The sequence below is a fragment of the Molossus molossus genome, unplaced genomic scaffold (genome assembly GCF_014108415.1).
Source record: "Molossus molossus isolate mMolMol1 unplaced genomic scaffold, mMolMol1.p scaffold_m16_p_3, whole genome shotgun sequence".
NCBI lineage: Eukaryota > Metazoa > Chordata > Mammalia > Chiroptera > Molossidae > Molossus > Molossus molossus.
The window spans coordinates 75329905-75401993 of NW_023425366.1; the positions used below are offsets into that span (position 1 = coordinate 75329905).

At 34.5% G+C, this 72089-nt stretch overlaps 1 pseudogene; it reads right to left on the reverse strand.

Moving 5' to 3' along the window:
* Positions 1-1607: 1607 nt before the first annotated feature.
* Positions 1608-54303, reverse strand: LOC118642050 (annotated as a pseudogene).
* Positions 54304-72089: the final 17786 nt, after the last annotated feature.

Genomic DNA, 72089 nt, shown 5'->3' on the forward strand with positions numbered 1-72089 from the left:
ACTGAGATACATAACAATATGTAGAATGGGATATTATCATGGTGAAGTGCTTTGTTATCAGTTTTCAAAGTTAAAATTTTAAAATATTTTTTTTGAATGGCTCAATTACTTTAAATAATTATCATTTGTATCTTATGGGAATGCAATCTCATAAAATTTCCAAAAATACAGTCAGAAAAAGCATGCTTTGGTATTGATATTTCCACTGAACAGATGCTATTCAACAAAAGGAATATATTTATAATCTTTTATTCCCCTTAAAAAGAAGACATTTAACATAGTTTATTTGTGTTTGTTCATAAAACTTGCATACAGTTTTAAACTTGTTAATTAGAGAAGATTGAAAAGACTAGTTCATTACCCAAGTCAACCTACCATTTCTTCTTAAGGGTTATATGTGAAAACTTAAGGACTGCCTTCAAATAGAAAGGAAATGGTATGACCAATAACTGAAAGGGAGACATACACTCTAACTTTGCTTAATTAATATATAGCATAAGCCCACTTTATCTTCATCTAAATAGAGAAACAGAATACTGTTCAGAGAAACTCATCTTCTTATCATTTTTATGAAACATAGCTAAAGTATCCTAACATGTTTCTCCTCTAGTTTGACACAAACTTCCCTAGTGAGATACCATGTAGTTAGCTGGATACAACTGATTATTTATTAATTACATTTAACACATTCATTTCTTCCCTTATTTATTACTATTCCTTTAAGTATGCCAGATGATTAAACTTAACATTGTATTTAAGGTAAAATATTTTATGTAGGATTAAATATGTTTTCTTTAAGTCACATATTATGAACACAAATGATTTAACATGTTATTTCCTTAATTTAATTATGTAATATTGCTTACATGATGAAACAATTCTAGTCAATCTCATATATATATATTTATCATGGTTCAAACTTTCAAAATCTCAAGTTTATGAAAAAATAATGATTAGGTTATTTTTAAAAAATGACAATATTAAGTTATAGTATTTCATATTCTTTAACACTTAATACATACTAGAGCTCTAATGAATATGTGTTAATGATTATAAAGCATAATTAGCACAGTTGGATAAATTTGATATTCTCCTCTTATTAAAGATGTATTTTAACAATATTAAAATTGAGTTAATTGGCTAAAGCATAATAGGTGGCTCATAGAATATTTACTAATATTTAAATTTAGGGAGATGACTCCTTCCATAGCCATTGAACTAGTAAAAAACAGAAAATTAAAAAAATAAACAACAACTTCCTAAGTGAGTTTTAAAAGTTTTTAGGTTATTAATCCTCTCATGAAAACACTGCACAGACCATCTGGTGTGGCTCAGTGGTTGATCATCCTCCTATGAACTAAGAGGTCCCAGTTCGATTCCTGGTCAAGGCAAATGCCCAGGTTGTGGGCTCAAACCCCAGTGTGTGTGTGTGTGGGGGGGGGGTGCAGTAGTCAGCCTATTGATTTTTCTCTCTTACATTGATGTTTGTCTCTCTCTCTCTCTCTCTCAAAAAATCAATAGAAACATTTATTTTTTAAATCTGCACAAATCACCACAGATAATGTCAGTAAATAATCTTGACTCCTTCTGTTGTCCAATCTTCTAGCTCACTTTTGGCCGGCACCAACATTGGCCTTAGAAATCCCCATTACTTCCTTCATTCTGCTCTTGTATTTCTTTCCTTGTTTTGATGAGGTCTTTTTCTTCTCATACAGGCCATGTCTTGCAAGTATATGTTTGGGTTTATGTTTCTTTGCATAATCCAAGGAATCATAAATTGTGCCAAACCCAGTTGTTCTGCCACCAAAATGGACTTCTAATCCAAATACAAAGATGACATCTGGTGTGGTCTTGTCATTTTGGCTTGTATTTCCCAAATTTCTGTCTTAGGTACTGTTGCCTTCCCAGGGTAAAGGATGTTGATGACATTTGTTTCTGCTGAAGTGGTCTGTTGGTCATGAATTTCCTGGTCCAGATAGTTATGGTGTTGTTAATGATGTTGGCTGATCTTCAATCAGCCAGGGAGGAAAATATATTTTTTTTTAATTTCATTTTTTCTTAACTGATTAGGGACAGGTGATTGGAGGAGTATCAACAAGCATGAAATATTTCAACAAGTGTGTTTATATCACTTGACATAAATATCTTAAATCCTTCTTGTACAGTATAAATATCTCCCTTTAAATTTACACTCGCACTCTCTCTGCCATAACTTTCAGCCAGCCATTTGATTAGGGTTGAGAATTTCAGTATTCCAGGGGGACTAGTGGTTTTCTTTCAGCACTGATGTTTATTATGTTCTTTCTGGATGACAATTCCATAAGTTTGATGTATCATGTTAATTTGTTTTGTAGGAGTTGATCAATTAACTTGAGAAAACTCTATGTACTGTTGATTCAATCATATAACAAGCATAATTTAATATAAATGGTTCATAAGACATTGATTTCGCCCAACTGCTCTGAAGAATTAGTATCACTAAAGAAAGCAGCCAAGCTAAACTAACAATACTAAGAATTTGTGCAATTTATATCTTGCTATAATGAACAGTAAATGATATAGTAACCAACAAGATTAATGATAAAACAAACATGCTAGTTAGATTCATGCTATATAAGACCAATTCTCAATGTTACTTTGAAATCAATAATTTGAAGTTTAACTGAACCAATAGGAGGGTAAAATCAGTAACAAGGGAAATGGAAGGTTTTTCTGGAACATGTTTATTGCTATAGGCTTTTACATATATATTCAAGATTTCATGTGCTATAATTTATCTATTTAAACTTTATGATAAATTTACTTGCAGGAGTTTTAACCTCAAATCGTATGTTGTGCTAAGTAATATATTCATTTTCCCCAAACTGATGAAACCCCCAGGTAATTAGGAATGCCTTCTTTCTGCTGCTTTGAATAAAGAGTTTGAATAAAGAGGATATTTATCAATAGTAGTAATTCACAACCAATATGATTTTTTTCCAGTAATCTAGTTTGTTATTCTTTCTAGTACTTCTCTCCAATCCATTCTCTCTCTCTCTCTCTCTCTCTCTCTCTCTCTCTCTCTCAAATTTGTTTAAACCTTTCTACTTTAATTATGTACTTTATGGCAACAATACATTCAACAGTAAATTTCAACATTCAAATTCTATGTTTTCCTAGAAGGAAGTAATCTAGAATAGTTCAAAGCCTCACAATAAGTGACAATGTTCCCTTTGACTATGTATCTTACAGGAAGTTTAATGGTTGAACATTATTACTCTGCAGTTCCTTTACTCAGTGTCAGTTTGTGAGTTGAACTGTGACCAATTATTACTTCTTCTCTACAAGAGAGTTATAAATATTAACTACATGGTGGACTCAACTATAAAAACAATGGATGTGCATCTTGGCTTTGTTTGCATTCAAATAAACCTACAAACAAATTTTGTAAACAAATTCTTATAAAATGAAATATACATTATTAATGTCCATTCTATTATTATATAAGATCATTATTTTCTGACACAAAAACATCAGGAGAGTATTTGTGGTCAGACATGCAGATGATAAATAAGTATTTTATAGTATGTGATCATGAGAACATACTAATAAAAACAGTCCCTGAGATCTTACTGTACCTTGAGTACTCCTGCAAGCACTTTAGATATAATAACATTTATTCCTTATATCAACTCTCTGAGTAAAATGGCTTTTACTCCCATTTTATAGATGTGGAAATAGATGCAAGAGACTTTAAGTAACTTGCTGAAGATCCCAAGGCTACTAAGTGAAAGGTTTGCAGTTGGCACCAAAACTTACTGTCTTTGCTATACTGTAATTTCTTTCTAGCTCATTTAAAAGAGGATTTTTCCATTCTACTTCATTTTTATAAAGACAATCAAAGGTTTTGTTTTGTTTATTCTACACTGCAGAATAAATCTATACCTTGCCACTTATCTAATTAAGTTAATGTGCTTATAAAGAGCAGAATTTCACATGTATTATAAACAGAAGCCAAACATCTCAGCCTTGAGAAGGGCAGAGAGAAGAGTAGAATTACATAAGCTTTTCCAACTAATGTCTATGAACATGCAGCACTATGCCTTATATAACATTTCTTTCCTTTTGCCACAACTGTGTTTCCCTCCATGGTGTGAGAGCATGTGTGTGATTAATAGCTTCTGTTCACTCATAGCTTTTGCCTCTTCATAATTCTAACTTGTGTTTTCTCAAAAGTTTGAGTTTCTACGAATATTTACATCTTTCACCTTGAACTCCCATTCTTAACTACTTAATTTATATTTCTGAGAAAGGATATCTGATTGGTTTAGCCAATTTTGACAGACCAGATTACATGATATATGATGTATTGAGGCTGGCTGATACATTGACTGGCTATTCTTGGGTCTGTGGTCCATATGAATTGTTACAATGATGTGGTTATAGGTCCTTTGTGATTAGGGTTAATGAGTGAATCAGGTGTGGACCATTTAGAAGAGGCTATAGGCTGACTGATTCCATATTAAAGTCCCTAAGACAAGATCCATTGGTCATGGACATCACTATTCATAGACATTTACGGTTTTCATTTGACTCATGTCTAAAACAAAGACAACTCAAAAAAATCGTGCAATAGTTATTTTTAGTTTTATTCTTCTTCTTCTGATATACAGTGACTAAACGTATTAGTTGGAAAGGTACTTTACAGCAGAACAAGATAATTCAAAGAAAATATTTCACTGAAACATTTTATTTGATTCATACAGTATTATAATTAAAAACATTTTTATTCCTATCCATTCATAATACTTTGCCTCACTGAGAAAGGTTTGTATATTTTTGCATTCACATTAGTGTTTTTAAAATATTGATATTAAAAAATAAAAAAAGAATTATCAATATAGTATATCAATAAAATTATCTATTTAAAACCATAATTTGCTATATAAGAGACCCCCAAAACAAGTTCATGTATTTTTCAAAGACAAAAAGTAATGCTTCATAAGGACCTCTCTTTGTGGGCTTTGAACATGGAGGGATTACAATAATCTTCTCTCATCCCTCCTTTCTTACCAGTTGTAACTTCTTTGGAGTCCTGGAATAATTTAAAGGAAAACAGAGATGCTTTGTAAACGTTTTGTTGACCTCTTGATGTCTATTGATGAATTAGCAGACAATGGAGCATCTCAGCCCAATTTCAGGTAACTGATGTCGAAAACCCATATTTAGATTATATTATCTTCACATTACCTATTTTTCATAGTCCTCTTAGAGTTATTCTCCTTCCGTATCCTATAACTACTATTGTCAGTAAAAATGAAAGCTGACTCTGCACTCAGCTTTGTTTATTAATCAGAAATAGTTAATTGTTTTCCCTAAGTGTTTGTATTCAGGAATGTCATTGAAGGTGGACAAATGCTATGTATTCAGCATTTGAAAATCTCTACCTTAACTAAGGCGATTCTATTTGCTTGGTGTGCAAGCACCTCTAGGCTCATAGATGTTCTTCATAAGGTCTAGCATTTGTACATAAGATTGACAAAGTAAATATAGAGAATGTAAATAAATCCAGCTCTAACTAAATAGCCCAATAAGAAAATAAGAAAAGGTTTGAAAGAAATACTACATGGGTGAGAGCATATAAGACATTTGTGAAAAAGCTAACTGATCTTTTGGTTTATCTCTCATATTTAGAACTGACTTATTATTTCTCACTACTGATTCTCAGGTAAAACTCCCTAATTGAGAATATACAAATAGAGCTGAGATTTATTTAAATTCAATAAGAAAAATATGTTTATATCAAAAGCTAACAGATTTAAATTCCTAAGAGAGTATTTTTCAGAGTAAATTTTTGTTCTTATTTGAAAATGTGTATGCTCTAGACTATTAAAGCCTACTCTGATACATATTACAAACTCAATAAATATTGATTGAATACCTTTTTAAAATTTAGTATATTTATTACTACTTTTATGTTTTTAAACATAATATTGACATTAGCATTATTATTTTTTAAATTCTCACACAAGGATATGATTTTTTAAAGAATGATTTTAGAGAGAGAGGAAGGGAGAGAGAGAGACATTGATATGAGAGAAATATCAATAGGTTGCCTCCCTTACACATCCTAACCAGGGATCAAACACGCAACCTGGATATGTGCCCTGACAGGAAATCAAACCTGCAGCCTTTTGGTTTATGAGACAACGATCCAATCAAATGAGCCACCATTATCATGTTATTTTTTAAAAATAGCTTACTCACCCAGCTGGTGTGGCTCAGTGGTTGAGCATCGACCCATACACCAAGAGGTTGCTGGTTCAATTCCCAGTAGGGGCACGTGCCCAGGTTGTAGACTAATCTTCAGTGGGGGGCAGGCAGGAGGTGGCCCGTCGATATTCTCTCTCATAGATGTTTCTATCTCTCTCTCCCTCTCCCTTCCTCTCTCTCTAAAGAATAAATAAATAAATAAATAAATAAATAAATAAATAAATAAATAAATAAAATAAGAATAGCTTACTCACCCAGGCTGGTTTGACTGAGCCCAGGGTCATGAAGGAGGCAACCAATCGATATGTCTCACATCAATGTTTCTCTCCCCTCACCCCTTGAAAATCAATGGAAAAATTTCTACAGGTGAGGATTAAAACATAATAATAATAACTTTGTGAAATTTAGGACCACTAGTGTTTGTTAAATGCAATATTACTCAATGAATCACATGCATAGGTGGTAGAGAGTATGTGTGGAAAAAAAATCTATTTTCTTTCTATGGTAAATATTATTTTTTCATAAAGATGTTCATGTTTTTTTACTCACACATCACTATTGTCCCAACAATGTATCAACTATGACGAAATTGTAAAAAAAAATATGGCGGATTCCTCAGAATATTAGTTTTTTTGCTCTTTTGTAGGATATTTTTTCAATTTTGCAATTGATAACATTCAAAGATCAGATATATATAAACATATATGGGGACTAAAATAATTTAAAAGAAAATAACTATAATGAATCGGTGATTTAAAATCTTAGATTATCAAACTATATATTGTTTAAAAGGTACTATTTCAAGAAATTATTAGGAATTTGGAGATGGATTTAGTAAATTAAAATAATCTTCATAGAATTAAACACTGTTTAATATTGCAAAGATAGAAAATCCATGACTGTTCATACCTTCACACAATCTGTCAGTTTAATGTCTTAAATTTTCTTTCTGGATTTCCATCTCCTACTATAAAACTACACAAAGTTTATATTTTGTGTTTTAATTTACAGAGTTATAATCATGGAGACATAATCTGAGATATTGAGATATTGATATTAAATATCTCAATAGAGAGATATTTAAACTTTCCATAATTCCCAGATTCCAGTCACCCATTTCATGATATTGAAATCTTAATAATTTTCATCCTTCCTTAGAGGTAATTATTCTTATCAAAAGTCAAAAACATATTTATAATAATATTATATTCATATATTTATAAACATATTAATAGTATTAATATATATTTGGTATTCTGGATAATTGTACATATTTGTTTTGTCTAGTTTACCATAATTAACATGTTAGAAACTCAGTATGTAAATCATGGTCAACTGAGGAAGGAAAAACAAATATGTACAATCAATCATAATACTGTATTAAGAATTGGCTTCTGGCATATTGAGAGTATTTCAATGAAACACTAGAAAAGGAATCAATTAATTCTGCTGGGGATGTGATGAAGCACAGAAAACTTTTCATACAGGATTGGATATAATAAACATGACGAAAAAGCATTTTTTTTTTGGTACTACATGAAGATGGTATCCTCAATATCTTGTACATTGGGCCAAGATATATGAGAAATAAACAGAAAGTAGTGTTTGATGAAGTAAAGCATCTTTGGTCCAAGCTAAACCCTGTGGCATTAAACATTAGACTTTAGTGTATGAGACTATTTACTTTGATTTTGGTATTTTGTGGCAACCCTATCATGTAGTGCAACTGATATTTTTGTTCCACATCTCGTTTACATTGTTTCTTTAATTCCTGTAACAGATTATCTGGGGGATGGCTAATCTCTCCCACTTTATCCCAGCCCCCCATCATGCCACCTGGGATGGGAATACATTGGACAGAAAGGTTTAACTGGCATAGTGGGGCTTAAAAGAAAACAAACAAACAAAAGGCTAGAGATTGGTATTCACCATTTTCTCTTTCCTTAATCTTGGGACTGAGTTTGCACACAATGAGTATACTCTCTGCTCTCCCAGAATCTACCAAACTCTGTTTTACTGGGGTTTTCCTCCATAGAAGAGGCTGGTAATGACCTATTCCCTTCCCTAACTCACCAGACAGATTGGTCTATTTTGGGGGTTCATAAAAATGTCAATTTGGAAATGCCCTTGGCACATATTCAAATATCAATTATATTGGTAATAGAATAATAATATGTATCCACTATATTTTTTAAATAATTAAATTAGTACTTGATTGGGGGAGGGCTGTTGTTATTTGGATCAACAAAGTTCCACTTATAGCATCCCATATATATATATACTTTAATTTTATAAAACCAATATGTAATAATGGACAGGTCACTGGAAATGAATAGAAGCAAACAAATAGAACAGGAAAATAATTATTTTCTTGTATCAGGCATCGATAAAATAATTGTGGACCGAATCCAGCCAACCGCTGTTTCCATAAATACGGTTTTATTAGAACATAGTCTCACTCACTGGTTTATGTGCTATCAATAGCTGTGTTCATGCTACAATGGAAAGCTTGAGCAGTGGGAACATACTGCATGTCCTGCAAAGCCTAAAATATTTACTATCTGGCCTTTCACAGAAAAAGTTGTCTGACCTTTGTCTTATTGATCAGATATGTTTATAAAATGAAAAAAATGAGTTGTAATGAAACTATGCTTTTGATACTATACATTTTATACCTTTCTCTAGGATGAATGTTGGAGTTTCTACGAAGTTGAGATAGTACTTATTTTATCATCTTTAGGTTAGAAAACAACCTTGTGAGTAGATTTAGTATTTCTTTAAGGGGTAAGTCATCTCTTCTTTTACTCATAGTGAGAAGAGGCTGATCATTAGAAAGAAAATGAAGATGTATAGAGTAAGCTTTACAGTAGTAGATAAATACCCATTCTTCTATGGGCTTCACTCTCTTGGGTTTTGTCTTTGGGAAAGTAGATGTATGGCTTCTGAATAGAAGGTGCTAAGATACATTCTGCATATGGAAGCAGAGCAAGAGGTAGGGTGCAAATGTGGGAGTTCAGATTACCAAGGTCTGTCTCATACTCACTATTTTTTTTTCTTCTATTCCCAGCACTTGTAAGTGTCTATTTGTATGGTCTAAAGTTATTAATGTGTATAATTGGGCATTTTGTGGAGTTATGTTTGTAGTTTTTATTTTATTTTTTTTATTTTTTATTTATTAATTTGTTTTTGTTACAGATGTTTCTCATTTTCCTCCCATTAACACCCTCTTCCCCCTGCCCCATCCCCAGCTTTGTTGTCTATGTTCAATGGTCATGTATACATGCATGTAAGTTCTGTGGTTTATCTCTTCTCCCTCAAGCCCCCTCCCCTCCTCTGGGGCTTGTCAGTCTGTACCCCACCTCCATGTCTCTGGGTTAATTTTGTTCAGCAGTTTGTTTAGTTCATTATATTCCAAAAATAAGTGAGATCATGTGATATTTGTCTTTCTCTGCTTGGCTTGTTTTGCGTAGCATAATACTCTCCAGGTCCTTCCAGGCCATCTCTTATACACCAATGTTGAAATCACAGAAAGAGAAACTAAAAAGACAATCCCATTTATCATCGCGGCAAAATGATTAAGATACCTAGGAATAAACTTAACCAAAGAAGTAAAGGACCTCTTCACAGAAAACTACAGGTCACTGAAAAAAAAAAAAAAAATAGAGGAAGATATAAAAAAGTGGAAGCATATACCTTGTTCATGGATTGGAAGAATTAACATCATTAAAATGTCCATACTACCCAAAGCAATCTATAGATTTAATGCAATCACCACCAAAATACCAATGTTTGTAGGTTTTAAAACTAAACCCTACAATTTCAGTGGCTTAGCACAATAAAAAAATTATTTCTAACTCTTAAGGAGTTCAATATACATGTCGTGGTTGGCAGGCAGGTTTCCTTTATGTATTTATTCAGAGACCAGGTTTTTTCCATTTTATGATTGCTCTATCACTTCACTCCATCTGGATGCCGAAGACTGTACGAGAAGCAGGGATGGTTGGGAAATGTCTCTCACTAGGCAGTTGCTTCACCTATATTATGGAGGAGGGTTTCATTATTTTGTTGCCCATTTTATTGTCTCTACCAAAAAATAAAAAATACAGCATCTATAATTTAGTTACCCATCATCCATGGTTGATGCGAGAAACTTCTGAATTCATCTTGGTGAATTGAGAGAAGTATGTAAAGTGAACGTGAATCTTGGGAATGAGAAATGAGACTATGACCGCAAGTCAGGTATCTCCCTTTGTGGGTCATTTTCCCATTTTCAACCTTCATCTACTTAGTTTCATTTTATTAAGGCAGCAGTTTTACTGAAGGGGCACAAATAAAATAATGTGGAATAAGTACGCCCTTCCACTGGTGGGAAAAGGAGTGGCACAGCCCTGGCACATGGTGGAGAGCATTACTATTTAGAAAAAGTGAAAACTTATGAAAAAGGAAAAAGACAAGAAGGTCCCAAATAAGCTTTGTTTTATATTTATATGTGATAGAGTGCCCCAATTATGAACAGATTTTTCAACAAAAAAGCACTACACATTTTATTAATGACCTAGGGTTTCTATTCCTAGTAGAGTTTTATTATGATTGTTTCCATTTTTCAACAAACTAAGACATTGAGAAGTTAAGTGGTTTGCCAAAGTCCCATAGTCAGTAAAGGAAGACACTTTGTTTTAATCCAGATTTTCTGACTCTTCACTCTGGGTGTTGTCTATTATATTACATTGTGTCCACAGAGTCAGGACAGGAATTTTATAGACTCATCAGTGTAAGTCAAAGTGTTGAATTTACCACATCATATTTTCTTCTTTGGTGTGTGTGTGTCTGTGTGTGTGTGTGTGTGTCTGTGTGTGTGTGTTGGAAAAAGAGGCAATTTGCTTTGGCTAGTCCAAAAATAAGTAGAAGACCTTCACCTACAACTCCTTGGAAGAAAGTGAGCCAAATCTGATAGATTGATGTCTTTACTCTGTGTGACTGGGTCAGACAGAGTTAATTAAACACACTCAGGGCCCCCAAACTAGAAAGTACTTTTGGATGAAGTTCAGAGAAAAGTCCCTGAAGCTAGCATGGAGCTGGCCCCAACTTCCTCATGTTGGCCAATACAAATATTATTATTGGTCCTATTAATCAGTTACAGTTTTTGACTTTGTGACCTTCTGAAGGCAATATATTTCCACAATGCTGTGTGAAGTGTTTTCTTTTATTTGCTCAAATGTATTTGATATTAATTTCTTCTAAGGCTTTTATACTACTTTGTAAAAACAGTAAAAAATACTATATGGATAAATTTTTACTACATCTTTCTTAAATACTCATGAGTCACTCAATTTCCACTTCATTTCCTATTTCTGGAAAACAGGAGAAATCAGTCTCTGATATATTTCTCTACTTATTTACTAATAAATGGTGATATGAGTACTGACCTTTCTAGGACATTTCTTTGTCTTTATAACATATTACTTTACTGAAATCACCAAATTAAATGCAGTAATTGGTTTTGTTTAACTTCAGGTTTTGTTTTTTATATTAATAGAAGTATCTATAATATTTATAATCTATTTTATAAAGCTTCTCAAACATTTTAATAGATTTTTACATATCAGATTTTAATTGTGAAAAAATCACTAAATTATTTTTACAAACACAGCAGATCTTTGCATGGCTTTTATTTCAGCACTCAGAGACCATTAAGGGACTATAAAATCCATCCCACTAATTTCATATCACTTTTTAGAAAGCATTTTAAAAGAGGGCCACAATAGTATTTGGCTGTTTTAGCTTGTAAGTGATTAGCCATTTTCTTAGTTTACAAAGAAATTGTTTTCCGGTGCAAAAAGTTGGTGGTCGACACCACCAATAACAGCATTTGCAGTTGCAGTTATGAGGAAAATGACAGGGCTGTAAAAGCAGTGACCAGATATTAAACACTATTGAAGTGTCAGATGTCCCCTGCATTTCTAATATACCTCTGTTAGTTCTCTTAAAAGGTGATTTTTATTTTCCTATTTTACATATGAGGGAAAGAGGGATGAAGATGAATCTCTTACAGGTGAAGCCACTTGGTCGTAGAATTAATAGGGGTTAATCATTTTCAATTCTGTGACTGTGCTTTGGACAATACTGCTCCCGGATACCTTCCTGCTTTCTGACATGAAGCAAACATTTATCCACACATGGCTAGGTTGATATAGTGTTGCTGTAGCAAGCAAATTATTCATTTGTCTGTGTGGGTGTGTGATTTAATTAGCCTGAACCATTTGACCAACATTAAGATATGCCATATCTCTCAGTAGAACTAATATATAATGAGACAGTTCTGTTGTTCCCAAAGGGTGGATATGCTTAACATTTCATAAGATAACCATTTCAGCATTTGCTCATATGTTTATCTTTTTAATTGTCACATAATTTGACTTATTTTTTGGTTGTTAGATTAGGAACAAATACATCTGAGTATGGCATGTGAATATTATATTTTGGATTTGATGTATTTTAATAACCCTGCAAGCTGAGAACTATTTGGTTTGATTTAAATAAATGAGTTTGTTATAAGCACTTCTGTAAAAGGCATTTTTATCATTTCCCACCCACTTATGTTATTGCAATATTACCTTTAATTAAATTCATACATTGATAGCCATAGCCAATCTATATAAAGTATATAGTGGATCATGAACTATTGTCTAGGTTTTAGTTTGTAAAAAATGCTGATAGTTCAATCAATAATTATTTTATATAAAGGAAAATTATAGCAGATAAATATCAGTGGAGTAATTAAAAACTCAGGAGTTTAATGTCATCCAAGTAGAACATAATGACTAATACAATTAGGTCAAAGGAGATTGCAAAAAATCAGGACTTTATAACTTTGGAAGCAGCTAAAATTTCCACATATAAGAAGAAAATGTTGATGTTCAAATTACAATATATTTTAAATTACAAATAGGAACACCTAGTTATTAGAATGAAGGCATACTAATAAAAAAATTACGCAATGCCTTGAGGGAAATATTGCCTGATGTAACTTTTTTTACTCAACCTAAAATAAGACTTGAGTAATAAAGAAATAAACATTGCCATTTCCCCCCAAGGATGGGTGTTTAAAAAAAGACAAAGTGGATTAACAAACATAGTCCCATAATAAACATGGTAAAAGGTAGATCAGGACTAGAAAAACTAAAAATCCTAGCAACAAAAGTAAGAGGTATCCCTCCCACTTCACCCCCCACTCATATTATTGTCTCTGGTGATATTAATTTCCATCTAGTTCAATAAAAACTTATTTGAGCCTGGCCAATGTTGCTCAGTGGTTGAGCATCGACCCATAAACCAAGAGGTCTTGGTTCAATTCCCAGTCAGGGCACATGCCCAGGTTGTGGGCCAAACCCCCAGGGGGGGGGGGCATGCAGGAGGCATCCAAATTGATGTTTCTCTCTCATGGATGTCTCTGTTTCTCTCTCCCTCTCCCTTCCTCTCTTTCTAAAATAAACTTTTTTTAGTTATTTCAAAATTGTATTAGTTATAACTGAATCCTTTTATACTTATATTGTAAAGCAAAATTATCTGAATGTGATATCATATAGAATCATTCACTTTAGTTTCTCTCTACATTCAACAAAATAAATCAATAGTATAAAATATTTTAGTATATGATTTTTTTGTTGTTCCAATGAACTGTTTCACTACCTTGAGGGCTCATAAGGTACCTTTATATAAAAAATGGAAATTAGAAAATTGTCATTTAAGAAAAATCTTTAAAAGGCAAAGTACACCAAGGTGGCATTTTCATACTTCGAAACACTACCAAAATGTGTGTGTGTGTGTGTGGGGGGCAATTTTCACTGCAAGTATAGAAATACTTTAAGTTCTTAAATCTTTTCAGTATAATAAGCTTAAATCATGAAAACATAGAAGAACTCTGGAACTCTATATTTACTTTTTCTTTTATGTAAGTAAATACTGTCAGTGGGCACAGCAGAAGTAACTCAGTTATAAAAATGAGATGTTTTTTAAAAAACTGTTCATTGACTTAAAATTACCTAACATATAAAATAAAAAAGAAACTCCACTTGAAATCTATATAATTTTAATAATCAATGTAACCTCAATAAATAAAATAAGAAAACCCACTATACTTTTATTTTGTTTCTTTGCGTAGATTTTATTTCGTGCCATTTCTTTATTTACAGCTTTTTTGAAGTATAATAAAATAAAATTGTATACATTTAAAGTATACAATGTGATGATCTGATATATGTATACTTGGTAGAAGTATCCCCCCATCAACTTAATTAATACATCCATTCCCTCATATAGTTATATGGTGAGAATCTTAAGTTCTACTATCATAGCAAATTTCAAGGATACAATACAATCTCAACTATTGTCAGCAAGATATACGTTATCCCAAGAATTTACTCATCTTATTGCTGAATGTTTGAAACCATGACAAACAAATTTCCATTTACTCCATTACCTAGCCCCTGAAAATCACCCTTCTTCTCTTTGAGGGTGACAATTTCTTTTTGTTTTAGATTCCACATATAAGTGTCATCAAACAGTATTTGTCTTCCCTTTTTCTTTGTCCGGCTTATTTCACTTAGCATGTTTTCCAGGTTTATTGATGTTGTTGGAAATGGCCAAATTTCCTCTTTTATGTTTGTATAATATTATGTGTGTGTGTGTGTGTGTGTGAGAGAGAGATACTTATTCTATTCATTCATTTATTGACAGACACTTAGGTTGTTTCTCTATCTTGGCTATTGTGAATAATGTTTTAATGAATATGAGAGTGCAGATATCTTTTCAAGATACTGATTTAATTTCCTTTGGATATACAGAAGTAGGATTACTGGATCATATGTAGTTCTGTTTTTATTTTTTGAGAAACTTTCATACTGTTGTCCATAATGGCTGTACCAATTTACATTCCCACCAACCTTATGCTTGTAGATACCCAGTTTTCCCAACACCATTTATTGAAGAGCCATGATGCTAAGCAATGTAATACAATGATAATTATCTTTTGGGAGATTCCAGCATCTTTGGATTAAATAGAGATGGAGGAAATAATATTTTCTGAGATTGGTTAGAGTTGATGTGTTATATTTATACTTCTACACCTCATTGTGCTCTAAACTCTTTACACAACATTCACAGTTTCTTCTGATTCTCACTCTTGATGTTAGTACTTGCTTAAATCAATGTTATATACATTTTGGTCACTTAACTTTCAATTTTCAAAGTATAAGCCAAATACTAACAACACCATCACTGTGATAATCCTCTATGAATTAGAGTTTCATTATGAAGCAGTATCTAATGAATAGAATTTCAGTAGAATAAAATGATAAGTAAATGGGACTCAGTTCTTGTAATTTTTACAAAAGTAATGTTTCAATGTGTGTTGTATAGAACTGTAAACTTTGAGTGAAACACACAGTGCTGATCTGGTGCTTCAACTTAAAAATAATAATAATACTTTCCTTCCTTTTTTGAATTGTGTAAAATGTTGCTCAATTCTCACCTACTGTTAGCAACAGCAATTTATATTTATGCATTGCTTTTTCTGACTATAAAAATGGTAATTAGAACATTTTTTGTAATGCAAATTTGGATATATCACCACAAAAAGCTTTAGCTATAGCAAAAGTAAGGAATGTTTCCCTAACTTACCTCTTTCTTCCTTGACCCCCAGCAAGTAAGTATTAAATCTCTTTCTTTGCAGAAAAAATTTATAATTTATATACCTTATCTTTTCTAATTGCCTATGACTTTTTTCTTATGAAAATACAAAAATGTTATTCTGTCAAATGGCTCCTTCTGAAAGAGATGCAAAATTCTTCAGTCTTGTTTTTCTGTCCATTACATATACTTTATGACCTCCAAAGTGTCTATTTCTCTTTCTCTGCTAATGTTGAATGCAGCCCAAGCTGTAGTCATACTTCAACAAAGATTACTTTAAAGTACTTAATTACAATGTCATCTATTTACCTCTACATTTCTCATTTAAATGGAAGTACCTTATGACCCAGAAATTCAACTTCTTGGAATATATCTTAAGAAACCTGCGCTGGCCAGTTTGGCTCAGTGGTTTGTCCCCAGCCCTGGTTGGGTCAGGCAGGAGGCAGCCACTCTATGTGCCCCTTTCACATCGATGTTTCTCTCTCCCTCTTCCTCTCTCTGCCTCCCACTCTGAACAAAAAATGGAAAAATGTCCTAGGGTGAGGATAAAAAAAAAGAAACCTGAAATACCAATTCAAAACAATATATGCACCCTTATGTTCATTGCACTGTCATTTACAATAGTCAAAATTGGGAAGCAGCCCAAATGTCCATAAGTAGATGAGTGAATAAAAAAGCAGTGATACATTTACACAATGGGATACTACTCAGCCATAAACAAAGAAGGAACTCTTAGCTTTTGCAGCATCATGGATGGACCTGGAGAACACTGTGCTAAGTGAAATAAGTCAGTCAGAGAAAGACAAGTACCATATGATTTCATTTATATGTGGAATCTAATCAACAAAATAAATTAACAAACAAAATAGAAACAGACTCATGTACACAGAATGGAATGACAGCTATCAGAGGGAGGGGGGTTAGGGGCTGGGTGAAAAAGGTGAAGGGATTAAGAAAAAAAAAACCTCTCATAGACACAGACAACAACATGGTGATTACCAGAGGAAAAAGGGAGTGGGGGGAGGGAGAAGAACACATTAGGACCCCAGGTGCCTGGATCAGTGTTCTTTCTCTAATATTATAAACTTATATTGACATTATAAACATATTAGCTTAATTAGTTTATTATTATATTTAAGGCATAGCTTTATAAATATAGAAGTGCAACTTTTCTATATTTTTAGTTTAAAAGCTATGGGTAATTAAATAAATTGTGTAATTTACTGAATCTTTCATATTTTTATTTATTTATTTTTGTTTTGCTGTAATCTCAAAGATTTTTTTAATTAAATAAAACTTTTCAAAGAAAATTTAATTTTTTTCTTAAGTAACTGTTGAGCTTCAGACAGACAACATTAATATAGTTTATAAGATATGCTAAATATTACTACTAAAATCTGCAAATGCAGCATTAAGCAGAAAAAGATAGGTCAGGAAATTCAAAGTGATGACTGTGTACTATTGTTCATGCAAAATATATTCTAAGTGACCTGGTCACCACAGAAACTAGATATATATGTATACATAATACATATTTACTATGTTTCATGCATTGAAAGTACCAAATTATATTAACTTTGTTTATATGCATTCTTTTTTCTATTTTTAAGCATTGATCAAGTTGTGTTCAAAGAGGGTTTAGAACACAAAGCATATTTAGATAACCACATGGGAAGAAACACAGCCTGTTTTTTTTTGTTTGTTTGTTTGTTTTTTATGAGGGTCATTGATATTTTTTCAAAATCTTCCTTGTTTTTATTTAAATTAACACTTATTGTATATTCCATTAAATTGGCAGTGTATTTGTCATGACTTTTTTAGGCTTAAAAATATATAAGCCATTTTATAATTTAAAAATTTTCTGCTTTTAAAATATATGGACCAATTATAACTCATTCTTAATAAAAGTTCTTTAGAAATTAGAATAAGTACTTTTATTCTCATTTTGTTTTTTAATTTGCCTTTTAAGAGAGTAAAAATTTACTCGCCCTAGCCAATTTGGCTCAGCGGTTAGAGCGTCGGCCTGCGGTCCGGAGAGACCCAGGTTCGGTTCCCGCTAAGGGCACGTACTTCGGTTGCAGTTTGTCCCCGGCCCTGGTTGGTCGTGCGGGTGGCAGCCACTCGATGTGTCCCTTCACGTCGATGTTTCTCTCTCTCTCTCCCTTCCTCTCTTTCCCTCCCACTCTATCTGTACAAAAAATGGAAAAATATCCTCGGGTGAGGATTAAAAAAAAAAATTTACTCAATTCAATATGTTTCTTATAAAAATTGTTATGGATTAAAATATTAATTTTTAATGGTCTTACATTCAAATTAGATAATACACATCAAGGTGATGTGTGATGGTATGTACGTAAGAAGATAAGAGAGTTTTATGACTAGTTTCTTCATAGACAAAGCTGTGCTATAGGCAATATTTTATGGACTCTATTCTCTACCCACTCCTATCTTTCTCCTAACCCTAGTTCTAAGAGTAGTGCTCTCAGATCTTTCTCATAACAGTACACACATACTGTTCTCTTTCATCCATTCACTGAGCATTTCATAGCCTATTGGTACCCAAAATTATGTTTGGTGACTGGAGTAGAGTATTTATTCTAAGCACTTAGGTGTTCTAAATACACCTGACATGTAATGACAGTACAGCCTGAAAATACTAAAATGGTAGTGTGGGCAAGGGTAGTAGAAGCACACAGAAAGAGGCAACTAGTTCTGCTTGGCAAATCCTGGAACTCCTCATAATAGAAATGGCTTTTAAAAAAGTCCTCACCCAATGATAAGTTTACTGATTTGAGAGAGAGAGAGAGAGAGAGAGAGAGCGATATGAGAAAAACATTGATTGGTTGCCTCCCATATGAGCCCCTGCTGAGGATCAAACCCACAACCTAGATATGTGCCTTGACCAAGAATTGAACCCACAACATTTCTGGTATGCAGGGCAACACTCCAACCAACTGAGCCACCCAGTGAGGGCTGAAATGGCTTTTAATAAAATGTTTGTTAGACAAATGTAGGAGATATTCAAGCTGAGAAAATAACTGGTGCAAAGGCACAAACTGTGGAAGATTAGATGAGTCAACAATCAATAATGCTGAAATCATTTGGTATGAATGTGTTAATCATGAAGATTTGAGAATGAATTAGTAATTGAAGGAGAGAGGTAAGTTAAGAACAAGAAATAAAATAGGGTTTCTAGATACAAAGGAAAGAATCAAATTGTCTACTTAAACTAAATACTTAGCTATAGAAATGCATCTATCAAAAAAGAAAGTTTTTCAAACTCTTTTTGGGTATACTAACAAATCACTCTTTTAAGATATTTTAATGCTGCTATTTTATCTGGTAATTTAATAACTGTATAATATGCACAGTGAGAGGCAGTGATATTTTCCCAAAAATATACTTCATTGGCTGGGAACAGGCAATGTTTCTGGCTGAATACTACTGCCCCTTGCCTTCGGTCTTGTCCTAGCTATTGTTTGTGAAACTTTTGTCAGCCTACAGTCCCTAGTTTTACCATTTTACATTTGTGAGAAGGAGGCTATAACACTAGTCATAAAATGTTCCCTTTTCAAAAATCTCCAGACCCAGATCTTCAAATTTCAAACCCCTCTGTTCTAGCAAAAGTAATTTTCAAGCACAAGAGATAATTGGATGAACAGATATTAATAGTTGTATTTGAAACATTGCTGTGTATACTAAGGAGGAACTTGCATTTCATCAATTCATCTTTAGTCCATCTGTTTCAGAAGTAAAAAGAATGCTGCATCACCATATATGGCAAGCAGTGTTTTTCTTCTGTGCAGAATTTCCGGAAAAGTCTCTGTAGAAAACGGATCCTAGTTGTGAGGTCTTCAAATTCAAGCACAGTTATGGAAATTTTCCAACTCAGAAAGGAAGAAGGTAAAGTCTCAGTAACTTAAGTATATTTATTTAATGGTTAAAAGTTCAACTCTCCCAAATTTTCATCCAGGATTATATGTGTATTTTAGTGCAAACAGAATGTTCATCAAAACATGACACTTCCTTTAGTCAGTTATGAGTTCTGCTTTAACTAAAAAAAAAAAAAAAAAATGACGATTTTGGTACACAGCCTACATACAAAACTAAAATTTCAAACATTTGCAAGGTAATTAGTTATACCTATATTTTTACAGCTGTAAAATACTGAAAATGTATAGGAACATTTGATATATTACAGCATTTATCTCTCACACACACACTTTCTCCTCTCTCTCACACATTCTCTTTCTCCATATATATATATATATACATATTCTATTAAATTTAGTTATATGAGAATGACAAGGGATAAAACTTATACTAATCCAATGCTGCCAATGCTTGTGTGGAAAGTAAAACTTGTATATGAAAAATGAAGGCACCAAGGTTCATGTTCTTATGTTAACATAGACATTCATTTAGAAATAACTGCCTCACGATCAGGTCATTAGTGAGCAGAGCAGGGGCTTTGGTCAGAAGCAGTGTGGGACCTTCAGCACCGGCCTGACAGGAAAACCCCTCCTATCTCTCATTTCTTATTTTCATTCACATTCCACTTTGTACTGCTTAGAAAGTATTTTTGCCCTGCTGGTGTGGATCAGTGGTCACTGGTTCCATTCCCTGTCAGGGCACATGCCCAGGTTGTAGGTCCAATCCCCAGAGGAGGGCATGCAGGAGGCGGCTAATCCATTATTCTCTCTCATCATCATTTCCATCTCTCCGTACCTCTCCCTTCCTCACTCTCTAAAATCAATAAAGAAAAAAAAATGTATTTTTACCAAATGTTACTTTTTTTAAACATTTGTTACATAAGTGTCAGTGATTCAGAGGAAAATGGGGCTTTCAGACAGTACAATGGAATTAACTTGTGTATGCTTAATTATTTGTACTTAGCAAAGACTATAACAAAGACCTAAATGTCTGTATGTATATGTCTAGGTCTGTGTTTATATTTATGTACATGTGTGCATTTATATGGACATCCAAAAGTATATGTTTACCTATGGCCATATTTATCTATCTAGCCTTAAAGCACAAGTCAAATTTTAATCTACTAACTTTTAAAACAGTGAAGAAATACTTGGCCATGTTGAAATTATTGAAAAATCATATAGTTCCAAAAAAATATATATATATAATACACTTTTTTGAGCAATACAGAGAAATGTTTGAGGATACTCCCTTTGGACCTTCTGGGCTCATGTGGAATCAGACTCCCTGGCAAGATAATATGACCCTGCAGAAGAAAAGATGGAGCTGGCAATGAAGTACACCTGCATCGGACCTCCTCAGTCTCCTTACTAGGCGGGACACTCAGCAAGGCACCTGCCTTCTGTTCATTCCAAAGTCCAGATGAGTGTAAAGAACGTGCTTTCTCACAGAGTTGTACAGCACTGCACATTGTGAGGAACTGTAAGTGATCGAGCATGGAACTACACACTGCAAGGGCCAAGTACAGAGACAAACTGCTTCAATGCTTCTGTTTATAAGATTATCTAAAAATATTTAGAAAAAATTTAAAAGCTTTGTAAGTTATATGACTTCATAGAATGGTTTAATCTCTCGAATATATAATATCCACATATAAAAAGTTTGGTACAAATGTAAGCAGCATATAAACCTTCAATGAATTAATAAATGACTATAAATGAAGGTCCACATGCTTTATTTATCTAAGAAAATTAAGGATTTTGAATTTGAGTCATGGGAAATGTATGAGGTACCTGTTAATTCACTTAACAAAAATTGTTTAGAACAGCTGTTTAATCAGATACATACATGTACTTTCCTTTAAAAAGAATCCCTTTTCATATTAATTTGTTTCCTCTAGTGAAATGTGGACAGTTTCCATATGTGTCTTCTGAGTTATTTGCTCACATTAGCATGTATCATTATGGTTGTTTACATGGAACATACCAGGGGATGGATCGGTTGACCTTAAATTATCATTTAATAAATTAGCAAATCAAAGAAGAAATCTCAGATAATTGCTAATGTCGGAAAGGTAGACTGCTCTCCTAAATGAGTTCTCGCTTGCCTTAGCCTTAAATGTTGTTTTCCCACAGAAGTCTGTCTTTCAGACTTCACATTTTTAAACTGAGATTTTTGCACTTTTATGACTTCACGGGTTTCTCTATGTAATGACTTCCAATATATATCTCGAGCACAGATCTCGTCCTGCTCCTTTAACCTATATATTCAACTGCCTTGCCAGGCATGACTAAGTGGTATATCAAAACCACAGTGTCTAAAACTGAATGCATCAATTCTACTCCAAAAATCAATACCATTTAATGACATCACCATTAATGTAGTCACACAACCATAAAACCTAAAATTTTTCTTCAAACCCTTTATTCCTTTCAGTCTGTACTTACATTAGTAACACAGTTCTCTTTCTCCTACCTTCTTAACAACTTTTCTATCTACCCTCCCTGCTTTATATCTAGTGATGCCGCCTTATTTCAGAAAATTATCTCTTATCTGGACTATCAGTGTAACCTGTTAGCTGGTTTAGGTAATTTATCTTCCAAAATTTGACAGAGGAATCCTTCTAAAACTAATAGCAACAACAACAACAACGCGACTGTGAATCCCATTATCTCCTAACTTCAAACTATTTGATCCATCGCTTCCTGTTGCTTAGTAGATAAAGTGAAATATCTTTAATTTAGTAGGAAGAATTCTCCAGACTCTGGTCCCTGCCTAACTCTGTAGTCACTGTCTTCACATTCTGCTCCTATACATCTGAGATACGAATCACATGGAACTACTTGTTCATCCCCAAACCCTTATATTTTGCACGTAGCCTAGAACATCGAATCCCTACAGACATGCCAAGAGGGGAAAGCTGCCCAGCAGATTTCCAGTCCAAATTAAATTGGCCACCAATTTATTTTTGCATAACTGAACCCTGTATACTTTTTTAAAATGCTTTATTTTTCATAATAAAAACATTACATTTATATATTCTCTAAACTCTATTTGGCCATTACATTACGGTAAACTCACTGAAAGCTGGAATAATACCTCATCTCTCAATGAGTTTCCTTAATTCCTGTGCCTAGAATAATAATTGACACAAAGCAACTGTCTACCAGTGTTCATACAATAAATTAATTCCAAACCAATACATATTTATCAAACAAATTGGACCAATCTTCTTGATGCTCAGCCAGGAGAAAAATAAATTGAGTTTGAAATTCAGGGAATAAAAGGAATAATAAACATTTAGATGATGGTGATATTGGTGATGATTAAGAAATGCCCCAAAGTGTTCTGAAAAAAACACACAAAACAATTCTGTGGCTGCTGGAATGGAGGTGGGAGGTTGGGAGAATGAAAGGCACTGTGATGTGGAAATCATAACAACAGGCAAGTAAGACACTTTCAGTAATGCATTGTGTAACTCATAAATGATATTTGTAAATATGTGACCCAGTTGCTGGTAATAGCAAATTGGATTACAGCAGAAAATGTCTTTTATTTTAAGTAATCTTTTGACCAAAGAAATGAAATTAGTATATTCTAAATTGATAGTAAGCATTTATGTTTATACCTCATTTATCTCACATTATTGAGGAAGCATATTATTCTTTACATTAAAAAATATTCAGATAACTAAAAGTACACTTTAAAAATAAATACTCTACATCCATCAGGGCACCATGAGGAGCTCTGCACAACTTCTCCCTAGAAAAACAAGCAAAGCTGGTGGAAACCAGTGACATGAAGCAGTAAAGTCTCTGAAAATTGTCCTAAGGGCGTATATTAAAGGGAAAAAAATTATTTTAGAATGTTACTGAAAATTATGCAAGTACAATCAGAATCTGTGCATTTAAGCCACATCCCACTCCATCCCGGCTACAAGTATCAGCTTGATGAAGTCTAGCTACACCTGGGTGGGTATGGCCAATAGGACAGAAATACTTCTTTACTGATCTCCCAATCAAGGGTTACCATTCAGCCTGGCTGGTGTGGCTCAGTGGTTGAGCATCGACCCATGCACTAAGGGGTTTCCAGTTAGATTCCTGTTCAGGGCACATGCCCAGGTTGTGGGCCCGATCCCCAGGGAAGGGACATGCAGGAGGCAGCCAATCAATGTTCTCTCTCATCCGTGTTTCTATCTCTCTCCCTCTCCTTAACGTCAATAAAGGAAAAAGAGTTACCATACCTGTGAGGAGCAGGCCACATTTCTCATCCCCTCCAACACCAGCCTGAAGAGGTTCAGTGCCTGGTACAATAGTCTGCTAGGTTGAGAAGAAATCTCAAAAATTGGCTTTAATTTAACTCCTGAGTTTAACTGAATCTGACTGTTGAGCATTTTATGCACCAGATCATTATAAAAAGCTGCAGAGTAATAAGTCAACAATTAGAGGAGCCTAAAACATGAGGTGTAATATTAAATGAAACACATGTATTGACAGATAAATCAGGGAAAGAGAGAATCAAAGAGAGCCCTGCTAAACCCTGCCATGTCTGGGTGACTGTGCACATGCTCAAGGTCACACCCCCCAAGAAATGATACAAAAACCTGTACAGTATGGTGAAAACTGATTTCACTAAAATAGCCAAGTCACAAAACAAATAAACAAACAACAACAAAACAAACCATCAAGAGAAAAAATAAATCAGTATCTAGAGTTGCTAAAATAAATTGCTGAAAATGTCCAATTTATAAGGAATTATGACCAGGTACAAAAACAGAAACTGTGACCTATACACAGGAAAACAAACAAACACAAAATAAGGCAACCAAAACTGCGAGAAACCAGATGTGAGATTTAACAGGTGGACCTCAAAGTAATCATAACAGATATGCTTATAGAACTAAGGAAGCCATGAAATATAGAAAAATATGAAGACAATGTCCCATCAAATAGAACACATCAAGAATTAGAAATGATTTTTTAAAAATCAAATGGAAATTCTGGAGTTGAAAAGTATAATAATTAAAATTAAAATTTCTTTACAGGAATACAGTAGAAGCTTTAATCTATGGCAGAAGAAAACATTAGCAATCAGATCTATGAAGATTATATAGTCTTAAGACTAGAGAGAAAATAGGATGAAGAAAAATGAACAGAGCCTCAGAGAAATGTGAGAGTCCTTTAAGCACACCAACATAGCATAATGGGTGTACCAGTAAGAAAGAGGAAAGAGGAAAAAACTGAACAAATAATCAAAGAAACAATGATTTAAAACTTTTCAACTCTGCTGATAAATACTAACCTGCACATCCAAGTATCTCAACCAATCCCACATAGGATAAATGCAAAAAGGTCTACACACAAATGTATCATAGTAAAAATACTGAAAGACAAAGACATCAAAAACAGCAAGAGAAAAATCCTTTATCACTTACTGGGAAAATCTAGTAATATTAACACCTGACTGCTCATCAGAAATAACGGAAGCCATAAGGCATAGTCTAAGTGTTGGGGAATAAAACTGTCAACCACAACTCTTATAGCCACCAAAAGTAACTTTCAAAGATAAATAATAGATATTCCCAGATAAACAAAAACGAAGTCAATTCTTTTAATTGGAAAAAGACTGGAAAAAACTAGATGAAAATTCAAATCCAGCCCTGGCCAGTTTGGCTCAGCAGTAAGAGCATAAACCCATGGACCAGAGAGTTCTGGGTTCAGTTCCTACTAAGGGCATGTACCTCAGTTGCAGTTTGTCCCCAACCCTGGTTGGGGTCATATGGGTGGCAACCACTCGATGTGTCTCTCTTGCATCAAGGTTTCTCTCTCTCTCTCTTCCTTTCTCCCTCCTGCTTTATCTGAAGATAACTGCAAAAATGTCCTCTGGTGAGGATTTAAAAAAGAAAGAAAGAAAGAAAGAATATTCAAATTCACAAGGAAAACAAAAGAGCACTGATAAAGGCAATTATGTAATTTAAAATACCATGTAAATTTATATTTTTGTTCTTCTTTTAACTGATTTAAGAAAACCATTGTAGCCCTGGCCGGTTTGGCTCAGTGGTTAGTGTCGGCCTGTGGTCCAGAGAGACCTGGGTTTGGTTCCTGCAAAGGGCACGTACCTTGGTTGCAGTTTGTTTCCAGTCATAGTTGGTTGTGCAGGAGACAGCCACTCGATGTGTCCCTTTTACATCGATGTTTCTCTCTCTCTCTCTCTCTTCCTCTCTCTCCCTCCCACTCTATCTGAACAAAAAATGGCAATGTCCTCGGGTGAGGATAATAATAATAATAATAGAAAAGAAGACTATTGTATAAAATATGTATATAATTGTCCTGTTTGGTCTATTGCATATAGAAATGTACTATGTTTGCCAAAGGAGCACAAGGTCATGGGTAGGAGCAAGATGGTGACTCGAGCCCAGGGGAACAAATGAAGAACCATAAATGGTTAAGAGGCAAATATTGTAAAATCTGTAAATATATACTCTCTCTCCTTACTTTTCTCAGGTCCTATCATCAACATAAATTTATACAAAGTAATCACAATGTATCATTGATTTTGTAGCACACATACAATATGCATAACCATAATTGGAGAAAAAGGAAAAGAGAAAATGAAGCTATAGAAGAGTTTCTATCTCTCATTGGAATTATGTTAGTATAAATTTGAAGTACATTCTGATAAATAAAATGTATGTGGTAAGCCCTGGAGCAATCACAAAGAAAACTTTAAATATATTTTTAAAAATTAAGTATGTAATCCAAAACATAAACTATCCAAAATAAAAGCTTATAAATGCACTTACTTCTTTCTTAACCAAAATTTTGTGAATATAGATTAAATACTTTTTGGTAACTTTAGGCTGTCATAAACATAATTGACAATGTTGATATGTTCAAATAGCTATAAAACAATGTGAAGTTAGCCCTGGCCGGTTTGGCTCAGCGGTTGGAGCGTCGACCTGCGGTACAGAGAGACCCGGGTTCGGTTCCCGCTAAGGGCATGTACCTCGGTTGCAGTTTGCCCCCGGCCCTAGTTGGTTGTGCGGGTGGCAGCCCCTCGATGCGTCCCTTCACATCGATGTTTCTCTCTCTGTCTCTTCCCCTCTCTCCCTCCCGCTCTATCTGAACGAAAAATGGAAAAATGTCCTCGGGTAAGGATAAAAAAAAAAAAAACAATGTGAAGTTAAACTATACAGCATTGTTACTGTTAAACTAATTGCCTTCTTGATTTTCCTTTTGTTATTTGTCAAGTGATAGTCTCTTCTCTGTGTTCATATCACAACACACATTACAATTATATATGTGTGTGTGTGTATTTGTGTGTGTGTGTATTTGTGTGTGTGTGTGTGTGTATCTATCTTATGTATCCTCAGGAATCAGCTTAGAGGGCTGTAAACACTAAACACTAAACACTAAACAAATGCTTGAATAAAGACTAACTAGGGACTTGGAGATTAACCACTTGAATCGGTTAAGAGTAAAGACTCTATTTTGAATATTTATTAACTCCTTGCAGGCTGAACTTTATCTTGAAAATTACTTAAACCCGTTTTGATTCAGTTTTCTTATTTATCAAAAGGACATATATAATGTGCTTATCTCAAAAGGTTGCTATGAGGATGAAATAAGTTACTATCTAGACAGCCCTCAGAACCGGAGCTGACTTACAATAGCACTGTTTGTGATTGCCCGTATTATTCATGTATGGATGTGCTAACATTTGTTTTGGTTTCTCTGGTAGATCTTTTGATACTTTATGCTCTTTGTAAATTTGAGATAGCTGAGTTTATCAGATAAGTCGCTTCTGAATAAAACTTCACATTTACTTAGGATTTTTTTTTTTTTTTTTTTTGCTATTTGCCATTTTATTCATCTTCAAGGCTACTCTAATTATAAATAGAAAAGAAAAACTGCAGACGTAAGACATTTGTCTTTGCAGAGATTTGAGAATATGACAGAGAGGATCGGGAGGTCTTATTTTGTAATACTAATTTGATAGTGAAGAATCAGTCAAGACAGAGGATTATGAACCAAGATTAGATTTTCTATATTGTTTTTATCCCCTGTAAATGAACATTGATATTCAACATGTTTTTGCAATCCTGTCACAATGCCTTTTTCATGCTCATTTACCTGTTCTCTGTTAAATGTTCTGACAGTTCATGTCAGAAAGAGAGTGTGGAATTCATAGCAAATAAAACAGGATCTGGATTGTTGAATCTCATTGACTGACAGCTGGTACTAACTTATAGGAAACTTATACTTTTAGAATGTTTTTCTGTTATTTAAAATTCTCCTTAAAGAGCATGCAATAATCCTAAAAAGTCCTGCTGAGTGTCAAGAACTCGAGAACAGCGCTGAGGAAAATGGCTCCGAACTCCCATACATTTAATGTTTAATTTACAATGTCGAAGGGTGATAAGTAGCTAAAGCATGCTATCAGCTGGAGCTTTTATTTATATATTTATTATCGCAAATCTTTCTGTACAGTATATGCCTTTTGCTTTAGAATTATAAAAGGTACAATCATCTCATCTTTGTGCGTTCATGCCACCCACAAATTTGGAATCCCGTGGCATGCATCAGATTGTTCAAACAGATATCCTGCCAGAGCCCAGGCAGTGCTCCTGATGGAAATGTGGAATGTAAATGTGAGGGGAGTGCAGAAGCCAAATATTGAATTACTTCTATCAACTAAATGCTTCTACTGAGACCCTGAAAAATATATAAGAATATTTCCAGAAAGTGAAGGACAATAAAAAATAAAATACTTGAGCATGTTACATACACACCCAGAGAAAAATGTTCTAAACTGCATGATCTTTGATTTTTGTCATATAGGTAATTCTTATAGTAATATCAAAACACAACTTAAAACTTAATCCTTACAGTAAGAAGTGATAGATTTTGTTTGGAAACCTTGAAACTCTCTAATTAATGAAACACTCTAATTTATTCTTAGAAAATGAAAGTTGTTTGTATTCTCAAGATTCTAACTCTAGTTTTCCTCTTCCAGTTGGAGGTGATTATAATAAAATAGCCAAATCCAGGATTTCTCAATCTTGACATTATTAAATTTTAGGCAAAATCCTGTGCTATCAGGGGGCTGTCTTGTACATTCTAGGATGTTTAATAGCATCCTTGGCCTCTATGTATTATAGACAAATAGGACCCTCCTTCAAATTGTGACAATCCAAAATATATACAGACATTGTCAAATGACCTAGTCTGAAAAAAAAAGTATCTTAGCTTTTGATATTGTGGAACTCATTACCATAAACTCAGTGGCTTAAAACAACACAACTTTATTATATCATACTTTTCATGGTCAGGATTATGAGTTTGCAGGGTCCTCTGTTCAGGATATCATTAGGCTGAAATGAGGCTGTTGGCTGGGGCTTCTGTTCTCATGTTGGACTCAGGATTTTCTTCTTAGACCACTGATTTTAGCAGAATCGTTTTCTTGTAGTTCTATTACTGAAATTCCCATTTTCCTGCTAGATGTTGCCAAAAAACACTTTTGGCTTCTAGAGGCCACCTTCAGGTCCTTGGCACATAACTCATCTAGTCAGCTTATAACATGGGTGTTTGTTTTTGTCTAAGCCCTTTGGAGTATATCTCTCTGACTTCAAATCCCCTTCCAGTCCTATATAAGTTACAGGAGAGTCCTTACTATAAAGAACATGCTATGTAGCTACATGAAACACATCATGTGGTTTGCAACATGCTTTTAAATAGTTTAGCAATTAGTTGATAAATAGATGATAGATAGATAGATAATTGATAGATGATAGATAGAATGAATTGTGTTCCTACAAAATTCAACTGTTGAATTCCTAAAGAACTTCAGAATGTGCCTATATCTGGACACTAGGTATTTAAACAAGTAATTAAGCTACAATTAGTGCATTAGGGTGAGCCCAAATCCAAAATGACTGATGTATTTATAAGAGTACATTTGAGCATAGACAGAAGGAAAGCAAGGTAAAGACACAGGGATAAGACAGCCATCTATAAGCCAAGGAGAAAGGTCTCAGAAGAAAAAATCTTACAAAGTCTATGGTTCTTTGTTACATAACCCTAGCAAACTAATACACCCAGAGATTGATGATAGATAGATGATGATAGATAGATAGATAGATAGATAGATAGATAGATAGATAGATAATAGATAGATAGATAGATAGATAGATAGATAGATAGATAGATAGATAGATAGATAGATTAAGAAAGAGAGGGGAGCCCTGACTGGTTTGGCTCAGCAGTTAGAGCGTTGGCCCGCAGACCAGAGAGGCCCTGGGTTCGGTTCCCACTAAGGGCATGTACCTTGGTTGCAGTTCATCCCCGGCCCTGGTTGGGGTTGTGTGGTTGGCAACCAGTCAATGTGTCTCTCTTGCACTGATGTTTCTCTCTCTCTCTTCCTCCCTCTCTTCCTTTCACTCTACCTGAAGAGAAATGCAAAAATGTCCCCAGGTGAGGATATAAAAACAAAAAAAGAGGGGAGAAGAATGACACTATATTTTAGTTCTGTAAGTTTAAAACTAGGAACTAAGCACTTACATGACTCTTCAGAAACTCAGGAAGAGAACATCAGGTAAGCTACTAGAACACTTTACAGGAGCACTGTCAACATCAGGGAAGCAAATGCTAAATGCCACAGTCTGAAGCACCAAAGTGGGCAGTTCTGAGTAACTCATTGAAAAGCCACAGAAATTCCTAACAATTTCTAAGGAGGTGTCATGGATTGAATTGTGTTCCCTCAAAATTGATATGGGAAGTCCTAGTCCCCAGTACCTAAGAATGTGACTGTATTATAAGAAAGAGCCTTCAAATAAGTTACATTAAAATAAGTTCATTAGAGTGGTCCCTAGCTCAATCTTGATGATGTTCTTATAAGAAGAGGATATTTGGATATACTAATCAAAAGATGTCCTTATAAAATTGGATATAAAGACATACAAAGAGGCATGCGGACATGTACTGAGGGTGTGGGTGCACAGAGGAATGGCCATGTGAGGACCAAGCAGGGAGAAGTCAGCCACTTGCAAGTGAAGGACAAAGGCCTCAAGCTAAATCAGTCCTGCTAGAACCCTGATCTTGGACTCAGATTCCAGAACTGTGAGGAAAAAAGTCTGTTTTTGAAGCCAGTCAGCCTGTTGTAGTTTTGTTATGGAAGGCTTAGCAAACTGATATAGAAGGGTATTCAACTACCTCAGTCTGCCAGGAAACCAAAGTGAATGTTCTTAAGAAACTGCCAGGAAGGCAAAGTGGATGTCACAACAGGATTCAACTGCCTCTGGCAAATAATAGCTTCACCTTTTCTGCTTTCAAATCTCACATGAATCTGGGTATCACATTGAACAGGGGATTCTGGGAAATACAGTATCCAGCATCTCTTTTGCAGAAGAGACTTTAGAAGATATTACTGGTAAAACCAAGTTGATAACAGACAGTGAAGCAAAATATTAATCAGAAATCTGTTCCCAAAATCTTAGTTTGTTGTTAGTTTTGTAGTGGATTCTTCAGATCCAGAGTTTTACTTGTGCTACACTTGATTCTATTTGAGTGCTCTTACTAGTTCTCTTTTAAGACTACATTTCTTGCCCAGATGGTGTGGCTCAGTGGTTGAGTGTCTATCCATGCATCAAGAGGTCAGGGCACATGCCCAGGTTGTGGGCCTGATCCCCAGTGGGGGGCATGCAGGAGGTGGCCCATCGATGTTTTCTCTCATCAATGTTTCTATCTCTCTCTCCCTTCTTCTCTCTCTAAAGTCAATTAAATAAAACAGAAATTACATTTGTCTCCAGCTGTTTTGTCTCATTAGGAGCTGTTTAATCCATATGTTTTGCTTGTATTTTTCACTTTGCTACTGGGTCTTCTTGGGTTTGCCTGCCTTCCTTTCCTTCCTTCCTTCCTTCCTTCCTTCCTTCCTTCCTTCCTTCCTTCCTCCCTCCCTCCCTCCCTCCCTCCCTTCCTCCCTTCCCTCCCTTCCCTCCCTTCCTCCCTTCCCTCCCTTCCTCCCTTCCTCCCTTCCTCCCTTCCTTCCCTTCCTTCCCTTCCTTCCCTTCCTTCCCTTCCTTCCCTCCTTCCCTTCCTTCCCTCCTTCCCTTCCTTCCTTCCTTCCTTCCTTCCTTCCTTCCTTCCTTCCTTCCTTCCTTCCTTCCTTCCTTCCTTCCTTCCTTCCTTCCTTCCTTCCTTCGCCTCACCTTTTCTTTTCTATTTTTCGCCTGCTCATTCTTGTATCTACTGGGGTAACTTAAAAGATAGTAACACTGATTCATTTCTCTTCTGTCAAGATCTAATAGTGAATATCTATTGATCTGGGCCCCGAGGCTGAGGCGACTAGATTCCATTCTTATGTAGGCCTCTTGGCTAAGGCGACTTAATAACTGCATGTTTATCATTAATGGACCTTCCTCAATATTTTACTAATAATAGGTTAATTACCCCTAGAAGTAAAGAAATTTTGCCTAAGATTATAGTTGCCCCACATGTTGGAGGCATTTGCAGTTTCCAGCATTGGTATTTGCAGACATTTGCAGGGATTCGTGAACCCGGTGAATAATGCTAATTTTGATTTCTGTAATTGCTGTCACGCCCACTATTGTGGGTAGGAGGGGTAGGAGGGGAAAAAGGAGGATGGAGCTTCTGTCTTTAAAATCAGATGAAGAAGAAGACTGGGGCTGCAGATCTGAGGGGAGACTATGCCCTGGGCAGGCTGCTGGTGAGAATAAAGCACTCCTTTACAATTTGGCTGTGAGTCTGGTTATCTCGCTGGCACATTATAACACTATCAGTGTTTGCAGCATGTGGGAGACACAACTCAACTTAGTCTTTTAAGTGGCAAAAGCAGGCAGTTTCTCGGTTCAGGAGAAGAGCATAGAGCACGGAGGAGAATTTCACTTTGAAATTCTGTAGTAGTTGAGACCGCAAGTCCTAAATGCTGTCAGTTCCAGACAGGGACATCGGTTCACATCATCACACTGGTATTTCTCAACCACTGAAGAATCAGAAAGTCAGAATCTGATATGTAATAATGACAACATAAAAAACAAAACAAAACAAAAACATAAAACTCTTCTCTACCTAGAGTATCAAATGGTATTTGATATTTTGAACTTTTAATATTTTCCATTACTTATAGATAGAAATATATGACACAAATGATTAAATATTTCTTAGACTACCAACTATTAACCAGACTTCATTCCTTGGCTAATTATCAGAATCGGTTGTTTTACACTATCCAAAAAAGTTTAAATTTCTACAAATAAATTAATGAAAGAAAAGATGGGCCTCAAAAGAAGATGAATGAGCATTGAATACATAAGTATTTCTCATTTATCTTCTCAGTGAAATTCAAAAGGCCTAGTAAATGGAAGACATCTCCTTTCTAGATAGAAGTTTTCTATCCTTTGCACCAGTTGCCTTAATAATAGATAATTATAGCCTGTCTACAGACTTCCTAGGGCTTAAATTGGATATAATTTTCTTCATTTCCTGTCTTAAGTCACTTTTAAAATTTGTTGAAAAATTTTAAACATCTGCTTAATTCCACTGAAGAAGTGGCTGTGTTTTATTATAAGTGAGGCAATCTGTATGTTTAGCTTATTTCTCATGTGTATATTCAGCGCGGTGATTTGATATAAATGGGCCTACACATTTAAATCCTACATTTATTCTCCATTTGCAAGGTCCAGAAAATTTTTTTTAGCATAGAGAAATTTAAGATCGCAAAGGCAAAAGTGATCATATATAAAGCCAGAGTGTTCTTGTCCATTTGCTTTATTGGCTCCAATTATTATCTACAGATTAAAAACAGGCACTCCCTTGTCCTGAGAGACAGAAGCTTTTAGAGCATCATGTCTTCCTTGCTTTCAAGTCAAACTTAGTTTTATTCCTTTGGCAGCTGCTCAAGCTTATTACTACATAATTGGCCCCAACAGCTGCTTCTGCTGTGTAAACCATATGAACATCACACAGTCCTGACTCTTGCCATCTCATTTAATATTAGTTCACTTTTTGTGCAATAAACTGTGTAGTCACAAAAAAGCAAGCCAAAAAGAAATAGTATGTCAAGTGTTATAAGCTTGAATTCAGAAAAATTACAGCCAAAAAACATTCCTTTCATGATCCAAAGCTGACAAACATCATGGTTTCCTTACAGGCCTGTATGCATTTGATGTTCTAGGTAGTTTGGTTTCCTTGCAAATTAAAGACAAAAAGTTTTATGAGTAATTCAAATAAAGTAATAATATAATTATAAAAGAACTCAACTTCTGCATTCAGCACTTAAAGTATAAATCCATCTTTATCTGTGAGACATAATTTAAAATAATGGACAGGAAAGACATAAGGTGAAGTAGAGCTTTATCAAAATATTGGCTTGAGGCATATGAAGTTTCCCCAGTTGATGATAAGGTGAACTAACATCACTAATTCAGAAGCCTATCTCCTTCTGGTACCATAAACCAAACATTTATCCATCTGCCTCCTCAGTGGGATGCAGACCTTTGGCCCATAATAGAATTTACCTTAAGTATGTTCTTTAAAAAAACAAAACCAAACAAAAAAACCCCACACATCTGTTTCTCTTAATCACACCCGTTAATGTGCGGGAAGCTTAGGAAATATATCCTGGCTGACAAAGATATATCTGGAATGAATAAGACTGTTTAGTTTTTTAACAAGTAACCCCAGATGATCACAAATTCATTTACTCACACACTTCCATGAGACGGAATTGAACATCCTTAGGGTCAATGTATTGTATGAGGGAAAATAGAGGCTGTGTGGGTCCAATAAATGATACTAATGCATGTGTATTCTAATCAAGGATATTAGATAAGAACATGAATATATGTATAAATGTGTATAAGTATAAACATGTATGAATTAATATATATGAATCAATGAACATATTAATGAACGTATAGTAATTCTTACTATAGCTGAATTTAACTGTTTCCAGAGAACAAAAAATTATTTTACATGAATAATTTTAATCATCTTATTTCTTGAAAAAAAGCATATTTACTTTTAGTCTGATTTATTTACCTCATAAAATTAAGGAAACAAAGATTTCCAATATGTTTTTTTTTTTAATCTATCCATGTTCTTCAAACCAACTGCCATAAAGAAAGACCCTGATCATGATGTTTGCAATCAAACCTTAGTTGGTTTTTGCTCTTTCATCAACCCACTTTAAGTTACCCAAGGATATTAATATACAGCAGCTTCCTAAAACACATTGTTATGCCATGGCATTGTTTGAAAAACTAGAGAAATACCTGTGCTTTCTTTTCTTAACAAATTAACTACTCAAGATGAAGTGTTCAGAGCATCTAAGAATGCCCTACAAATAAACACCTACTCTCACAAGCTTACACATACACAAAAAAGAGCACAAACACATTTCATGATCTCCTACTTTTGAGCCATCACTCCTAGGTGATGTTTATTAGTATTGTTGAAGTGACTGAATATATTTCTACAAAAGTGTGTATGTGTGTATTACACTGGACACTGTTAATTTATGTATTTAATAGTTTATTTTATAAATGTATTTTTTTCCACCTTTGAAACATAGACTGTGCTAAGCACTGGTGAAAAGGATAAACAATTCATAGCTCTTGCCCCCTAGGAGTTCATATTCCTGCTGTTTAAAGTTCTCTCTGTTCTTTGTTTGCTGGGAGTTTTTTTTTTTAATGAATGTATGTTGAATTTTATCAAATGTATTTTTTACATCTATTAAAATTATTATACAACTTTTCTTTTTTAGTATGTTAGTATGGTGAATTACAGTTTGATTTCAAATGTTGAACTAGTCTATCATTTCTGAAATAAATTCCAATTGGCCATAATATATTATCTCTTTACATATTGCTGGATTTTATTTGTTAATATTTCGTGGGGTTTTTTTGGTTGTTTGTTTGAATTCATGATGGATATTTATACTTTTGTTTTCTGGTCATGTTTCTTTCTGGTTATGATATCAGGATTTTGGACCAATAAATTTATTTAGTTTTCTGAAAATATTATGTAGAATTGATATAACCTCTTTCTTAAATGTTTCGTAGAATTCACCAGTTTAAACCTTCAGGGACTGAGACTTTGTTGGACTACTAATGGTTTTATTTCATCTGAAATACATTTTAGTTGTTTCTATTTTTCCAAGGAACAAAGGAACAGGTTCATTTCTTCTACTTTTTCAAATCTATTGTCATAAATTGTTTGTAATATTATCTTATTTTTCAAAATGTATCACTGTTGTCTGTGTGCATTGGTTATGCATATTCACATATCAGTTCTTTGGTTTATCTCTTTCTATCCCTCCATTCCTCTTCCCTCTGTGGTTTGTAATATCGGGGGGGAGGGACAGGGGGGCAATGTTATATCTTTTTTTTCCTTTCTTTGTTAGCCTTACTAGAAGTTTACCAATTTTATTGGTCTTTATAAAAAACAACTTTTGGCCTATTGATTTTCTCTGCTTTTTTGTTTGTTTGTTTTCAATTTCATTGATCTTGGTTCTAATCATTATTACAAACTTTTTTTCATATAACCTTATTAATCTAGGTTTATCTTGTTCTTCTCTCTCAATTTCTTATGGAGAAAACTTAGTTTATTGATTTTAGGTCATTCTACTGTTTCAATATATGCATTTAATGCTATAAATTTTCCTCTAAACACTGTTTTAGCTGTCTTATTTTTATTTTCATTTAGTTCAAAATATTTTCTTATATTCCTGAGACTTCTTTAGCCCATAGGTTGTTTAGAAATGTATCATTTTATGTACAACTATTTTTGGATTTCCCAGATGTCCTTTGTCTTTAGTTTCACTCTATTGTTGTCAGACAATATGATTTATATGGTATTTGTTTTATTAACTTAAATAATTACTTTTATTTTTACTTATTTTATTTTATTTTTGTTCTTCCTTATAAGATTTCTTCTGGAATTATTCTGTCTAAACTGGGGTATTCTTTTTGTGTCTGTGTGTGTATTTGGAGGGGGGTCTGCTAATGACAGATTCTCTTAGTTTTCCTTGATCTAAGAATTTCTTTATTTTGCTGTCAATCATAAAGAAAATTGTAATAGATACAAGATTTTAGGTCGAAAGAATTATTTTCTTTTTCCCCCCAGTGGTTAGTCTGGTTGGAAGTTTATCAATCTTACAATTTAATTGACATCTACAGTTATCCCAATGTCAGTTTGGTTTTTTTATATTCTTTTCTATTCTCTGATGGGTTGTTCTATTAATTCCATCAATGGGGAATCCAGACTTATTTACATTTATAGATGGAATTTGAGAGCTCTTTTCTCTAGCTCGCTCCTCTCCAAGATTTCCCCACACTCTGTGTATCACAAAAGCTCTTTGCCCAGTCTCCTGGATAGAAATATTTTCTGTATATTTCCTCAGTGATTTAGCTTCCCATGTGCAGTGCAGCTCTGTTCCTCTGAAACTAGCTTCAGAGCAAGGTGCTATGTGAAAACAAAAATATAACGGAAGTTCCCTAAACTCTGTGGACCATAGAGTTTTCTTTCTATAGTTTCTTTGGTCAGAAAATGTATCTTGATCTTTTAGGTGCCTGATATATTCTACACTACTGATGACTCAGTCCCCTCCTGTCACAAATTCTGGAACACTTTTCTGTTTTGGATAGTGTCCTACTTTGATAACTACCCCAGATTAGTGTTTACATGACACCACTTCTGTCTATTCTATCCCATTCTTCTATGGTCCCTCCAATTTCCCCAAATACAAGAAAGTCATGTTTGCACAAAACTAACCCTTCTTTAGACTTTTCTCGCATATTCCAGTTCGAACAAAATGTTTCCTGGAAATATTTTTTTTAAATGTACCCTTTACTACTGAGTAGATGGTCCTGTTATTTCATCGTGAGCTACCAATACATACATTTAAAGTAACTGAGCAGAAAGTAAGCAAGTGAACTAGAAATTTGAGTTTTAGCCAAAGAAAGTAAATGAATGAATAACCAATAGATAAATAAACATAAGCCATTTATCTATGTACGCTTACCTATTTTTAAAAATGTACTTGGGAAAATTTTCTAATGTTAGCACAATCTTAAATGTTTTCTTTAAAATAAAAATATTATACATGGCATCAATCCTAAATTCTACCATCTAGCATAAGGTTCAAGTGTCTACAAAATTAAAATTATATTTTGTCGTGGACAAGAAGTTTTTATGATATAGTACTTGTCTTATTAGATGAATTTCCTCCTCAAACAATAAAAAACTGTTTACCTAAAAATTGGAGGTTGTGATAATTAAGAAAAGCTTAATTGAAATACATGTTTACAGCTTTAAAAGATTAATTTAGCCATGGCCGGTTTGGCTCAGCAGTTAGAGCGTCGGCCTGCAGTCCAAAGAGATCTGGATTCGGTTCCCGCTAAGGGTGCGTGCCTCGGTTGCAGTTTGTCCCTGGCCCTGGTTGGTCGTGTGGGTGGCAGCCACTAGATGTGTCCCTTTCACATTGATGTTTCTTTCTCTCTCTCTCTTCCTCTCTCTCCCTCCCTCCTGCTCTGTCTGGATAAAAAATGGAAAAATGTCCTCATGTGAGGATAAAAAAAAAAAAGATTAACCTAGCCCTGGCCAGTTTGGCTCAGTGGTTAGAGCGTCGGCCTGCTGTCCGGAGAGATCCAGGTTCAGTTCCTGCTAAGGGCATGTACCTCGGTTGCAGTTTTGTCCCTGGCCCTGGTTGGGTCGAGCGGGAGGCAGCCACTCAATGTGAAAGGGTTCACATTGATGTTTCTCTCTCTTTCTCTTTCTCTCTCTCTCTTCCTCTCCCTCCCTCCCACTCTATCTGAACAACAACAAAAAATTAATCTAATAAAATGAAAGTGCAAATAAGGGTAATGTTTATCCTATTTTCAAGTAAAAAGCTAGAAAATTATTTTATGCCATTTTAGCATTGGTTTTATTAAATATTAAATATGGTAATAAAATAAATTTCATCTCTGGGTATTTTTCAGCTCAAAACAAGTTTCTTCACATTTTTCATTGATTTTCAATTGCTATCAGTAGCTTATTATATGCATATTTTATTTCATGACATTTTCTCTTAAATGTTCTATAATTTAGATTTACCTTTTATTTCTAAATTGGGCACAACTCATGAGATTTTACTACAGATATTGTAGTGTAAAAGGCAATGTTAATTATGAGCTTTACAATACAGAAAAGTGCACTGAGAATACCTGTGCTGGAATTATGAGAGAAGAAAATACTAGAACATTGCATATGGTGAAGAAAACAATAATTGAATGGGAAAGAAAAAGAACAAATTGCAGTTTTATGCACAGCTAGAATATAAAACACAATGCTTGAAAATTAGGAAATGTCTAATTCCTATTGTTGGTATATATCTAATACCTCCACTTATTTTAATGACATACTTCAATAATATTTGGTTTTACCAAAAAAGGGCCTATAAGATTCTCAATATTTATTTAAATCTTTTCCTCTTAGAACATATTTGAAGACAATATTCCAATACTAGACATATCCAATAGCTTCAAAAAGCTTGACTGATAGTATGGCCCATACATGCATAGTTTATAATATACTCTTGACTATATTATATGCTTTGCCATTCTATAAAAAATAAATTCCTTAAGAGAAAAAGATCTGTATGATTCATCTATATATCCTGAATAGCACCTAACATGGTGTCTTGAGCACAGCAGAAGATAAATACTTGTTGAATGAATGGGTAGGCCAGATATTTTAGGATATTTGACACCACAAGTTGTTGTGTGTATATATAACATAATTGTTTCTTCCTGACTCCAGGCACTTAAAATGTCTTCTTTTTAAAAAAAATATCACTTGTATTGACCCAGGTTGAAGGAAGAAAGGGGATATAAGATGAGAATGGGAAAACTTGAAAGGAGGTATGGATATTTGCTTTTGTGCTTCTTTAGAATATTAAAATGACTTTTAAAGAAATAGACTAAAGAAACATGACTTTTAAAGAAATAAAATATTACCCCTTCTAACACCCGATGCCCTTCTGGACTGACCTGCCAAAACAATGTAGGTACCAAGTTCTATGAACTGAAATTAATTAACACATATTTACCGATCTCCTAGATTGCAATAGGAGATACATACAACATGGTAAGTAGATAAAAATGATCTCTAATTTAGTAAACAAATATTCAAACATGCTATCTTAGGAAAGTATGATAAAAATTAGAAAATCCAGTGAAAATAGATATTAGTCACCAAAACCACATTGGGATCCAATGGGGTGACTATATAAAACAAAAAACAACATATTTTAATCTAGTGTATGTTCATCAATGGAAAGAATTTAAAAGAAAAAAAATGTTAAAATTACAAGAGCAATTAGGAACCCTATATTTTGCCAAGTGAAGCAATTAAATTATTTTTCTCATAAATATAGTTTTAATTTTCCCTAATTGTAAATAACATATCAATAAAAGAAGAAATAAATTGAAAAGAAAAGGGTTTTGATTAAATCCTAAGATTATAATAAAACCTTTATATGTATTATTTAAACAAAGGTAAAACATTCTTATATAAAAATCATTTTCTTCTAGCATCTATGTCTTTTAAATAAATCTATAATATAATAAATTAATTTAATAAAATGCCCAATTTTGTTTAAACTGAATTTTAATTATATTGCTATGGTAATATTCAAATACTATTTTATATTTAAATAATTATATTCATCAATTTTAAATTATCTCTGAGCAATTCTTGTAATTTAAGCTTTCAAGAACCAGACACTCAAACTTAAAAAGTAATAGTCAAATTGAAAGCTTTTTACTAGTATAAATAACTGACACTTTTTACATATAATCTATGCTCAGTGCATGTCAACATCTCCACTTAAAGCTTGTTCATATACTAAACAAACAAAAAATATCAGGGTCCTTCTGAAGTTCTCAGGTATGTACATGTAATGAAAATATCAAACTAGTCTTCTCAATATTTTATATTATTACTTTTATATAATTAATACTTACATTATTTAAGGTTCTTAGATATAAAAAAATTATGCTCCAAGTAACAATAAACAAACCAGCATTTTAAAACACCTGTATCACAATTAACAGAAAGTTATAAGGATAATTATTAAGATAACATTTACTTCCAATATTTGTTCTTTCTTACTAACTGCTATCCTCATATCATTGATAGAATTATCTTTGTTTTTTGTTGTTGTTTTCCCTAAAAAATGACCCATGTTTACATGCAGAAAAGAAGAAAAGAGTGTTTTTTTAGCATTGAGTGGAGAAGCAGCACGTGGAATTTTTAAAAATAAAATGTCATTAGATTCTCTAAAAGAATCTGAATTTGACAATAGAGTTGGCTGGTGGAAGATAAGGTTGCATCAATTTCTTCACTTTTAATAATAAACACAGAGAAGTGATCTTATGTGGACATGAGTACTGATGAAAACATAGTTATTTTTAAAAAATGTTAAACATGAAAACTAAGGTAAGAGGGAGTGTATAAATGTTGCAAGGGCTGGGAATTCCATTTGAACTTTATTTTGTTTTGGTTCATATTTTTGACCAATGGATAGATATTCTATTTTTCTGAAATGTGAAAGAAAACATTGAAATATTGTGTGAAAATATTGGATAATTTTGGATAAGAAGTCATTCATAACAACTAATAAAATAAATATATATTTGAGTCTTCAATGAACTGTTTTCAAATGTCAAAATAAGACATTGCATTTATATCAGTAAATGCAAAGTCATATATAGGAAAACGTTAAATCACTCTGTGGATTTTAATAGTTGCCTGCACACACTTTTTCCGGTATTAAATATTGACTGTATAATGGCCTCCTAAATGACTTCACAGGATGCTGAGCAAAGTTGCTAGAGGATTGTCTTAAATATTACATTGATTGAAGAAAGTATATAATAGAGGCAGTAGGATGACTATTTTAAATAGAAGAAAATATATGTCTAAGAACACATTTATGAAATAAGTTAATGCAAGTTTTATTTTGCTTAAATCTACAGATACCGGGTGAAAGTTTTGAGAAGTGCTTATTTTAAACTTTTAAAGAAATCTTTATTTTCAGAGAGTGTTTTAGTTTACCCAAGGACTCACTCTCAGTGTTGTACATTCAGTGGTTTTGGACAAATGTACATTACGTATATCTACCATCATATAGAGTATTTTTACCGAACTAAAATCCTCTTTGCTCTACATATTTACCTCCACCCCTCTCTATTTGGCAACCGCTTATCTTTTTATTGCCTCTATAGTTTTGCTTTTTTTTTGGTACATGCCCCTAGTGGGAACCAAACCCTGGACTCTCTGGTCTGCAGGCCGATGCTCCAACCACTGAGCCAAACCGGCCAGGGCTATGGTTTTGTCTTTTAAAATATATTACATAGTTGGAATCATACAACCTGCAGCCTTCTTAAACTGGCTTCTTTCACTTAATGATATGTATTTAATTTCGCTCCATAATTTTTTACGTCTTAATAAAACATTTCCTTTTAGCACTGAATAGTAATATTTCATTATCTGGATGTACCATCATTTTTTATCCATTCATCCACTGAAAAAAACACTCTGGTTGCTTCCAAGTTTGGGCAATTATGAATAAATTTGCCATAAACATCCTGTGCAGGTTTTGGTGTGGGCATAATTTTTACCTCTTTTGGGTAAATATCAAAGAGCACAGTTGATAGATTATATGGTAAGACTACGGTTAGTTTTGTAAGAAACTGCCAAAATGTCTTCCCAAGTAGGTGTTCCATTTCACAGTGTTGCAGTAATGCATGAAAACTCCCGTTGCTGCATATTAGCACCAGCATTAGGTGTTTTCAATGTTCTAGGTTTGGGCCATTCTAATAGGTATATAGTGACATCTCATTGTTTTAGTCTTCCTTTCTCTGATGACATGTCTTGTTTTCCTTCTGAATATCTTCTTTGGTGAGGTGTCTGTTAAGGACTTTGACCCTTTTAAAATCAGGTGTTTTTTACTTTTTCTTGAGTTTTGAGAATTCTTTGTATGTTTTGATAATAGTCCTTTATCAGATGTTTGTTTTAGAAGTATTTTCCTCAAGGCTGAGGTCTGTCTTCTAATCCTCTTGATGTTGTCTATCACAGAACACACATTTCTCTTAAATTTTAATGAAGACCAGCTTATCAATTATTTCTCCCATGAAACATATATTTGGTGGTGTATTTACAAAGTTGTCATTATAGGTGAACTAGGTTTGCTTTTAGGTTTCTGCCAGGATTTTTACAGTTTTTTATTTTACATTTAGGTCTATGATCCATTTTGAGGTAATTTTGTAAATGTTGTAAGATTTGTGTCATGTTCCAGCACCATTGGTTAAGTGACTATCTTTGCTTCTCATTGCTTTTCAGTTTTAGAAAGTTTTTTTGAGTCATATCCCCAAGTTCAGAGATTGTTTGTTTGTTTGTTAATCCTCACCCACAGATAGATAGATAGATAGATGATAGATAGATAAACAGATAGATAGATAGAGATATAGATGTAGATATATAGAAATAGATATATATGTTTTTGTTGTTTGTTTGTTTTTGAGAGAAGAGGGAGGAAGGGAAGGGGAGAGAGAGAGAGTGAGAGAGAGAGAGAAAGAGGTGAGAGAGACACATCGATTAGTTGCCTCTTGCACATGCCCTGACCAGGGCCAGGGATCAAACCTAAACCCAGGGAATTGAACCCATGACGCTTGGATGCTCCAGCTGACACTGTAACCATTGAGTCACATTGGTCAGGGCCAAGGTCAGAGATTCTTAACTGTTTCCAATCTCTTAATGAGTTCATCTAAAGCATTTCTGTTACAGTGGTTTTTAGGTCTAGTATATCATTTTTATTCTTAGAATTTTCATCTCTCTGCTTATATCATTCCTCTATTCCTACATGTTGTCTCTTTTTTTTTGCACTGAAGCCCTTAATATATTAATTATAGATTTTATATATTCCTAGTCTGGTAATTCCAACTTTCCTGCCATATCTAATTGTTTCTGATGCTTGTCTAGTTGACTGTGCTTTCTGCCTTTTACTATACCTCGTAATTTTTTGTTGAAAGGTGAACATGATGTTATGGGTAAAATAAATTGTGATAATTAGGCTTTTATTTATTTATGTTGCACTTTATCTTCAGATAGAGTGGGAGGGAGAGAGGGAGGAAGAGAGGGAGGAAAACAGCGATGAGAGAGAGAGACACATTGACTGGTTGCCACCCACACGACCCCTACCAGGGCCATGGACAAACTTCAACTGAGATACTTGCCCTTAGTGGGAACCAAACCTGGGACTCTCTGGTCTGCAGGCTGAAGCTTTAACTGCTAAGCCAAACCATCCAGGGCGTTAATTCGGCTTTTAATAATGTAGTGGCAAGGTGTGGAGAAGGGGGAATAATTGTATAGCCTGTGAACATGTCTCCGTCTTTTGGTGAGCTTTTGTCCTTGGACAGCAAACCAGTGCTTCTCAGTCCCAGGTTTCCCCACTTCCCCTCCTCGCCTACAGGAGGGACAGGGTGGATGGAGGGGCTTGAGTTGTTTATTCCTTTCACCCACTTAGGCTAGGCTCTGACAGATAGCTTCTCTTGACGGAAATGCTCTGGCATATGTATTTCAAGGTGCCTTCTTTTTTCTTCCTCCTGATGGAAGTTCAAGGGCATTTTTCTCTGATATTCACTGAGGACCTGGTAGACCTCCAGGAGCTCAAACTCACAACATGGGGCCCTCCTCTGACTGGGTCCACCTGAAGTTGTAAACTCTCAGATTTGTCCACAGTGAGCCTTTGGCAATTCATCCATTGCAGTTGACATTTCTCCTACCCCAGCATTGGTTCCCACAGAGGTTTCTACCTGTAAATTTCTGCTCTGGTCAAAAGTAGTTATCTGTATGCATCCCGCTCTCTCTCAGATTCTGGGAGCAGCAGTTTACCCTGTGCCTACCTCCCTGACAGCTCTATGAAGGGTTGCTGAGTTTTCAGTTTGCTCAGGTTGTTATTTGTTTTAAGCACAGAGTAACAACTTCTAAGTTTCTTATACCTAGACTAGAAACCAGAAGTTTCAAAGTGGTTTCTCTCTCTTATATATTAGATGCTTTCTGGTAAACTTTGAATATCTACCTATATTTGCATGTAGGGGTAAAAAGGTTAGTCGATCACTCTCAGCAGATGGGTGTGTCTTGAAGAACCCCTGACAGCAATATCTTTGTCCTTTCACATCAAATAGATCCCATTATAATTTCCAACCTGAAAGGCTCACTGCTGGTATACTAAGTCACGTGTTGAAAGGGTTTCTGATTTTCAGCATAGCGTATGTATTTTGTCACTTACTCCTTTCCCTAAGGTTTCTATTGTGATAACCGTGTCCCCAAGTATGCCTGTTGGGTCCTAGGCCAGTCTCACCCTTCTAACCTCTGCAGACAACAAACTTTCCATTTCCATCTAGATTCTAGAAGAAGCTGTTCCCAGGCTGTGTTGTGTTGAGAAGAAGCTCAACTATCTCACTGCCTCTCTCTTCTACTGCTTATAACTGGTCTTCCTCATTTAGCATTGCTTTATCCCAAGTCCCAAAGGTGCTGATACTGCCAGTTCTTGAAGCTGTGGGTAATTCTGCAAAGTAAAGCAGAGTCATTCTCAGCTTGTGCCACTGGTGAGTGAGTGAGTGGATTCTCCTGTGGCAAGACAGGTTGGTGTGTTTACTTAACCACCATTCCATCTGCATTCCACCTTCCAAATGTGTTGTTCTTGACTTCCTTCTAGTTCTCTCCACCCTCAGATATTTATGCCCTTAAAATAGTCCCCTTAACTTTTTTTTCAGAAGAAGATATCTATGCCATAAAGATAGGTACCAGCATTTTACCTGAAAATATCCATGCTGCTCCAACCAATAAAGAATCAGAATATTGCATTAAATATATTTTACTCATGAAAATGTGCACCACAAATTTAACTTCAGTAGGGATGTGTATTCTACCAATTATAGTAATAAGTCACAACGTTAAAAACTTGACTAAGAACTATAATTTTAAAACAAATAAGTATTTTTTTGAAAAATAACAGTTTAGGTGGCAAGGTCATACAGTGGAGTGAAGACAGCCTCTTTAATAAATGGTGTTGGGAAAATTGGACAGCTACATACAAAAAAAAAAAAAAAAATGAAAGACTAGACCATCAACTTACACCATACACAAGAATAAACTCAAAATGAATAAAAGACTTAAATGTGACTCATGAATCCATAAAAATCCCAGAAAAAACTCTAGGCAACAAAATTTCAAACATCATATACAGCAGAATTTTCACTGATACATCACCTAAGGCAACAGAAACATAGGAGAAAATGAACACATGGGACTACATCAAATTCAAAAGCTTCTTCACAGCAAAAGAAACAATCATCAAAATGGAAAGGCAACCCACTTTATGAGAGAACATCATTGCCAATGATATATCAGATAAGGGGTTAATTTCCAGTATATATAGAGTGCTCATACAACTCAACAAAAGGAAAACAAAGAACCCAATTAGAAAATGGGCAGAGGAAATAAATAGACACCTCTCCAAACAGGACATACAAATGGCTAGCTCAACATCACTAATCATCAGAGAGATGCAAATTAAAACAACAATGAGGTATCACCTCACACCTGTCAGAATGGCTACCATCATCAAACAAGAAGTGTTGTGGAGGGTGTGGAGATAAGGGGACTTTAGTACACTGCTGGTGGGAATGCAGACTGGTGCAACCACTATGGAAAACAATATAGTGTTATCTCAAAAAATTAAAAATTGAACTGCTTTTTGACCCAGTGATCTCACTTCTAGGAATATACCCTAAAAAGCCTGAAACACCAATCAGAAAGAATATATGTACCCCCATGTTTGTAGCAGCACTATTTACAATAGCTAAGATCTGGAAACAGCCCAAATGTCCATCAGTAGACGAATGGATAAAAAAGCAGTGGTACATATACACAATGGAGTATTATGCAGCTGTAAGAAAGAAAGATCTCTTATCCTTTGAGATGACATGGAGGACCTGGAAAGTATTATCCTAAGCGAAACAAGTCAAACAGAGAAAGACAAGTATCATATGATCTCACTTATTTGTGGAATATAGTGAACATAATCTGAGGAATGGGGTAGTCCCAGAGACGTGGAAGTGGGGTATAGACTGACAATCCCCAGAAGAGGGGATGGTGTTGGGGAGATAAACCACAGAACTCATATGCATGTGTGCATGAACAATGGACATGGACAACAAAGCTGGGGACAGGACAGGGAGGGAGTGGGAGGGGGGGAATCAGTGGGGTAAAAAAGAAACATCTGTAACAAAAATAAATTAATTAAATAAAAAAAATAAATGAAATGAAATGGGTTCATGTTGAATGTAAAAATATAATAATAATAATAAAAGAATTATCAAAGAAATGTTACACATCCAGGTCTCAGTGATTGCATGGTTAATGTTATATGAATAAGTGGCATGCTTATTACTTTATAATTTAAAAGTAATTACAAAATGCATTATTTCATTTATAGAACTTATCTATGAGGAAAAAAATATAGAATCATCCCCAATTTACAACAAAGGAAGTTGATTTTTATGAAAGCTAAAATTCTTGCTCAGTGTTTCATACAAAAAATGACATCTTGGTCCCTCTTACAGCTTTTCATTTTCTGACTCTGCTTCACATATATGGTCAAGTTTAAAGGAAAATCTGGAAGTGAATTCTGAATATTTACTACCTTGTTTTTTTATGCATTATTACAGCTATCATCTGAAATAAAACTAAATAATAATATATTCTGCTACTATGTCATTTTGACAGTATAGAAATTGAGACACAGAGAAGTTAAGAAAATTTTACAAAGTCACAAAGTATGTAGAGGGCCAGTATTCTAACTCAAGTCGGTCAAGCTCCAGGGTCCTTACTATCAAATGCTTGAAGAATCTCCTTCCCAGTTATGTAAATCTCCTTTGCAGTTAAATTATTTTTTAAATATTTAATAAGTGAAAATAATTAATTACCTATTTCTTCCATTGAGCACAAGTATATGTAGAGATGAAAAACAAGAGTCAACTAAATCATAGAGAATGATTACCAAACTCAAGGCTATGTAGAAACGTGTTCATGTGGGTACAGGAGACCTCATGCTTCAGGCAGCATTTTAGTTATCTCTTTATTATGATAAGATAAATGTGATTTTAAAGAATATTTTTATACACATGATATATTGTAACTAAAGTAAAATTGAAACGTGTGACATTAATAACTTTAGCCTTTGGTAGCTTAAATTTACATTCGTTTTTAAATTTAGTTGGAGATATTGGTAACTTTAATATCACTTTAAAAGGCATGTATATTTGATAAATATATTTGAAGAGGACAAAAAATGTTACTTTATGCTGAGAGAAAAGTAAATAGGCGCATTTGTGAGTCATGCAATTGATCAGGCTTTGCAGTTTCTAATACAATCTCGAGTGAGTATGCTTTTTCTTTACAGGTTATTGACTTTCAACTAAATAGAATCCAGCATAAATTAAATAGTTGCAGGTGAACAACTGGATCTTAATTTTTTCATCTGACTTTTTAAGTACATGTATTTAAGTTTATTTTAAATTTACACTGGTATCACAAATTGATTAACACATATACTGAGGGCTTAATGTAAGTAGAATTACCTTTAATAACAATCAAGATGGAATAAACTCCTTCTGTAGAAATTCTATAAAGAGCTAAGATTAAAGGGCCATCATGATGCTTTGCTGTTTGGAAGACCAGAGCCTAGAAAATCTAAATATTACTTTGATTCGTTCTGTATGCATTTGTTAGATGTGTTTCAACAATTCTTCAGAGAATCAAAAAATAGACATTTGGGAGTTCTATTTTCTCCTTTGCCTGATAGAACCATTGTGTTGGGCTTAACTATCAGACAAGACCTATATAGCTTTTCCTCAATATAAGCCTTGCTATGCCTCTGATAAGCAAAGCAAATGAAATAAGCAGCAGAGCCATTTAGAACACGGTGTGTGCGGCATATCCAAAAGTGATTTTTAAGAAGCAATGAGACTCAAAGAAACTCATTTGTGTGGATTCCTTCCCTCCCTTGGGTACCAGATGACTTGCGATGTACAATCAGGTGGTTTGGCATTCATTTGACTTAAACCATCAGACTTTCTCTATCTCCTATAGAACAGATATTTAAGCCCAGAATCAGGTCTGTCATATTGTTTCCTGGACTTACATCATTTTCTTTCTTACTGCTTATGAAAATCTTGCATACAAACTATAATAACTATAATAAACAGGATAGTTTAACATTAAAAAAAATGTCTTAGAAATGCAATGTAAAGCACGGTGACTATAGCTAGTAATTCTGTGACTATAGTTAATAATGCTGTGTTGGATATTTGCAAATTGCTAAGTAAGCAAATCTTAAAAGTTCTCATCACAAAATAAAAGCTTTGTAATCATATATGGTGACAGCATTAGCTCGAATTATTGTGGTGATCATTTTACAATATATACAGATATTGAATCATTATGTTGTATACTTGAAATTAATGTTATATATCAAGTACACCTGAAATAATAAATACATAAATAAAATCCAGCTCTTCCTTCTTGCTTTTCCCAAGGCTCCAAAATGTTTACACCACCCATCAATAGCCCAAGGCCAAAATTCTTGTCATCCCAGAATCTTCTCTTTTTTCACCCTCTATATCTGTCAGGATGTCCCGGGTTAGTTGGCAACAGCAGTGTAGCAAACACCCCTCAGCTCTCAGTGAGTAATGCAACACACATTTATTTCACTCTCTGACGACTGGGTCAGAGCTGGGGCTCTGCTCCACTTTGTCACATTGACTCTAGGCACCTGACTTATAAACCAGCCACTGTCTACAACATTCTTGGTCACCACAACAAAGGGCAAAGAGCACTAAAGGGTTTCACCCTGGCAATTTAATGCTCAGCCCAGAAACAACCCACATCACCTTTGCTATACCTGATAACATGGCCCATCACCCAACCAGAGGGTAGGAGTTACTACTTTACCTTGTGCACAGAGGCAGCGAGTAGAAAAATTAGTAAGTAGCACTAATGACAACCACAACTCTCTTTGGAGGAACTCCCTCGTCGCAGACCCTGAGATAAATATTCATGTAAAAATGATTTATTAGGGAGTGTGGCCAGAAGAAAACGGTAAGGGAGTGCAAAAAGGAGATAGGGAAGAAGAGAAAGCCAAGCAAATATTTGACATCAAAAAAAGGCCCATGGAAGGCAATCAGGCCCAATCCACAGAAGATTCTGGAGACAGTCTTACCTCAGAGCAGTCTGGAGCAGGGGCAAGGAAGCTGGAGTAGTTGTACTTCAGCACCAGGAGTGTTTTGCTAGAGCTCTCCCCCGGAAGATGTTAGTCCCGGGGGTTTCTGGCTCTTCTTGCAGGTGTTGGTGTTGGAAGTGAAACGCAGCGTGAAAATGGTGGAAGAGCTGACAGCATACAGGTGGGGCCTTGATCTCAGCCGCCACTCACAACCAAACAAACTTAATTGTTCTTTTCTTGATGGAAGACTACTTTCCTCTAGAGCAGATATTTTAGTTTCCCAATTAAATAAAATAATTTTTCCACCTCTATTTTAGGGTAATTCAGAGTTCAATAAAATAATTACAGCCCATTAATTTACTAATTTTGAATTAATTTTCTGCTTAATGTGTCCCAATTTTCATTGTCCTGCAGATAATTCAAATCTCTTGTCTGTGAACCTTCAGTCTGAAAACATGTTAATATTTAATAGAGTATTTTGCATATATTCAGTTAATAGCTGTAAGGGTAATGACAAGTATAAATGATTTTCTTTAAGTCTAAAAAATGTATCAGAAATACTTAGCATTGACCCTGGAATTAGGATAGAAGCAATTTCTACCATATATTGAGTTTGTCTTTTATAGAAACTTCAGAAAAACATTCAGAATAGAGTCCAATAGAATTATATCTTTTCTTTAAATGAGTTGAGAATATGTTTAAATTGTAATTTGTAATAATGACTTTTGACAAGCCAGCTTCACCTGTAATGAATATTATAAATCAGTAACAAGGCTTCTTCATTATTACTAACTCTACATTCCATTAAGGAGTATATGTCAATAATGGTAAGGAAGGTGTTACTCAGCATTATAATAAGACAAACTTTACTGTCCAATGACTTAGTCCTAATCAACACACTCAACCTTAAGGCCTATTATGTTGTTGTTAATATGTTTAAAATAAATTCCATAATCACATATTGTAAAGAAAAGAAACAAAGCATGAAAAGCAGTAACACAGATAAAGTCATTCTATTATTTTGACAATTTGAAATGAGCTACAAAGTAAATTTAGTTGTCAAATAAGAATAAAGTCATTCTAAGTGCTTTGAAGATCAGTTCCTTGGTTGGATACCAGGTAAAACTCTCATCTAAACTGAAAAAAACAGGGCTTCAGACATGTATCTTATTCTTATTAAATCTTTTAGTAACCAGAAAGATTAACTGATTTAAATAAACAAACAAAAGTGACAAGGATAAGTCTATTCAATACACTTAATATCATCGACGTACAAAAATAAATTAAGTAATATAGCCTTATCTGGCTGGTGTGGCTCAGTGTTTGAGCGCAACCCATGCACGAAGAGGTCACCAGTTCAATTCCTGGTCAAGGCACATGCCTGGGTTGTGGGCACAATTACCAGTGGGGCTCATGCAAGATGTTCTCTTTCATCAATGTTTCTATCTCTCTCTCACTCTCCCTTCCTCTCTCTCTAAAATCAATAAAGAAAAAAAAAAAGAAAGAAGATATAGCCTTTCAGGTTTAGGTATGCTCAGTAAGTATTCTACTAAATGTCTACAATCTAGTTAAGAAATAGTCAAAGACATGAATAACAGAAAATTGCTTTAAATACACACCTAGAATTGGTAGACTCTTCAGATACATACATGATGGTTATCTAGACTGGTAAGAAATTTGAGATTGTACCAAAGTCTGCTCAGTCTCTCAAAGAAAAGATTTCATAATCAGACATTTCAGCAGTTTGCTTTGAGAAAGATGTTACTGAAAGTGTAGATGTAATAACTACCATGAGTTTCTCCTATAATGAAAGTAAAGTAAAAAATTAGCTTCATAAATTCAAAGCTAACAAAACAGAATACAAAGTGTAAATATATCTAAAGACAAAAATGGGTAAGGTATACAAAAACAATCAATGCCGTAGGTTACTTTTCCAAACATTTACAAATATTATTTGAGCTCATAATGCACCTGGCCTTGTGCAATGATGCACTCTGAATAGAGCAGTAAACCAGACAGTCTTGGCCCTTCATAAATCCTGCATTTTTATGTATATGTTAACATTTTATGTATATGTATAAGTGATAATCCTATAAATCATAATTATAGAATGCATAGAGACATAGTTGAGAATTTATTTTTTTCCAACCAGAGTCCTTCTAACCCATCCCTAGAGTATGTTTTCCTGTATTTAACAATATCAGTACCAAGACTCTATTACATCTAACAAAAGCCCCACAGGAGTTCATATGGGTAATTTTTCTTTCTCCATCAGAATGAAAGTCAAAGAAATGAGAATAAAGGCAGACTATCTTCTTTTATTCTCTCCCTTTTATCTCCTTTGAGACCATGTACACCCAAAAAAATGTTTTCATCCTGTTTTGAAAGAATTAATAGATGCCATTTAGTGTTTGACTCACTACTAGCGACAGGAGAGATTAGAGCTTGAGATATGTTCTGCTAAGTGCCTTTAAAGAGCCATTTTGAAAGCTGTTCTAGTAAAATAAAGTATCATACCGGTATAGAGGGGTATTCTATGTTTTCCTTGGATTTTTATTTAAAAGGCTGGCAATAATTTCGCTACCTGAATTTCTCAGGCTGAAGTGTATAAAATGCTTTTTCATTAGCAAGTCTGTGGTATCTCTGATATCGCACACTTCCACGGTAGCTTACTCCATCTTCCATCACTGTTGAAAGGAAAATAAAAACACTGTTAATATGAGTGGTGCCTGTATGTCATTTTCTGAGAAAGTTTTGGGCCAGTACCACTTAACAAGAAAAGTTATTATTAGTCGTGACAAATCAAAAGGCCACCAAAACTACTTGATGTAATGTGTGGGGTGCAAAAGCCTCAGGTTCAGCAACTCAAACTTTCTTTTATGATGATGACACAACACACTTATTTTTCAAGCCTATGCTTCCCACCTTGACAGTCTGCTGATAAAAGCAAGTTATGAATTATGACTTTGGTAGTTTTCCATTAAGACTTCTATTCCCTCTAAGCAACAGAATCCAGCAAAGCAACTGAGCCAACATAACACTCAGACATCTTAGCATTTTAAAAGGCCAAAGCTGGGTTTAAATGCCAGAGCAAGAAACACGTTCTCTGATCACTCCTCTTGTCTGATATTATGAAATGTAATCTGATTCTATTTCAAAAGTATCCTTTCGGTTGTTCCACCTCTCATTCTAACCACTCATAGAATAATGTTCCTATTAATATTTACACAATAGATTTAGATTAGCTATTAAGTAAAATAAATTCACCCTCCAATCTGTTCTATGTATCTCAAATGTGATTGTATTAGATCATGTTTGACCATGTTTATTCTCTTTTCTGCTAAATGCTTATAAAAAAGTCAGTTTGGTAATCTATTGACTATATCACAAAGTGAATATATAATCAATATACCAAACTTGGTATGGTTTAAAAAAAGGTGATATGATATAGTTACTTTTTTAAAAATTAATATTTGATTAATCATGTGTTGATTTTTTTCTCTTTTACCAAACTTTTCCAATTTCTACCAACCCTTGTCCCTGACAAGCACTTTTCTAACTCTATTTCTATGAATTTGGCTTTTTTAAAAGAAAGATTCCACGTATAAGTGATACTATGCACTGTTTGTCTTTTTCTTATCTCATTTATTTCATGTTGCATTGTGTCCTCAAGCTCCACCCATGTTGTCACAAATAGCAAGATTTTCTTCTTTCTCATGGCTGAATAATATTCTATTTTATATATACCACATTTTATATATTTAAGCCATTTATCCCTGAGGGAGACCTTGGTTGTTTCAATGTCTTGACTATTGTGAATAATGCTGAAATGAACATGGGAGTACAAATATCTCTTCAATATCTCGTTTTCATTTCCTTTGGATATATTCAGATATAGAATTGCTGATTCATATATGGTGGTTCCCTATGTTTTTAAGGAATCCCCATATCATTTTCCATAGTGGTTGCAACAATTTACATCCCACCAATAGTACACAGGCTTACCAATCATCCACATTCTCGCCAACATTTACCTCTTGTCTTCTTGATGACTGTTATTCCAACAGGCGTGACATGATATATCATTGTGATTTTTACTTGTATTTCTCTGATGATTAGTGACGTTGAGCACCATTTTGTGCCCCTGTTGGCCATTTGTATATCTTCTTCAGTTCCTCTGCCCATTTTCATTGGATTTTTTTCTTCCCTCCCTCCCTCCCTCCCTCCTTCTCTCCCTCCCTCCTTCTCTCCCTCCCTCCTTCTCTCCCTCCCTTCCTTCCTTCCTTCCTTCCTTCCTTCCTTCCTTCCTTCCTTCCTTCCTTCCTTCCTTCCTTCCCTCCCTCTTATTTGATTAGCATTTTATGAGTTATTTATATACTTTGGATATTAACCCCTATTCAGATACATGGTTAGCAAATAGTTTCTCCCACTCTGTAGGTGATCTTTTAATTTTGGTAATAATTTCCTTTGTGATTGAATTGATTTTTAGTTTTATGTAGATTCACTTGATTGCTTTTGCTTTAGCTTTTGATGTCAAATCTTAAAAATCACTGACAACACCAAAATCTAGGAGCTTACTGCCTATGATTTTTTCTAGGAGTCTTATAGTTCCAGATCTTAAATTTAAGTCTTTAATCCATTGTGAGATGATTTTTCTGCATGGTGTAAGATAAGGATACAGTTTCATTCTTTTGCATTTGGCGTTCAGTTTTTCAGTGCCATTCATTGGAGGGATTATCCTTTCCCTGTTGTTTATTTTTGTCTTATTGCTGTAAATTAATTCTGCTCCACTGAGCTTTGTGTCCTTTTTATGCCAATACCATGCTGCTTTGATACTATAGCTAATATAGCTTGAAATATAGTTTGTAATTTAGTTTTAAATCATCATGACTGATATCACCAGCTTTCTTCTTTTTTCTAAATATTGCTTTAACTATTTTGAGTTGTCTGTGGTTCCAGAAAAATTTTAAATGTTTTTTCTTATTTTTGTGAAAAATATTATTGAAATTTTGATAGGTGTTACAGTGAATCTATAGATCACTTTGGAAAATATGGACATTTCAACAATATGAATTCTTCTAATTTATGAGCACAAGGTATTTTTCACCTATTTGTGTCTTCAATTTTGTTCATCAGTGCACAGAACTTTAACATCCTTGGTTAAATTTATTCTTAAGTATCTTGTTCCTCTTGATTTAATGCAAATGGGATTGTCACAACAAATTTTTGAATATTGATTTTATGTCCTGCAACTTTACTAAATTTTAATTTTTTGGGTTTTACAGGTTTTTGTTTTTTTTTTGTATGTAATCCTAATGTTTTATCTATATAACACTAGGTCCTCTGTAAATAAAGATAGTTTTACTTCTTATTTGGATGTCTTTCTTTATTATTTGGAGGTCTTCTTTTTCTCTGTCTTTCTTTTTTGCATTTTTTTTTCTGGTAGGACTTTCAGTACTATGTTAATTAAAACTGGGAAGAAGGGCATTTTGGCTTGCTTCTGACTTTATAGGAAAAACCTTAAGCCTTTCACTGTTGAGTATGATGTAGCACTGGGCTTGTCACATAAAGCCTTTGTTCTTTTGAGGTACGTTCTTTATATACCCAGTATATTGAGAGATTTTATCAAAGGTGTTGAATGATTTCAAATGATTTTTCTGCATCTATTGAAATGATCATATAATTTTGGCCATTTATTTTGTTAATGTGATGTATCACATTGATTAATTTGCAGATGTTGAATTATCTCTGAATCCCTGGAATAAATCCCACTTGATCATGCTATATAATCCTTTTAATGCATTGTTGAATTCAGTTTGCTAATATTTTGTTGGAGACTTTTGTATCTTTCTTCATTGCTGATAATGGTCTATAATTTTCTTTTCTTGTAGTGTCCTTGTTTGGTTTTGGTATTTGGGTAATGCTAGACTTGCAAAGTAAATTTGGAAGTGTTCCTTCTTCTTTTGTTTTGTTTTGTTTATTTTTCTTAAGAATTTGAAAAGAATTAGTATTAACTTAAATGTTTGGTAGAATTCAATGGTGAAACCATCTGCCCTTAAGATTTTTTGTGTAGGAGGTTTTTGCTTACAAATTCAATTTTAATACTTGTTATTGGTTTGGACAGACTTTTTATTTTTTCATGATTTAGTCATGGTAGATTTTTGGTTTCTAGGAATTTATAAATTTCTTCTTGGTATTCAATATATTGGCATATAATTGTTCATAGTAGACTCTTCTGATCCTTTGCACTATGTGGCATCAGTTGAAATGTCTCCTCTTTCACTTTTTATTACATTTATTCAAATCCTGTGTCATTTTTTTCTTGGAAAACCTAGCTAAAGGTTGTTTATTTTGTTTATCTTTTCAAATACATTCTATTATGTCTGGCCAATGTGGCTCAGTGGTTGAGCATCAACCCATGCACCAAGATGTCGCCAGTTCAATTCCTGGTCAGGACACATGCCCGGTTGGTGGGCCAAATTCCCAGTGAAAAGTTTGGAGGAGGGGGCCAATTGATGTTCTCTCTCATCAATGTGTCTCTCTCTCTCTCCCTCACTTTCTCTTGCTCTAAAATCAATAAAGAAAAAAAAATTAATGTTCTATTATTTTTTAGGTCTTTATTTCATTTATTTTTACTCTGATGTTTGTTATTTTCTTTCTTCTAACATTGGGCTTAATTTCTACTACCATTTCTAATTTCTTGAGATGCAAAGTTAGATTATTTATTTGAGTTTTATTTTTTCTTAACATACATGTTTATTTCTATAAATTGTTTCTTAATATGGTTTTGTTCCATCCCATGTTTTGGTGAGTATGATTGAAAATCTCAGGTTTTTAATGTGCATTTTCCATGATTTACTTGAATTGTTTTTTAAAATGAACAATAAAATACTAATAACATTTATAAATTCCATTTTACCACCTGTCTCCATCTGTCAATGCAATGGCCTACAAATTTTTGACATTCCTTATTATTTGGCTGACTTGTTTTTCTTTCCTGCCTTACTTTGTTATATTTCCTCACCTATAAAAATGAGTAAAAACTAAGTAAAGATATGCAAAGGGCATTGTCCTTATCATATACTAATTACTATGTTACATTTAGCTACAAAAAATCAAGTCATCTGGTGAGGCGGAAATTTTATTTTATTTATTTATTAATTTTTTTTCTTGATTAATTTTATATAAAGAAGAATTGAGAGGAGAGAGAGAGAGAGAACATCGAATGACCACTTCTTGCATGCCTCCCACTGGGGATTTGGCCCACAACCCGGGCATGCCCTGACCAAAAACCAAACCAGCGACCTATTGGTGCATGGATCAGTGCTCAACCACTGAGCCACACTGGCTGGGCTATTTTTTATTATTATAATTATGATACTATTTGTCAATAAATTGTACCTCAAAAATGACCATCCATTTCTATTTTTAGTTAAAAGTCCTTGAGAGCTGGAATCTCTAATGTGGCCCTTTTAAAAAAAATGCATGAGTGCATATGTGTGGACCAGAGCCGTGGAGCACTGGTTCTAAGGAATGTGGGAAGGAAGAGCTTTATGTTCAGAAAGTGGACTGAGCCTGATTATGTAAAAAAAGAGATCTGTTCAACTATCTCCCAAGTTCACTGGAATGCTTTATTTGAAGGATAGAAGAATATGAGCTTAATCATAGCCAAAAATATCATGTGATCTTGACATCAGGAATGGCAGTGAGAAAAGGGTCATTTGACAGGATGTACAGATGTTTCAATTCCTTCTATGTGAAACGATAGGTCTTGTAACTTCGATGGGTAAAGTCACATCTGAAGTCCTTAATCTTGTCATCAGGATAAACTCCAAAGAAGGACATATTTAGGGAGACTTGAAATTATTAGGACTAGGACAATAAGTAAGTGACATTATTTTGAATCTTTGAATTTTATTAGGGCAGATAAAGGAGAACATGTTGAGTGTATGTGTGTCTATTTAAAGCAAGTATTTTTATAGTAATCTTTTGAGAACTTTTAACCAAAATTGAACTTCTGTATGTGTTAAATTTATTTTACTGAATGTCATTTTCATACAAATATTTAAAGTATAAATTTGAAATCTTTAGCCAACTATGTAGAAACAATATGGTCACATATCATGTTGTCTCATCCCTAATACATTCTAATTTGTTTAACTTATTTTTTAACTATTAAAAAACATGTCATTATTTTTCTGTAATATGCACTTGCATAATGTTTTTCAGTAGTATGCATTTGCATAAAGTATTAAGCAGTTTCATTTTTTTTTTCAAATTTTAAACCAATATGTCAATGTTTCAGAAGTCTTCCCAATTTATACTTAGTTCTGATGTGAAACCACTTTATTCTGCCAGATATTGGTGTGTAATACAAATCACATTTATGATTAAATATATAGATTATAATTTGTTCATTCTCAACTAGTCATTATGAATGAGAATTATAAATAATAATATAAAATATGTCCTCATTTTAAATTAATAATTATTTCAATTTCTGTGATGGTATTTTTACATTTTTTTAAAATGGAGAATAAATTTTAGGTAAATAATAGTTAAATATTTCAAAATTAAAACATGATTTATGTCCGGCTGGTGTGGCTCAGTGGTTGGGAGTCGACCCATGTACCACGAGGTCACCACTTCAATTCCCAATCAGGACACATGCCCAGGTTGTGGACCTGATTCCATGCGGGAGGCAGCCAATCAATGTTCTCTCTTATCAATGTTTCTATCTCTCTCCATGACACTTCTCTCTCTAAAATAAAAAAAAAAAAAAAAAATTGATGGGCTCAGAAGATGGTAACAGGCAGGACCGGAGGGAGGGTGAGTGTGTGAGAGAGTGAGCTAGTGTGTAAGAGAGTGTGAGTGGACATGAAGGTAGATGACCCAACTCCTGCAGTGCAGAGATGCAGAGCAGAAGGTTCTTGTGCTGTGGATGGGAGCAACTGGCTACCTCAGTAAGCAGCTCTTCAGGGTGCTTCTCCCTGCCCCACAGGGAGGTCCCACCATTGTGGAAGATCCCGGGTCTTCCCAGGGAGGAGGCAGTGGGGGCAGCTAGGGTCCAGAAGCCAGAGCTCACCAGTGTACCTGGCACCATGGGACCAGTGGACACTCTGTGTCAACACAGACCAGTGCACAGTAGTGGAGCTCCCAAGGTGCAGGTCGCTGAAGCCATGGACAGCCTGGAGCCCAGCACTATCCCCCATAGGAGCAGTACAATCAGACTGGGCTCGAACTCTGTGGGGACATCCGGAATTTGGAGGGCACTCAGAGTTTTTGCTGAGTTGCGACTACAAATAACAGTAACCAGTGTGCTCCTTTCCCAACCTGTGGGGAAAACCAGCAGCCCCCGCCTCGAAGATTCAGCCTTTCCTAGGTGATGCAAAGAAATGCAAAATGAGGTTCATTAACAACAAGCATCTATCCTACCCTCTGGAAATCCTCTTATGTATAACACCAGGACAATATTCCATGGCCCTGACTAACTGAGACTACTGGTCTCCAGGAAAAAGCTAGAGGATAACTGAATCTTTCCTGGGCTTGCAAATCTACCCAGGAAAGTAAGACTTGACAATGGTGTTTAATGTGGGCCCACCCAAGCTCATCTAAACCCACTAGAGGGAGCCACAAACAGAAGAACACCAACACCCACAGGGATAATTTGGTAGGCTCCAAAACCCACTGAGATAGTCAAAATGGTGAAACAAAGAAAAAAAATCCCAAATGAAAGAACAAGAGAACTCTATCAAAGATGAGATCAATGAAATGCAGCTAAGCAAGTTATCACAGGTAGAGTTCAGAGCTATAATCTTGAGGAAGGTCAACAGCAAAAGTAAGGACATCAGTACCATGAGTAAAGATATAGAAACATTGAATACCAACCTAGTGGAAATGAAGAATGACATAGCAGAAATAAAGAAGACATAGGAAGGACTAACCAGCAGAGTAGAGGAAGCTGAGGACCAGATCAGTGAATGAAAAGACAGGGTAGAAAAAAATCAACCAATCAGAAAACCAAAGGGAAAAAACAATTAGAAAACAAGAATACAGTTTAAGAGAACTGTGAGACAACAGGAAACATAATAACATTCGCATCATAGGAGTCCCCAAAGAGGAAGAAAATGGGCAAGGGTTAGAGAATATATTTGAAGAAATAGTGACAGAAACTTTCCTAACTTGGTGAAGAAAGAAGTCATTCAAGTTCATGAAGCACAGAGAGCCCCAAGTAAGAAGAACCCAGGAGAAAAAATGGTGGTGTAATGAATGGAAGCTACACAGACCATCTCCCAGGACCAAACTAAAATTACAACAAAAATAAAGACAAATTGTCAGGAAGGGGCAACCGAAAGGCAGCTTGGAGGACCACATAACCAGGGACACTGACTCAATCCTGGTAGGCTTGCGAGGACACGAGAGGGGCCCGGGAGCCCACAGTCCACAGCGGCCTCGGCTGGGACCTATGGCAGCCTCGGCTGGGTCCTGTGACCTCCGCTGGGTGCTACGCCCTTGGCTGGGACCAGCGACCTCAGCTAGAAGCTGCTCCTTCGGCTGGGTCCTGTGGCCTCAGCTGGGACCAGTAACTGCCTTGGTGGGGCCTGTGGCTGCCTCGGCTGGGTGCTGCGATATCCACTGGGTGCTACGCCCTCGGCTGGGACCAGCAGCCTCTGCTGGAAGCTGCACCCTTGGCTGGGTCCTGTGGCCTTGGCTGGGACCAGCAGGTGCCTCAGCTGGGACCTGCGGCCGCCTTGGCTGTGTCCTTCAACCTCAGCAGGGTGCTATGCCCTTGGATGGGAGCTGCAGCAGCCTCGGCCGCCCTTAGCTGAGAGCAGCAACCTCAGGTTAAAGTCCCAGGTGGCTCCATGGCACAGAGCCCAGACAGAGGCTAAATTGGCAGCAGCCACTCACCTTGGACTTCGGCAGAGGAAGGGCAGACTGAACTGGAACTGTGTGAGGATACTCGGGATTTGGAGGGTGCTCAGAGCTTTTGCTGAGTGGCTACCCAGGACTGTGGTCATCTTACTCTTTCCCAGGGCCCTGGGGAGAAGCTGCGGCCCTTCCCTGGAAGATTCAACCTCACCCGGTAGCCACTGAAATGCTAATTGAGGCCCATTAACAACCAGCATCTGCCCTACCCTTGGGAAATCCTCTTATACTGAGCACCTGAGGGAGTTTTTCAGTCAACTCAGCAACCAAGGTTCTTCAGGTGATACTAATAGCCTCCAGGCAAAAAAAAATCTGGATGATAACTACTATTGTCTGGGCTAGCAACTCTAACCAGGAAAGTTAAGACTTGACAGTGGTGTTTAAAGTGGGTCCTCCCTGCCTCATCCAAACTGAGGACAGGGAGCCACAAACAGCAGAACACCAACACCCACAGAGAAAATTTGGGAGCCCACTGTGATAGCCAAAATGGGGAAAAACAAGAAACAGAAGCCAAATGAAAGAACAAGAGACTTCTATGGAAGATGAGATAAATGAGGTGCAGTTAAGCAAGTTAACAGAACTAGAATTCAGAGCCATGATCTTCAGGAAGCTCAACAGCATGTGTAAGGACATGAGCACCATGAGGAAAGACATAGAAATGTTAAAAATCAACCAGTTGGAAATTAAAAACCACCAAGAAGAAATGAAGAATGACATATCAGAAATAAAAAACACATTGGAAAGTCTAAACAGCAGAGTAGAGGAAGCTGAGGACCAGATGAGTGAATTAGAAGATAGGGTAGAAAAAAATCAACCAATCAGAAAACCAAAAGGAACAAATAATTAAAAAACAGGAAAACAGCTTAAGAGAACTGTGGGACAACTGGAAACGTAATCATATTCGCATCATAGGAGTCCCCGAAGAAGAAAAAAATGAGCAAGGGTTAGAGAATATATTTGAAGAAATAGTGACAGAAAACTTCCCCAATTTAGTGAAGGAAGAAGGTATTCTAGTTCAAGAAGCACAGAGAGCCCCAAGTAAGAAGAACCCAAACAAGCCCACACCAAGACACATAGTAATCAAAGTGCCAAATATTCAAGACAAAGAGAGAATCCTAAAAGCAACAAGAGGGAAGCAACAGGTTACCTACAAAGGAAACACCATTAGGCTCTAAGCTGACTTCTCAACAGAAACACTATAGGCCAGAAGGCAATGGCATGAAGTAATCAAGGTCATGAAAAACAAGAATCTGAATCCAAGACTACCCAGCAAGGCTATCATTCAAAATAGAAGGTCAAATATAGAGCTTCTCAGACAAAAAAAAGGCTAAGGGAATACATTAGCACCAAACCAACACTGTAAGAAATGTTAAAAGGACTGCTGTAATTAGCAGGAGAAATAGGAAGAAAAATATAACCACACTAAACAAAAATAGCAATAAATAAGTACATATCAATTATCACCTTAAATGTAAATGGATTGAATGCTCTGATAAAAAGACAGAGTGGCTGATTGGATAAGAAAGCATGACTCATCTATATGTTGTTTACAAGAGACCCACCTCACGACAAAAGACTCACATAGGTTGAAAGTGAAGGGATGGAAAAAAATCTTCTAAGTAAACAGATAGGAAAAAAAAAGCTGGGGTAGCAATACTCATATCTGTTATAATAGATTTCAAAATGAAGGCCATAACTAGAGACAAAGAAGGCCACTACATAGTATTGAAAGAATCTATCCAACAGGAAGATATAACCTTGATAAACATATATGCACCCAATATAGGAGCACCAAAATATATTAAAAATTTTCTGGAGGACTTCAAAGGAGAAATCGATAGCAATACTATCATAGCAGAGGACTTCAACACCCTGCTGACATCACTGGACAGATCCTCTAGACAAAAAAATTAGCAAGGAAACAGAGACTCTAAATGAAGCACTAGACCAAATGGATTTAATAGATATCTACAGAGAATTACACCCCAAAACTGCAGAATTCACGTTCTTTGCAAGTTCACATAGTATATTATTAAAGATAGACCACATGTTAGGGCTAAAACCAAGTCTCTACAAATTCAAGAAGATTGAAATCATATCAGTCATTGTCCCAGATCACAATGGCATGCAACGAGAAATCAGTTGCAACAAGAACATGCAAAGACATTTGAAAACATGGAGGCTAAATAGCATGTAATTGAACAATAAATGGGTTACCATGGAGATCAAGGAAGAAATTAAAAACTTTCTGGAAACCAATGAAAATGAACACACAACAGCACAAAATATATGGGATGCAGCAAAAGCAGTTCTGAGAGAAAAGTTCATAGCACTACAGGCCTACCTCAAGAAGCAAGAAAAATTGCTAATAGACTATCTAACCTCACACTTAAAGAACTAGAAAGCAAACAAAAAAGAACACCCCAGAGCAAGTAAAGCAAGGAAATAGTAAAGATCAGACCATAAATAAATGACATGGAAACAAAAAAAACAAAAAATTCAAAGGATCAATGAAACAAAGAGCTGGTTCTTTAAAAAGATAAACGAGATTGGTGGACCCTTAGCTATACTACACAAGAAACAGAGAGAGAGAACCCAAATATACAAAATCAGAAATGAAAGAGGAGAAATAATAACTGAGATCACAGAAATACAAAGTATTGTGAACAAATATTATGAACAAATTTGACCATCTAAGTGAAATGGACAAATTTCTAGAAACACATAGTCCCCAAAACTGGACCAGGAAGAGAGAGAAAATTTGAACAAACCAATAACAACAAAAGAAATTGAAGATGTAATCAATGCTCTCCAAGCAAACAAAATCCCAGGCCCGGATGACTTCATGGGGGAATTTTACCAAATGTTCAAGAAAGAACTAACACCCATTCTTCTCAAAATATTTCAAAAAATTCAAGAACAAGGAATACTTCCAAACTCATTTTATGAGGCCAGCATAATTCTAATTCCAAAACCAGAAAAAGACACTAGAAAGAAAGAAAACTACAGACCAATATCTCTGATGAACCTAGCTGCCAAAATTCTGAACAAAATACTAGCAAATAGAATCCAGGAATACATCAAAAAAATTATTCACCCTGACCAAGTGGGATTCATCCCAGCGATGCAACACTGGTACAATATTTGCAAATCAATACATGTGATACACCACCTAAACAAAATGAAAGATAAAAATCATATGACCATATCAATAAACGCTGAAAAATCATTCAACAAAATCCAGCATGCATTTCTGATAAAAACGCTCAGCAATCTGGGAATAGAGGAATCATATGTCGACATAATAAAGGCCATATATGAAAGACCTACAGCCAATATCATACTCTATGGGCAAAAACTAAAAGTATTTTCCTTAAGAAGAGGAACAAGACAAGGATGCCCACTTTCACCACTCTTACTTAACATAGTACTGGAAGTCTGAGCCACAGCAATCAGACAGGAAGAAAAGTAAAAGGGATCCAAATTGGAAAGGAGGAAGTGAAACTGTCATTATTCACTGATGACATGACATAATATATAGAGAACCCTAAACACTTCACCAAAAATCTACTAGAAATGAATTTGGCAAAGTAGCAGGATACAAAATTAATGTCAAGAAATTGATGGCATTCTTACACACCAATAATGAACTCACAGAAAGAGAAATTAGAAAAGCAATTCCATTTACAATCACAGCAAAAAAATTAAGATACCTAGGAATAAATTTAACCAAACAAATAAAGGACCTATTTGCAGAAAACTACAGTGATTAAAAAAAGAAATAGAGAAAGATATAAAAACGTAGAAGCACATACCTTGTTCATGGACTGGGAGAATTAACATCATTAAAATGTCCATACTACCCAAAGCAATCTATAGATTCAATGCAATCCCCATCAAAATACCAACAACATACTTCACAGAACTAGAACAAATATTTCAGAAGTTCTTATGGAAGCAAAAAAGACCTCGAATAGCCACAGCAATCTTGAAAAAGAAGAACAAAGGTGGACGAATCACATTACCAGATTTCAGGTTATACTACAGAGCCACTGTAATCAAAATAGCCCGATACTGGTAAAAGAACAGGCAGATAGATCAATGAAACAGAATAGAGAAACCAGAAATTGACTCAGGACAATATGCTCAATCCATATTTGACAATAGGGGCAAGAGCATACAGTGGAGTAAAAACAGCCTCTTTAATAACTGGTGTTGGGAAAATTGGACAACTACATGCAAAAAAAATAAAGCAAGACCATCAACTTACACCATACACAAGAATAAATTTAAAATGGTTAAAAGACTTAAATGTGACTCAGAGTCCATAAAAATTTTAGAAGAAAATGTAGGCAACAAAATTTCAGACATCATTCGCAGCCTAATTTTCTCTAATACATCACCTAAGGCAACAGAATAAAGGAGAAAATGAACACATGGGACTACATCAAATTCAAAAGCTTCTGCACAGCAAAAGAAACAACCACCAAAATGGAAAGACAACCCACTGTATAGGAGAGCATAATTTCCAATGATATATCAGATAAGGGGTTAATTTCCAATACATATAGAGTGCTCATACAACTCAATAAAAGGAAGACAAAGAACCCAATTAAAAAATGGGCAGAGGAACTAAATAGACACCTCTCCAAACAGGACATACAAATGGCTAAGAGACATATGAAGACATGCTCAACATCACTAATCATCAGAGAGATGCAAATTAAAACAACAATGAGGTATCACCTCACACCTGTCAGAATGGCCGCCATCAACAAATCATCAAACAACAAGTGTTGGCGAGGGTGTGGAGAAAAGGGGACTCTAGTACACTGCTGGTGGGAACGCAGACTGGTGCAGCCACTATAGAAAACAGTATGGTGTTACCTCAAAAAATTAAAAATGGAACTGCCATTTGACCCAGTGATCCCACTTCTAGAAATATACCCTAAGAAGCCTGAAACACCAATCAGAAAGAAAGTATGTGTACCCCCATGTTTGTAGCAGCACTATTTACAATAGCTAATGTCTGGAAACAGCCCAAATGTCCATCAGTAGACGAATGGATAAAAAAGCGGTGGTACATGTACACAATGATGTACTATGCAGCTGTTAGAAAGAAAGATCTCTTAACCTTTGAGACGACATGGAGGGACCTTGAAAGTATTATCCAAAGTGAAACAAGCCAAACAGAGAAGGACAAGTATCATGATCTCACTTATTTTTGGAATATAATGAACATAATATTTTGAGGAATGGGGTAGTCCCAGAGACGTGGAAGTGGTGTACAGACTGACGTTCCCCAGAAGAGGGGGTGGTGGGGAAGAGATAAACCACAGAACTTATTTTATGTGTGCATGAACAATGGACATGGACAACAAAGCTCAGGACAGGGTGGGGAGGAAGGGTGAGGGAGGAATCAGTAGGGGAAAAAGGAGAAACATCTATAACAAAAATAAATTAATTAATAAAAAATAGAAAGAAATTTTAAAAAAATTTAAAAAACCATTTGCAGATAAAAATTATATTTCTTATATAATTGCTTGCTCTAGATTTGCAAGGAAAAATTAATTACTTAGTAAATATAGAATTCAATTAGGCCAAGTACTATAATTATTAAATTTTTTATTTATTTATTTTTTGTTAGTATCCATAATCTTTTTTAAATTAATTTATGTATGTTTATTACAGATGTTCCTACTTTTTTCCCCCCACTGATAATCCCCTCACCCACCCTCCCCGCCCTGTCCCTAGCTTTGTTGTCCATGTCCATTGTTCATGCGTACATGCATATTAGTTCTGTGGTTTATCTGTACCCCCACCCACTCTTCTGGGGATTGTCAGTCTGTACCCCACTTCCACATCTCTAGGACTATCCCTACTATAAAATTATTTACCAAAATTGTGGTTTCTTTTAAATTAAATTGTGGAAAAAATTTGTAATAATTTCTTTATGACTTTTATTATTGGTCAATTTTCTAATAAGTAGTTAAAATATTATAATAAAATTTTTGTAAACATGTAAAAACATTAATTATGTGTTCTATACAACTAATTAAAGAGACTGAAGAATATTAAATAAATATTTAATGGTATTTATTGCATGATATATTTAAACTAAATCTGGAAATCCTTGCTATCCTTCAAATCATAAAAATATTACCCTATTTCAACTTGGCAATATAATGTTGTATTTTTTTTATATACAACTTTGACTCTTCTGGAGAAATAAAAAGAAATATATAACATAAATTTGTCCAATTGGATGAGTTCCGCACTAGATTTGTAATAGTGATTAATCCATTCTATTTCAGTCTAGGATCAGATCTGTAAACTAATCAGTAGTATGAAGTTTAGACTTGATGACATTCTAAGGTGAGAGTGAAGCAATAGTCTCTTTGTGAAAGGTCTCTCTTTACTTATGAAAAGTATGTTTTCCTCTCATTTACCATTGAAGACTTTAAGTCTACTGTGATACATTGAGTTTTGCTTAATTATTTAATCTCGTATTCACTATTCTATAGAGAATTTTACCATAAAGTCTAGGTAGTTAGTGATGGTACATATTTGTATTAATGATGGAATACTTTGAAATTAATTCCTTATTTTGTATTCCAGTACCAAGGGTAGCCTTTTTTTCTACAATCGTTGAGACCCAATTAGCATATTTATAAGCACTGATCCCCTGTTAGTTTCTCTAATAATATTTTATCCTAATATTTGTTGCATTCCTCAGACAAATCTAAAGCTTTTTAAAACGATGGCTTTAATTGTATTAGAAAGATGAATTATCTCCCAGGTTTGTTTCACTTTTTACCAAATCAAAGTATAAGTAATTAAGGAAAACATCATAAAAGGTCATTCACCCTTGGAATTTTATCATCTTTTCTGTAGGTATTAGCATTAATTTGTTTGAATAAGACTACTTATTGAATTTTGAGTCAAAAGGAGACAAAGTAACAGTAAAATTAAGTATGGATAGTATGTATGTGCATATATTCTTTCCACCTCTAAATCTTAAAATGAAGACATGAAATAGAATATTTTAGTCAAGTACACTTTCTAGGTTGAGGTGAAAATTGACTTTTTATTTATTTTTTGCTCATAGCCCATCATAAACTGTGGAATACTCAAAATTATATTGAATTTACTTAGCCATTGGTTTCTTTAGCATAAAAACAGAGAATCACTGCCATTTTTTATAATTCCCAATTTATTTCAAACTCTGTATATATTTTTATATTTCTAGGAAAACTGGTGAGAAGTTGAATATAGGGAAGCATATTTTATGATCTATCTTAACAAATGGAAAAAAATGTTTTATGTTATACAATTTTATACGTTCAAATTAAAATATTTTCTGAAATATTTACAAGATTAATCATTACATCGTTATATCAGTCTGTTTATTAATTATTAATAATTGTGCTTTTTAATGTGTCATGTAGTGTGTCTTAAGTATAAAGGAAGATAGAACTAAAACATAGTCCTGACCCCAAGAGATTTGACACATGAAAGAACATGATGTAGAGATATGTACCATGATAATGGAATATGGAAACAGAGTGTGAGAGTGAAGTTTAGGGAAGAGTGCTTGGAGAAAAAAATATTTCATAAAAATACTAAATAAACATTAGGCATTATTCAGCCATGAAAAGGGTCATGTGTTATTTTAGACAAAGAAATTAACATAAATCAAAAGAACATTAAAGCAGCCTTTCACAGTTTGCAATAAAAAGTATAGTGTCCTAACTCTTCATGTGTCTTTGTGTGTCCATGTATGTGTATGTGTATGTATATATGTAACTGAAAGAGAAAGTAAGAGGCAGATAGAGAGACAGATAGCAAGACAGAAAATGTCAGACCTAAAGGTAAATCTGAATGTCTAAATATACAATCAAAGACTAATTATGATAGTTTCTTAATTAGCATGCCAAAATAGGTAATTAGAATCTACAAAAGATATTAAACAAAAAGATAAAATATGACTATAAAAGTGATATTAAAGAGAATAATATCTATTAATGCTTTGTATATGTTGAATGATATACGAGTGAGTTTTACATATTTTATCTTTTGGGAAATATCATATAGTTTGAAATATTAGAAAACTTGGATTCCATCTTAGACCCACTTTCTCAGTCTAAAATTGGCCAGTATGGTTTTAAAGTGCATGGATTCTTGAGTTAAAAATGAGTTTGAACCCTCACTTTATCATTTACCAGCTATATGAACTTGAACAAGTATATGATCGTTCTGTCTTTGTTTTTATATCTGTAAGTAATCTCCACCTCATGAGGACACTGTGATGCACAGACCAAGCACTTAGCTTAGGGGTTATCCCACAGCAAGTACTCAGTGATAATATTGATAATAGCTCTTTTCTTTTTTTTATAATAATTGCTATTACCCTGTGCTTAGTTAATATTTTTAAATAAAGAAAATGAAACTCAGAGAAGTGCAAAAATTTTCTCAAAGCAGAGAGGAAGTGGAAGTATTAAAATCTATACCAATAATATTCTAAAATTTGTAATTGTTCTTAATATTCAACTGTCCCTTATAATTAAATGTACCCTTGGAATAGTCTCTGATTAAGAATGAACGTAAGTAAGATGAGACTAAAAGTATAAATACCAGTTATGAGTACACTCAGAATTCAAACAAGAAACAATGAGGATTAACCATGATGATAATAATAGAGAGGAGCTTGAAGGGAAGTCTAAACAGGCTTTGGAACTGAATGAGCAACATTGGTCAAGAAGCTACAGAGTGGGAAAAGTATTTGTAAATCATGTATCCAGCAAAACATTTATATTAAAAAATTTGAAGGAGTTCTCAAAACTAAACAGCAAGACCACAACCCAATTTAAGAAGGTCAAAAACTTTAAAAAGCACTTTATCAAATAGAATATATTCATGACAAATAAGCACATTAAAAGATATTTGACATTATTAGTCATCAGGAAAATCAAAATAAGTCTACAACATACCACTAAATGCCTATTAGGAGAGCTAACAATAAAAAGTACTGACAATACTGGGGAGCTGAGAGATTGCAGAGCAACAGGAACTCATACTTTGCTGGTGGGAATGCAACATGGTATGACCACTCTGAGAAACCATTCTGTTGCTTATTGAATTAAACATGTGTACCATATGACCCAGCAATTACACTTGTGAGTGTTTACATTAGAGATAACAACAACCCATCTTCACAGAAAAGCTTGTACATGAATGTTTATAGCAGGTCTACCAATAATCATCAAAATCTGGAAACAACCCTATTGTCCTTCAATAGGTGAATGAATAAAGTTATTGTGGTGCAACTATACTATACTATACTATACTATACTATACTATACTATACTAAACATACTATACTACTGAGCAATAAAAATGGATGAAATAACAATAGATGAGATCTCAAAGACATTATTCTGAATGAAAGAAGCCAATCTCAAAAATTTGTATATTGTATACTTTCATTTATATGGCATTTTCAGACAGACAAAACTGTAGAAGAAGAAATCAGTGCATGGCAGGAGAGAGAGGGTTGGAGGTAATGTGATTATAAATAAATAGCAAGAATAAATTTTTTGGATGAAAAGAATAATATCTTGATTTTGATGACAGTGTGCAAATCTATACATGTGTTGAACTTCATGGAACTGTATGCCAAAATAAAGTCAATAAAAAGAGCCATGGAATAGACACGAAACAATTACAAGTGTTTTTATTGTTACAAAAGGGAAAATAGAAAGAGATCTGAGAAGATGTTGCAAATACATAACTTGAACATTTCAAGAAGGCAGTCTGAGAAGTGCCCATGGAGGCATCCCACTGCGGAATGAGTGAGAACTGTGCTAAGCAAGAGTGAGGAAGATGCTGTCAGGCAAATGAAAAGATATGGGAACAATGACAGAGTCAAGATTTAGGAATCTCAGAGAAAACCAACACATCTGTAACATAAAGTAGAAGTGAGTGAGGGAGTTGATAAGGCTGGAAACCTGGGAAGCAACAGATCTTCAAAGATGCTATAAACCAAAGAAAATATGTGAAACTCTTGGTGGGTAAATTTATTTTCTAAAAGGCTAACAAAGTTGGACTACAATATATCTTACTGCATGAAGGCATTGCTTAAAGCAGCAATGCCCATTGGGCTTAATTTATAAAACAGTGAAGTGCTGCCAAGCTAGTTTTATGCCAGTTTATATAGAAGAATGTAGATATATTTTTATTACTAAACATTGTTACAGTGAGCAGCCATGCTCAGACCTAAATATTAATCACCAATATCACATATGCCATACATAATGATGCTCATGAATATAAAAATATGAATACATAAAATATACAAATAAAAGTACATATCTAATGTAAAATATAGGAAACTATGAAATCCTGCAGCTGGGAAAAAAACTTAATGGTCATCTCTTCCAAATTAGAATAATGTTTCTCAGTGCTGTTGCACATGATGATTTATGTGTACAGAGATGGAAATTTAATTTTTAATAGCTATCAATTTTTTAGTATGTAATAGAAAATTAAGCTATTACTAGTATATAAATGCTTGGATTTCATTAATGTGATCACTTAGGTTGAAGCCAAGTTTTTTAAAAAAATATAAAGTTAAAGTTTATTTAAAAAATGTTTATTTAATAATAGTAGAAATGTCATGGTAATATGTGAATAGTTCAAGAGATTTTACATAAATATGGAGGTTTGAAGCCCTGTCCTCCTAAAGTACCCCAAGTGTTTGTCCATTGTCCAGTAGAACACATTCACTTAATAGAAGAAGGTTTATTTCAAGGTAGCTCTTTTGCATTCTGACTCTTTATAGTTAGATAGTTAGGAAGCCCTTAAGTATGTTTACCAAAAAAATCTGCCTATTCCTTTAAGCCATAGGTCATATATAATTCTTCAGGCAATATAAAATAAATTGA